The sequence below is a fragment of the Catharus ustulatus genome, chromosome 4 (genome assembly GCF_009819885.2).
Source record: "Catharus ustulatus isolate bCatUst1 chromosome 4, bCatUst1.pri.v2, whole genome shotgun sequence".
Taxonomy (NCBI): Eukaryota; Metazoa; Chordata; class Aves; order Passeriformes; family Turdidae; genus Catharus; species Catharus ustulatus.
Genome location: NC_046224.1, coordinates 21,398,422 through 21,458,563, shown reverse-complemented (window position 1 = coordinate 21,458,563; position 60,142 = coordinate 21,398,422). Strand labels below are relative to the sequence as shown.

General features: G+C 45.0%; 3 protein-coding genes and 1 long non-coding RNA gene across 4 annotated transcripts; 1 reads left to right on the top strand and 3 right to left on the bottom strand.

Annotated features, from left to right (window-relative positions):
• Positions 1-265: 265 nt before the first annotated feature.
• On the top strand, positions 266-17,878 carry LOC116995920. The gene is made up of 2 exons (XR_004417824.1): positions 266-514; positions 17,648-17,878. It is a non-coding gene; the product is annotated as an uncharacterized LOC116995920 (long non-coding RNA).
• Positions 11,684-27,158, bottom strand: LOC116995919 (retinoic acid-induced protein 3-like). The gene is made up of 4 exons (XM_033059027.1): positions 18,049-27,158; positions 14,710-15,665; positions 13,664-13,707; positions 11,684-13,005 (listed from the first exon to the last, which is right to left on the bottom strand). The coding sequence occupies exons 2-4, from the start codon at positions 15,632-15,634 to the stop codon at positions 12,913-12,915; spliced, it is 1,062 nt and encodes a 353-aa protein (XP_032914918.1). The 5' UTR covers positions 15,635-15,665; positions 18,049-27,158; the 3' UTR covers positions 11,684-12,912.
• Positions 27,159-31,901: 4,743 nt separating this feature from the next.
• On the bottom strand, positions 31,902-43,342 carry DDX47 (DEAD-box helicase 47). Its single transcript, XM_033058316.2, has 12 exons — positions 43,244-43,342; positions 42,540-42,633; positions 40,868-41,056; positions 40,125-40,196; positions 39,516-39,634; positions 38,929-39,000; positions 38,699-38,815; positions 38,406-38,552; positions 37,967-38,104; positions 36,532-36,602; positions 35,881-36,010; positions 31,902-35,787 (listed from the first exon to the last, which is right to left on the bottom strand). Exons 1-12 carry the CDS (start codon positions 43,325-43,327, stop codon positions 35,668-35,670), a joined length of 1,353 nt encoding a protein of 450 aa, XP_032914207.1. The 5' UTR covers positions 43,328-43,342; the 3' UTR covers positions 31,902-35,667.
• Positions 43,343-46,689: 3,347 nt separating this feature from the next.
• Positions 46,690-49,683, bottom strand: APOLD1 (apolipoprotein L domain containing 1). Its single transcript, XM_033059089.1, has 2 exons — positions 49,594-49,683; positions 46,690-47,429 (listed from the first exon to the last, which is right to left on the bottom strand). Exon 2 carries the CDS (start codon positions 47,422-47,424, stop codon positions 46,690-46,692), a length of 735 nt encoding a protein of 244 aa, XP_032914980.1. The 5' UTR covers positions 47,425-47,429; positions 49,594-49,683.
• Positions 49,684-60,142: the final 10,459 nt, after the last annotated feature.

Below are 60,142 nucleotides of genomic sequence, written 5' to 3'. Positions count from 1 at the left end.
GGCTGGAGACAGCTCTCCACAGAGCTGCTTTGTTAACAGGCAACAGGAGTTCATCTATTTTGCATCATGATGATGCTATTTCTGAATAAGAGAGAAAAATGCAGGCCTATTTCTGAAGCATATGAATTAGTTTTTGGCCTTTAAAATTTTGTTTATTTTGAATGGAAGCCCAGAATGCACATAAAATTGCAGATACAGACAGGGATTTTTGTTTCACCTTTCAAGTTACTCCCACTCCTGATGCTAAGGCAGCAGCATTTAAAAAGGCTCTGGATGTTTTCCCTTTCCTTGGAAAGAAACAAATGAAAATAACAATCCTGAAGCAATACTGGAGGCACCTGCTTCCAGATAACTCTGCTGAAAGCAGCAAGGTACAACCAGGCACACCAGGGAAATGAGGAAAATATCCTGGGAAGTGCCACCCTGACAGAGAGTTTCCCTGTGACTGCAGTTCCTGCTCCTGAGACGTGGCAAGGGGATGAATACAAGCTCCCCAGACAATCCTGATGTGAAGGTAAGCACAATTGTTTCCTGAAATGTTTGATCCCATAATCCACAACTCCGTTTATCATAAATAGCCTTTCAAATTGTTGTGACAAACTCCTCTGGACTGAACCCAGCTCCTGAATTATGAGAAGCTAAAAATGGTCTCTATTCCCATGGCTATAGACAGAGAGATGCTACTCAGCAACAAATGCACCACCAAGTGCCTTAAAAATAGCCCCTGTGGAATTATTCAGTGTTTGGGACTTGTCATTTCATAGGGGTAAAAATGGATTCATTTTGGCACAAAATATGCATAATATGTATCCACAGCTTTATAAATAGCATTTATAAAATTATGTGTATAATTTTATCTTAAATTGATGCTGAGCAAAGAGACAAAACAATCAACAAGAACTTAACACAAGTTTTGTTCTTAGATAATTGTAAGACTTTTGTCTTAGAAATGCAGGTGTCAAAAGAGACCTTTGTCCCTTCACCCCTCCTTCCTTTCTTTCTTTAAGACAGCTTTAGGGAAAAAAAAACTTGAAATTGCTGCCAATTGTGATAAATGTGATAGCTGTAAGCCAAAGAAGAAGCCTGGCCCAAAGTTGTCACCCTACACAAATTAATTCCATGGCTTTAGCTATTCTGGTTTTCAAAATGTAGGCCTTTATATCTCTTGGGGTTCCAGGTTTTGCAAGTGGAGTCACAAATATGGTGGAAATTCAGTTGGTGAGATGGTCCTCTGAGAAATAACCGGGTCAGTATCTGGAACATAACTTGAATTGACTCTTAGAGGAGCATTTGGGGACTGTGCTCTTTGTCTTCCTCTCTTGTTATTCTGCTCCCTTTCATCTCACTTGCCCTTGCAGTACCCATGCAGGGCTGATGTGTTGGTACTGGTGGGTGGGGAGGATAAAGTCTCATTGGAGGGTCCTGGGCATCTTTCCTTTTCCACTTATATGGGCTCTGCTGGACAGGACAAGGCACAAATATGAAGGCTTTGCTGCTCCCCTGCTGCAGGCTTTCCTGCCCACCCTCCACCCTGTAGAGCCTGGTTGCAGGCTCAATGTCCTTCTTGCCTCTAAAGGTGCTCAGTAACAATCTGTAGCAGCCCAAGCCCTAGGAAGGGGTGGAAGGTAGGGCTGGTAAACCAATATCCTGGGAAAACATTTTGCAAAATTGGAGTAATAATATAGCAGAATAAAATGTGAGGCTTTATAGGCATGGACAACAATTTTGTTAGTGAACAGAAGTGTTTTTGTTCACTCCCACTTGCACACCTGTACTCAGGTGCAGGTGGATGCCAGCATCCAAGTGGTGGTTTACTCTGGGTCAGATTGCCACAGCCACCACTGGAAGTCCTGAGTGGGGACCAGAGGAGTGACACATGGCCTGTGGGGACGTGCAGGGTGGAGAGCTGAACTTGTGAGCAGGAAGATGTCACCCCTATACAACATCACCCCTATACAACATCGTGCCTCAGAGCGGTGCTTGTGAAGTCTCAGGATATAATGTATGAGCAGACTTGGTTGTCCTGTCCTGAGCAGGGGGGATGAAATGGACTAAAAGTGAGATTTGGTGATTGAAAGAAGAGAATTAAACAGACTTCCCAGAACAGTGCAATGGCACAAGACAGCAACTTCACCTGAAAGAGATCCTTCAGGTTGCAATGCTTTTCCTTAGAAAGCAGCATTTAAAAAATCTTTTAAATGAAGTGCATAATTTTTTATTTTAAAAAACTCTTAGAATACTACATTTTTAATAAAGTGTTTTAAAAATATGATTTCACAAAAGTCAGTAATATTTTCTGCTTAAAATTACATGCTTCTTACCATTTTACTGAAATTATTAAATGGTTTCTAGGGCAACTTACCAATAGCATTAGGGTTCACTTTTCTGTTTCTTGAGGGGTCAGGGAGGTCTTCATCAGAGAAATCAAGGGATAGACAAAAATGTCAGAACTGTGCTTTGATGTTTTCCCACTTCTTGCTGAAGCAAAAAAAATTGCCTGTTAATGTGATAAAAAGGCGTGAGGCTAGCTGGAGATTTATGCCCTCCTGGAGACATAGTGTGTCAGCTCTCCTCCAAGTTCTCTCATGCTATTTCCATGGCAACTCCATATAATGATAACTCCCACAGATTTTCTCCTTTTATCTGTTATTTTGGTCCCAGATAGTGATGGGGTTGAGGCATACATTTCTTTCACACCATTTGATGCCCATCGACAACCAAAGTAAATAATGTCCTCATTCTTCAGGTCTTTAGAAAGCACAGTTAGTTCACAGCCCTTTCAGGAATTCACCTGCAGAGCTGGATGGAGCTGAGAAAGGAAAAGCAGTGCTACAGATGCTCAGAGGAAGCTGCAAAGGATGAATGCTCACTGTCAGCACAACGTGACAGGATTACTTTCCTCTCCTGCTTTTCTCCTCCCCGTGCCCAGGGCCACAGATGGGCACCAAGGAGGAGGCCATGGTGTAATGGCAGGGTGGATGGCTTGGGTGCAGGGAGCTGCATCTCAGCTGATCTGCCCAGGGAATCAGGAGCTCATTCTGCCTGACTGGGAGATGCTCCCATTCCCCCTCATGTCTGCACATGACTGCAAATCTGGTCCAGCTCATGAGACAAGTTTTGGGAGTTTCAGCCAGGCATAGCTGGAGCCAGAAAAACCCTTGACCCAGTGCCACTAACCCATGACTTCCTCCCTCTTATGAAATCTCTGCAGCAAGATGCTGCTGGCTAATTTTACACTGCAGAAGTGGCAGGCATGCAGCTTGTTCTGAGGAAACTGCACTTGCTTCACCTAGCTGGTAGGGAAGGCAAAATGTTAGTGCTGGAGTGGAGGGTCCACAGACATCCTGGAGTCCAGCTGCCACTGGACGCTGAACTGAGCTTCTGTGCTTGGTTTGCTTGGGACAACAGGACAGTCTGAATGTGAAGACCTATACCAAACATCTCCTTACCTTGTGCTCTGAGAGCATCCAGATATTCTGACCCTCCTCATTTCTTCCTACAGAGGCTTCCATTTAAGCAGATGAGCAATGCTAGATGAGAGCTCATCCTCCTCCAGGAAGTGATCTTAAACTTTATACTTGATAACAGTGTCCCTTCTGAGTAAGACTGCTGCTCAGAGGAGCTGTCCTACATGTTCGGTCCCCTCTGTCCTGTAAACCAGAGGTTGGTGGGAGCATTTCTCCATTATAGGGAGGGGAAGGAGGGCACAGTATCATAGAGTCATACAGGTTGGAAAAAACCTCTGAGATCATCAAATCCAACCTTCAACTGTATGTCACCATACCCACCAAGCCATATAATTAAATTCCATCTCTACTTGTTTTTTGAACCTTCCAGGCATGGTGACTCCACCACTTCCTGTAGTTTGAGTCCTTGCCTGAAAGCAGCCCAGGTTTGACTCTCTTTTCTGAATGACACAGAGCAATTCACCTGGGCATGTGGGTGAGCAACTACCTAGGCATGGTGAAAATTTGACCTTCACCTTCTACCCTGAATGTAGGAAGTATCATTTCCCCATCATGCTAGCATGATGGAAGGATAAGCATGTGGAAGACCTTCTGAAGGACTCTTAGCAACTCAAAAGACATACCAAAAACAAGACAGCAGAATTTCTGAGTAGCAGATCTAAGGTCACCAGTGCAAACTGGTGACCAGCACCTTGTCCATGGGTATTGTGATGATCCCATCAAACACAAACAATTCTCCATTCTCCAGAGTTTACTGGGGTTGAGACAGTGGGGTCTGTCTCACAGTAACAAATCCCTGTTTAGAGGGAGGCCACAAAGACATGTTTTTAAAATTCTTATATGTCTCCAAGTTCATGGGATTTTTTTTATTTCTTAGTATTATGCTAAGACACATATACCCATAAAAATGATTCCTTACAAACTTAGACCTATAGATGTCTCTAAGGTAAGAACTAAAGTCAGAGAAACTTTTGCCAATTTTTGTACCTGTAAGGATTTAACATTTTTCCCAATGTTTTTACTTCAAATGTATCATCATGCTTCTATTAATTTCAGTGTGAGCATTGTATGCACAGTTGGAGGCAGAGCATGCCCCAAAAACTGACTGCATTTGAAAACTGCACTGTGAAAGAGAAACTGGGAGAGACACCAAGCAAGGGTTTCATCTCTGGGATCCTGTAAAGGAGCATGCAGCTTCTTTCAGCGTTTCCTCATTCATTCCATAAAGTTGATTCCACTTTTAGAGAGTATTGGCAGACAATAAAGACAAACGATATTCCAAAAAAGGCAAGATTCATAACCAAACTTGCAGAGAGAGATCTTTCCCCTCCTCCCACCCCACTTGTCTGAGGATTTGGAAAAAAGCACTTGTAGCTAGAACCAGGGCTAGACACCTGGGTAATCTGGCTTTAGAACTACTGGTGTCGGATGAAAAATGCGATCAGCACTAAGAAACGAGCTGCAGATCTGGTGTGAACTCACTGGAAGGCTTTGAACAGGTTAAAATGGTTCGTGGTGTGTCTTGGTGCGTTCTGTGCAGCTGGGCAGGAGCGGAGCCGTGCGTGGATGCAGATACCGCAGTGCCCCCGCCTGGCTGCTGAGGATCCGATGTCGGGGAAACAGAGACGGTTCCACATCTCGGGCCCTTGATGCCTTATGTTTCAGCTTTCAGATTTTCCAGATCCTGTACTGCATTATTATATAACTCTGAACTTCACAGAACGCGTTAGCAAATTCTCTTCACAGTTTAGTTAGACAAAACAATCCTTTTCCAGCCTGGGAACAAAGGACACCATGGCAGCCTCGGGCCCAAAAAGTGTGAACAGCAGTTAATTTAGGAGAGCAATCTGGGAGGATGGGACTTCATAACCTGAAACTGCAATTGGACAATTAACCCTAATATGTAAATGGAACAAAACTTATAGAAGAGTGAAAACTCACGACTGGGTGTGCGTCTTGGATGGAGCCACAGCCAGGCTCTTGTACTGCCCAAGGCGTGTCCTCTGAAGGCCTTTTAATCAATACCTGCTTTCTGCCTTTAACACTGTCTAGCCTCGGTTCCAAGGCATCATCCTCACACAGGACAGGTTTTTGCTTGGCTCTTAGAGAGTTCACTAAAACACAGTGGGCAGTAGAGCCAATGTCCTCCTAGGACAGGAGCAGGGGAGCAGGGAGGGGGACAGTGGCACTGCAATGCCGCCAAAACTGAATAGACAGCTCTCAGGTCATTTGAAGCAGTACCACAACTGTCCCACAGTCCTTCCATCAGCTCTGGAGAATTGAGCATACCTTGGCTCAGCACACACGTCCTTGCATCAGTGAATCCATCTGCTTGTGAGCTGACTTGTGCTTAAGAACTGGGCTTTTAATCTTGGCTCTGTCGATGTCTCATCTCACTTGCTGATTTTAACCCAAAAGTCTGGATGTAACAGAGGAGAGCCACAACACAGTCTCTGTACATAGGACTGATGGTGGTGATGGGTGAGGAGGGGAAAGGACAAAGACCTGATTCTGCTTTGTGTAATAGCTTTGTCCATGCTGTTGCCAGATTCCCCAGACTTTGACACTGGGGGTCTCCTGGCTTTCTGACTGGCATAGTCCCACCTAGGCAAGCCCAAAAGCTGGTGGCCTCCATCTGGGAGGCTGCACAGAGTGGGGAGCAGAGCTGGTGACCTGGACAGTCTGCCAGAAGCATGCCCGCTTGCTGCCCACCCCAGCAATTGTCCATCCCTCACAGCCTTGTGAAGCGCCAGGACTCTGCAGCGCAGGGTCTGGGGGCTGACTGATCTTCCACAAACACCTCACCAAAGATGGGCAGCAGCCTCTCCAGGCAGCCATTTCTCTCCAGCAGCTGAAGTGCAGACAGTCAGGAAGAGGCTACTTGAAATCACGTAGTGCTCAAAATAAAATTAGTTCAGAGACAAGCTCTTTGTGCTGCTGTATAAAACAAGCAGAACGTCACAGTCGACAAGCTTTCTTTTTTCAGCTGGAAAGTTATAGTTTGTTGGTTTTTGATTTTTTTTTTGTTGTTTTGGATTTTTGGGGTTTTTGTTTTTTTTATTGGAACACGCTGAGTCAAAGAAATCATTTCATGGTGGCAAAATTGCAAATTTTACCGAAGTTCAATGCAAGGCCATGAAATAACGTTGTTGTGGCTGCTGCTGCTGCTGCTGCTGCTGCTGCTGCTGCTGCTGCTAATAATAATAATAATAATAATAATAATAATAATAATAATAATAATAATAATAATAATAACGATTATGATGATATTAAGAGTTTTAACGCCAAAGCTGTGCTGAGAAGCGGGTTTTTCTCCCTGGGCGGGTTTTTTGCCGGAGCCGAGCGCGCTCCCCCCGCTCAGCCCCAGCCGCTCTCTGCGGGGCAAGGGCTCCGCCCAGCGGCCGCTGCCGGAATGACCATCTCCCTCTCCCTCTCCCTCTCCCTCTCCCTCTCCCTCTCCCTCTCCCTCTCCCTCTCCCTCTCCCTCTCCCTCTCCCTCTCCCTCTCCCTCTCCCTCTCCCTCTCCTCGTGCCTGCAGGAGCAGCCTGCTTTTTGGATTATAGGCGCGCCCTGGGAGGATCAAGTGACTGAGCAGTGCCTGACTTCCGAGAGTCAGGCGTGATTGTTCTGTCTGGCAAAACCTGTAAAGAGATGATTTGCAGGAAAACATAGTTTCTTACAGCATTGAACAAGGACGAGTACCAGAGGATTTGAGGTCCTTTTCTGTCCATGATTAGAAACCTCATAAAAATTTTTCATCATTTCTCTATACTCAAGCATTTGATTCTCACTACAGACTTTTGAGAGAGAAACAGCAGACAGTGACATATGCTGGAGACACAGCATTCTATTTCAGCTCTTGACTAATTAGTTAGAGAACAAGATGCCCATTTTGTAAGCCACAGCCTTTGCTTTCTCCTCAAAAGCACCTGTTACCAGTCTGACGGGAGAAACCACTCAGCCAGGCAGAGCCCTGGCTGTCTCTGGAGATCGATGCAGATAAAGTCAGCCTGGTCAGACAGGAGGGCAGCTCCTGCTCCATGCCTGGCACTTCAGAAAGTCTTTTGCAGAAAATGGCACTCACATCTAGCAGAGTGATTCGCTCGTCACCATAGCAAAAGCAAAGCAAACACCAGTTTCCCTAGAAACTGCATGTGGCAGCGCATGTTGACTTTAAGGGAGGGAAAGAATCCTAAATAGGAAAGTACTGAGTGCAGAAGGGTGAGTGTGCTGCAGGTAGAGAGAGGGGATGAGACATGTCCCAGGCCCAAAGGAACCAAGGTGGCTGGAGTGGGGCAGGGACCATTGTGCAACACTGCTCAGTGCAGTGCCAGAGGCTGCCTTGGGGCAGAGGCAGCTGAGTGCCATGGCTGGGTACCCCAGAGTGCACAGCTCCCCTGAGTGCAGCTGCTCACCAGCAGCACACCAGCCCCAGCCTGGGTGCAGTGACACAGGCCAGGTGGTACCCAAGGGATGGGCTTGCTGCTGCTGAGGCACACCTCCACTTTGCATTCAGAGCCCCAGAAAGCAGGCAAAGTTGAGCAGGGGCTCTTGGGTTTCCTTCTCCAGAACTTCCTCCTAGGAGAGGCAGCTGTCACTGCAGCCCTCAGCTCAGTGGCCTTGGGTGCTCTTCCAGCTCCTGTTCTCCCTCCTTACAGAGGGAAGCTCAGGGCTGAGCTCAGGAACACTCCCTTCTATTTATAACCACACAAGCTCCTCCAGGGCAAAGGGAGTAACTGGTGCTGGGGAAAATGAGTCTGAAAAAGGCACTCTCCAGTGATGCACACTTACAGCAATGTACACCAACCACATACCAGGCTGTCTGAGTAAGGGTGAAGTCAGCAAGGTGATGGAATTGGTTATCTCCTTTTATTTAGTGCTCAGGAGGCACTGTCTGGAGTACTGTGTCCGGTTGGGGTCTCTCACTGCTACAGAGCTTGATCAAGGGGAACAAGTCTGGCTGAGGAGCCACTGAGACCATTGGGAGTTGCTTGGACCATGTCACCAGGGAGAAAGACTGAGGGACCTGCTTGGTCATCAGAGGAAAGGCTAAGGGGGATCCAGGTGCTCTTGTCTATTAACTAAATGGGTGCTATAGAGAAGATGGGACCAGACCTCTCTCAGAGGAGCACAGTGAAAGGATGACAGAGAAGTTGCAAGAAGGGAAATTCTGATTAGACACAGGTTTGAAAGAAATCTCAATGAGACGAGACACCAGCATAGGGACCTAAAAAGTTCTGTGATCTCTGCCTTTGGAGACATTCAAAACTTACATCAAACTGGTCTTTGAGATGAGCTTTGTTCAGGGCAGAAGCTGGACTGGACCTCTCCAGAAGTGCCATCTGACCAAAACCTTTGAGTGACTCTGCAGTACGGCTAAACCTACTAAAATGTAGGAAAGAGCTGGAAACAAGGAAGAACTCTGTGGCTTCTCAGAACCACAAGTGATGTGCATGTTCTGTCAGCTTACACTTTAAAGGGAACAGAATAAAGCAAGAGGCATCCCATGTATTACTCACACACGACTTTCACACTGGCAGCTTTTGGATCTCATGTTTGTCTTTAAGAAGCTGCAGAATCAGTCCCTCCCTGGGGGGAGTGCGTGCGTGTAAGAGCAGAGTGTGAGTGGAAATGCAGGGCGGGCTGAAGGCTGTCTCTTGCTCCCGAGTGTTGTTGCCCTCTAGGTGCTGCTCACAGGCTGCAGTGCAGCTGCCAGGGAGGGCTGAAGGAGACTGCTCCCAGCTGTTCACTTTGCCTCTGTCAGGACCAGGAAAATGGGAGGCATTTCTCCTCTTCAGCTGCCTCTGCTTCTGTGATGAGAAACACTGAAACCTGAAACCTACTGTGCAAGGTTTGTATGGGAGAAGGTGACTGCTGTAATTGGGCCCTGGACATGCCACCTGTACTGCCAGCCCTGCTGTGAGACAGTCAGTCACCCCTGGCAAAGGAGCAGCATGCACACTGGGACCAAAAGATGCCACATCCAAGTTGTGGCCCTGTGATTCTGTTCCCTGGGGAGCAGATCTGATTACAGTGATCACTTGGCCCTGTGAGCCTGGAGAAAGTGGGCCCCACTGAGCAAGAGGGACTCATGACCCCTGTGGCACACCAAGGGCTCAGGACTTGTAGGAAGAGGGTGAATCCCCCTCAAAGAAAGGCTGGTTTAGGGAGGGTGGCCCTGGCACCAGCTGCCAGAAAGGGCAGGGAGCATTTGGGAGGTGACTCCAGCAAGGTTCCTCCCCATTCCAAGTTGTGTCACCAGTGACCTGGGTCTGTGCCCCAAGGGTTTATTGCACCCTCCACGTTCACTCCTGGCCAGGCACGTGGAGCCCTACAGCCCTGGCAAGGCCATGGGATGGTGACCCTGAAGGTCCTGGGACCAAACAGTGTTTTTGTCCTTCTTTGCTCTTTTCCCATGACACTCCTGACCCGAAGTTCAGCAGTTTATCCTGCCTCCTGATAATCCTGCCTGCTTTCATAATCCAGGTGTGCTCTGTGCCAGCCCTTCTCTGCTGTGTACATTTCTGGCTCTCTGGTCTCCTTGAAAAGGGAGAGGAGGGACCAGAAACCAGAGGGCCCTGAAGGCAGAGCACCTGCAACCACCACCACCAAGGGAGCCCTGTGCAGGAGAGAGGGTAGGGATGAGCTTTACTGGGTTTTCAGAAAAAAACAGCACAAGGATCCTGCCTCCTTAACTCACTTGCTCCTTTTGGTTCCAGTCTGTCTGGCCCCACCAGTTTAGGATTTCCCTGGGATGTGTGTGTGACTAAGTGGCCAGCTGCTCTGGTTTAGGCTCAATTATAACGAGAGAGGAAACTCCTGCTTTCCCAAAAGTCTCTCCTGAGGTGTGAGAAGCCTGCAGCGCAGCAGCACCCCTTATCCAGCAGTGCCAAGTTCCACAGAAATTCATGTTTATTTTGGCATTTAAATGAGCTCTTACACAAAGCTGCCTTAATATCAAACAAGTGCAAAATAACCCTGGGTAGATTAGTATTTGTGTCATTACAGAGGCTTAAAAAATTTATTCTAAAAGGCACTCTAAATCCGTGGAAGGAAATTTTCATTCATTGCCAAGCAGCACTTACAGTAACAACCAAATAATCAAGAAAATCACCATGCCCTGAATCAATGGGAGTGCAAATGATGTCTCCCATCCCTCCTAGTTCTGCCACCTCTGGGGCCAAGGCACATTGGGAGGTATTTTCTGGTCTGTGGCAGTTAGTGAAGGAGTTGGTAAGTGCCTGGGATATGGAAAACATGGTAAGAGCACACTTGACTCCTATTTCTCCTGTTAACCTGTTCCTTTGCTGCACCAGACTCCACTGAAGCAGAGCAGCTGGCTCTCTTTCAACACATTTTTGAATCATTCTCATTATCCTATAGTTATCAATGACACCACATCTGCTTGAAAAGCTGATTTATTGAAAGTTAGCTACTGTTTCAAGCACATCCCTCCTACCTTCAGTCTGTAAATCAACAAGTTGCATCATGGCTTCACAAACCCTTTTCCCAACCTGCTCTCCAATGTTATATTAGCATCCTTGAGTTTTCTCCCTCATTCTCCACGTTAAACCTGTGAACTGTGTAGGTGAAAGAGAAAAGAGGAGGGATGGTTAGCGTCATTTCCACCTCAAATTTACTAGAAAAAGGCAAGTTATCCCGTGATACATTTCAAAATCAGGAGGGATCTTTCTCATGACAAGGGATTCTGAAGCCTTGGATGTCCTTGTGTTGCCCTTCAGTGCTGGGAGGCAGAGTGGGGAAGACCCAGGCTGCCTGATTCTACACAGCACTGTGCATGAGGAAGGCGTTTGCCTGCAAAGAGCATAAGGGTATGTGGTAGCATAAGACACCATGTAGAATCTCATGGGAGAGTACCCTCTAAAAAGGGAAATTATAGCCTCATACTACCAGGAGGTTAAAAAATTATCATCTTCACTGATAAGATTTTGCTGTGGCTTGGATTTGTATTTCCTCAGTTCTTATCACCCCTAACACTGAATAACTTTATTCTAGAAAAGTAGCAAGGAGAAGCTACTAACCCTTCTGCACCCTCAAGCAGCTGATCTTTGGGTCCACAACAGCTTCAAAGCAGCACCTCTCTGCCATTCTTCCCCATGTGCAACCTCCCAGGTGGCCCACTCCAACCCATGGAGAGCTACTGCTGTCACCCTACCAGCCATTACAGGAATCACATTCCCAAGGAAGAACACCAGTTTCTCATACTCAGGCTGTTTGGGTTTTTATTAATTAAACAGTCCATATACAAAGTACTAAATAAATATACAGCTGTGTCAGATGCCAGTGTACCACACACACTCACTTGGAGAGCTCTCTGGAGTTCTACATGAAATACCATGGAAAGCTACTTATCAAATGCAAAGCAGGTTACAGAATGATTCAACTCTGCAGACTCATTGCTCATCACCAGGGTGCAGTCCACACCCCACACACACACACTTTTATACACACTCACTCATACCTGGGAAGAAGGGTGTCTGCCCTCTGTAACCTGGATGCTTGGGAAATGTTTGTGTTAATACCACAGACACACTCAGGAAGAGGCAAGATCCAGGGTTCACAGGATTATATCTCACCAGGGTGAGGAGCCACATGGAAGAGGCTTTGTCTTTGGGGATCCACAGCCTAGAGTGGCTGGGGTGGGGAGGGAGAGTTTGCAGGGGGGCAGGCACCTTGGGCAGCTCAGTTGGGGCACATGGGTAAGAATCAGAACTGGAAAGGAAGCTGTTAGAACATGAACTGGAACATGTGTCAGGGTAAATTGGTGGCGATGATTTTATGTCTTTAAGTTTTCTTCCCCATCTCCAGCATGGTCTGTAGATGATGAGGAAGGTGCTAAAAGCAAATATGAAGATGAAAAAAGAAATACTCTTTCTGTCTTCTCCACTGATCTCTGGAGGACAGCCAGGCAGGGCTGGGAGTAGGCACACAACTAACAGTGGATACATAAAAATGTCCTCAGTAGTACCTGAGATGTCATCGTGGGTGGGCAGGAGGAAGGACTGTGTAGGGCTGATGCTCCTGGTCCTTCCTCTTCTCCCATCAGATGAGGGGTGCAGGCACCCCCATGAGCTGATTAAAGCAGGTCCTGTCTGGGGCAAAGCCAGTCACAGACCCAGCTGATGATCTTCCTGCTTCTCTAGCATTCCTGCTGAAAATAGGCCAGGATGCTCTTCCATCAGAGAGAGAAGCTCCATTCCATGGGGACAGAGTGAGCAAGGACAGGATGGCCAGGGCTGTGCCTGAAAGCTATGTTAGAAGAATAACAGGGAGCTACAAAGATGCCTGTGTGGGGGAAAGAGGATCCCTCTCCTTTTTGCTGGTGTGGGTTGACTCTTCTGCAGGATCATCTCAGTTGTCACCATGTGGCCCATTCCCCATGCCTCTGCTGAGGGGCACTCAGTCTCTGCTGACTGTGGAGCTGCTACATGGGGCTTTTCCCACCAGTGTAGTCGTGGTATGGGCTTGTCCGGGCCTTGGGGCGAGGGATGGAGAAATCATTCTGGGGTTCAATGGCCTGAAAAGGAAGCACAGAAGTCTTTACCTTGAAAACTAGACAGAAGTAATAAAACAGGGCTTATAAAGAAAACAAAGGAAAGAAGGGTAAAACAGAACTGAAGGTTTCCTGAGAATGTGACCAGTAAGGCTGTGGAAGAGGATCTTGGCAGAACAAATTAGTGATGGAAACATGTCACCAGAGGACATGTGGGAACATGATGTGAGCTACTAGACCTGGCTAGGCTGTGCTCTGAAGGAGGACTGGTGAATGGGCAGGTGGACATGCAGACTGCCTGCTCTGCATCTGCACTGCAACTTCCAGTGTCTGATGGTGGGAATCCACTCAGGGCATGGGCTGAGAAAACAAGCACACTCTCCTGAGGAAAGGGCACAGTCTACTGTAGGAATCATGCTCAAAGAGAGGGCTTCTTATGTCATTCCAAATCCTGAAGTATTGAAAACCACAACCTCTTTACCTTGGGCCCCTCTTGCCTTCCCATGTCCCTGGACATGTCATAGCTCCTTCCTACCTCCCAGCCAGGCACCTCCACGAACATGGCACAAAGCCTGCTCTAGGTCCATCTGCCTTTGCCCCTTCTCCTTCCCTTCCTTTCAGCACCTGAACAATAGCCTACAGCCTGCATGTGGTGAAACAGGTGATGGTGCCACGAACTTACCTTCATCTGAAAGTTAGAAGCGTACGGGGAGTAGTTGAGGTCTCCTGTGTCACAAGACAAAAGCAAGGGAAAGTTAGTGCATTAGCATTTCACAGTAGCTTGGAAATACCACATCAGGGAGACTCAGAGGGTCTGTGGCCACATGAGCAGCTGCTTTTAGACTGGTCTAACTGTGCAATATGCAGGCAGGAATGGGCTAAAATCCATAGATGGAGGACATTAAATAATTCCTTCTGAAAGCAGGAATGAATGGCATTGTAAATAACAGGACACAGGTGGCCTTGGAGTTTAGACACCTCCTGTTGCCTCACCATTACTGTCACCACCATCAGCCAAATCCCTCCCACTTGTATGCACAAGACCCCCTTCACAGTATTCCCTGGGAGAGCACAGCCTCTCTTGGCTATCCTTTCACAAACCTGGGGGTCTGCCTCCAGGTGACAAACACGATACCAGTAACAAATCCACAGCCAGAGGAATCACATCTCTCACCCACAGGTTTAGGAAACCTCAACTGACAGAACATTTTGCTTTGCCCAAGCAGCATACACAAAAGCAAGACCTCCTTGACCTTTTTCACATGGAAAAGGAAGACCTCCTTGACTCCTTTTTGGATGATGGATTCATTCTTACATGGATATGATCAGAACTGAAATAATAACCTCTAAGGTATAACCTAGATAGGCCTGAAGAGCTGATGCATCACTAAGAGACAAAAAAACCCCTCCTGATTTTTAACATGGACTTCCCAGACACAGCAGGGTCATAAAGAGTTATATTTTAGCCCTGACATGCAGTAAGTCTCCTCCTCAGTCACTCCTCCTGCACATCTTTAGCTTTTGCATTGGTCCTAACTCATTTCCCTCATGTCTGGAGATTAATTTTCATGTGCCATTTCCAAAGTGTCATCAGTCTGAAACTTTTTCCTAACCTCTAATTTATCACCTTCAAATCTTTTCTTGTAGCTCTCCCACCTCTCTTAGGTAATGAGTGGTGTTTGTGGGCTTAGGGCTGGGGGGACAGCGGAGTCATTCACTTCACCATACCTTGCACAATTTCATCTTGGGTGTAGGCACGGTTGTCCACTCCAGTTGCCTGCTTTATGAACTTGGGTTGGCAGAAGTCATTTTCTGGAGGGTAGTCCTCTAGCTTCAGAGGAGCAGTGAGGAAACAAATTTCGGGGACAATATACATTATCAGGAAAATCCAGCCATTGGACACCAGAGCAATGGCCACAACAGGATCATCCCACGTTATTTTGTCTAAGTCCGTGTTGCCTTTTATGAGCATAGTGATCCACACTACCCAAATGGCAATGGAGAACAGGACAGTGACAAAGATGTGCGCCCCATGCCTCTTCCAGCTTTTATATGGCCCACAGAATGTGAACATGGAAACCAAGAAGGTCAGAGCCATCAGGAACAGCACGTAGATCAGAAGCATGACAAAGTCCTTGTTGGTATCCTCCCGAGACATAGTCAGGAATACTTCTCTCTGGTTTACTAACATGGTGACTAAGTACTCAATGCTGATCACAACTTGTACCAGGGCAAAGGAAACAAGGAGGAGCAGTAGCACCCTCCAGGAGAAGGGCTTTCTTCCTCTTACTAGTTTGTTGAGGTTGCAGGCATGGGTGAGCAGGCATGAGAAGCAGAGAGCAAAGATGACTCCAAATAGGAAGAAGCGAGTGGGACGAGTCCTGTCATTGAGTTTAATGATGAAGGCAAAAGTGAGACCAAAAACGCCGAGTGTGCCTAAAAGGAAGAAAAAATAGACGGAGATCATGTGCCTCTTGCTGTTGTCTTGGACTTTGCAGATGAGGAAGAAGAGCGAGCAGATGAGGAAAATGGTGATGAGGATGCCTGCTGCAGCCAGCGACTCCAGGACAATCCCCCAGGCCTTCTCTGTGTCACAGAGCAGGTGGTAGTCAGCACCGATGTTGCCGCAGCCTGGGGGCGGTGACGTTGCCATCCTCTCGCCTTCCTGAGCACCCTCTCCAAAGCTGGAGAAAAAGAGAAAGCACAGCCTGTCAAGTCAACCATCTGGGTACCATCAGCAGTGGGGAAGGAGAGGCAGGACAGATCCCCACCCCCCCGTCACTGGGCAAGCATCCACAGTGCTAATGGGGCAATGGGAGCAGAGTCATCTCATAGTTTGGCACTGGCTCTCCATCAAGGGCAAGCCAAGCCCCTCTGGAGGAGGTAATTCACCTTGCATGTCCTCTGCACTGTGCCTGATGTTGTGCAATGTTTTAGGAGTGTGGGGAGCAGGGAGAAGGTAAGGTGCTGCAGCAAGCACTTGCTTGGTGCCCTGCAGTGCAGAGACTGAGCTGCCTTGTCACTTCTGTGCCACAAGAGCAGCTCTAAGTCATAACTCAGTTTATGCTCTTCTGACGAGTTCAAACAAAATCAGTACCTTGTACCAGGGAGATTCAGAGAAGAACAGTGCAGGACAAGGAACTTGTTCTCTTTTACATTCATTTCCCCCCTCTGACATTCTCTGAGGCACTTTTGGCTTTGGTCTACTGTTGTGAAAGAAGGGGGAACTTTAACACCTTTTACCTTGCAGATAACCTACCCCTATGCCTCCAGCATAGCCCTTCTCACTCCAAATTCAACAGCAAATACAGGCCACCAACCACTAGCCCTAAACTCACACTCCTCCTTCACAGCAGTGTAGCAATAAGGAGTGTCTCAAAGACCTCAGTCTCCTCCCCAAGATACTGCCTTGCACTGACTCGAGGCCTCAGATGTCAGAGCCAATGCTGTTCACTGCATGAGAAGTAACCACCAAGCCACTGGTGAGGAGTCCACAAGTGATGTGGATGTGATGTCAAGGTCTCTAACACATTCCTGCTGTCTCATCATAAGGATTTCAGTGCTGTCTGAGCAAGCCTGTCTCCCAGGGAATAAGAGAGCTTAAGTGGGCTGTGTAGGGGGATTAAGTTCCCTACTTTCTTGGGAGCTTGAAGCACATGCAGAAACCACAGCATGGGGGCCTTTGGCACATCATGGCCATTATGAAGGCATAATGAGGGAGTTTAGACCCTAGGGGACAGGTTCTGATTCCTAAATACTAAATTCCTCAGTTAGGCTTGAGTGTCTAAAATCTGTCAAAAGAGGAGTTTAGATACATGAATGAAACATGAGCAAACCTGTCTTTAATGGTGATTCACACTGGAAAATCAGGGGCTTTCTAATAGATAAAGAAAAAATTAATCTTGCAAAATTTAGTGCTCACTATGCCATTTGCCTTGATTTTCCTGCCCAGAACAACATACTGTACTTACGAAGTTGGTTCTCAAACCCTTCCAGCAGCTTTTAATGAGTGCAGATTGTTTTTAATAAATGGCAGTTAATCTAACCAAGGGATGAACAAAGGGTGAAAATATCACTGACTCACTCTCAACTCCACATATGCTTCAATGGACTTGCTTATAAATGAATTGGGAAAATATTTTTCCAGCTTCTAACCTCACTGTGTAAAAGATGCACAGTTCTTCAAAAGGCTGCACATAAATGCATATTATTCAAATATGCAGGAACTTTGGACTTTCATGGAGAGAATGGAATAAGTGGATAACACATGAAGGAGTTTTCATAATCAATGTACGCACAATTTTGGAGATTTATGATCTCTCACACAGATAGCTGTGTTATCTGGAGAATTGTGAGTAAAAAATTATGAACCTTTCTGAAAATCTAGAGAGAAAACGCTAAAATTTTATCCGCAGACATTTAGAGTTGATTAGATTAGCTTATCTTATTCACAGCTCCGGCAGACAGGGACTGCTGCTCGCTGCTGAGGCACGTGGAGAGCCCCGAGCACCGGCGTGAGCGACCTCAGGACAGCCCGGAGCACCGGCACAGCTTCGGTCCTGGCCGTGGGGCCTGCCACAGCCGGCCACCACAATCGGGATGGAAGGAACCTTCCCGACTTGGCCGCTGCAACCATTTTTACTGCCTTCTCTTTTTCCCAGGATAGATGTCCTGAGAGGCATGAAGAGCCACCCGGTCTCCAGGGTGGGTGCTGCTCCCCAGAACCGAGTCTGCTCGTCCAGCACCTACAGCAGTGTCCGGGAGTTCCACGGGGCAGAGAAGTCCTGTGCTGTGGTGGCTCATACAGTACACGCCAAATCACAGCCCTCGCTTGAGCCTTCCCCCTCCGCCCTCCTTTCCCATTGATGTTTGTAGATAAAGTACCCGTTCACGCACAGATTTCAAAGTGTCCCGGCAGCGCGTCCCCAGCTCCAGCTGGCAGTCCCGTCTTACAGCCAAGGATGGGAGGCACCCTCAGCTCACCGTGGCACCCACGGCCCTGCTCTCCCACCCCACACCATGGTCCTGCCTGGAGGCAGCCCCCCTAGACCCACTGCCCTGGATTACCTGCGTGGGTCCTGCCCGGTGAAGGCAGCGGGAGGCTCCGTCCAGGAAAGCTCAGCAGTGCCCGGCTCCTCCGCTCCCGCAGGCCCGGCAGCAGCTCCGCGCCCGCCGCTCCTGGGAGCTTTAACAGCTGGAGGGCTCGGAGGTGGGGCCGAGCACGCCTATTCCAGTTCCACCGCCTCTCCTCTGCTCTCCCACAGGACACGGCCGCGAAAATTCGGCCCCTGTGCCAGGAAATGAAGTAAGGGCCCCTGACGTCAGCGGGGCACTCACCCTGGGCCGGGTGGGGATGGAGCGCTGGGACAGCGCCGAATGGGCTGAATGGGCTCCTGGCTGCCTCACTCCGGTGCCTGATAAGGTGCTGCTGCCCTGGCTGGCTCCTGGCACCCGTGGGTGGGGACCGCCACTATGAATAGCAGCGCGTCCCCTCCCTGCTCCAGCCTTTTGTCTCCCTGCCTGCCTTCTCGCCAGATAAACTGCTCGTAAAGTGGATGAGCAGGCTGTGGTGGGTGAAACTGGCCCCAGTGCCCAGGGAGAACGGCGAGCCCGGATCCAGAGGTGGTTTGTGTTCTCGGGGCTCTCAAGGTGCTGTGTGGGGACACGTCTGCTCTGCTTGTCCCTTCCGCCCGTGCCACCCTGCTGCAAAGGGCAGCTTGGGTTTCCTCGTGTCTGCTCAGACCAGCCTTGCTTTCTGAAGGCTCAGCTCCACTCGCCAGCACTGAGTCACTTTGTCCAAATTGCTGGCCCAAATGGTTAATGAACAAAGGCAATGACAAATTCCCCCTTGCTCTACATTTTATGCCTCTGGCCCGACACACCTATCAGCACAAGCCCATCTAAATCCTCGAGTATATCCACTGTGTTCATGACTTCATTTGTTATTTTAAATATTACTCACTGGGAGTATTTCGTTATCCTGATTAAGGAATTGACATCAAGGCCTATACACATGAAGCACTCAGTCCCTACACAAAGTCCCAAACCTAAAAATCCCCCCCACCTCACAAAGTTTGTGCTCCTTCCCAAAACCAGAGGTGGGGGTAGAGCAGCTGCACACGCCTGTGCTGAGGTCTAAGTGCCCACAGGTGTTTAATCTGCTTGTTAATTTTGTTTGTTTGTTCTAGGGCTTTTGGCTTATTGCTGAGTGCTGATCCTTTTTGAATCTCACAAGTGGAGATTGCCACAAAACTCCTATGAGGGAGTTCCACACCCCACAAAAGTACACGAGGACCTACAGGGATGAGTGGCTCATCCAGCAAAAGGCAGCACTCAGTGCTGTCACTGTGAAGTGGGCCATGCTGAACCCTAAGACAGTTCTTCACATCCTTCTTACTTCTATTTCAGTGTAAAATCCTGAGGCTTCTTAGGAAAGGACATACCAGGTTTCTCTCCATGAAATTAGTCTAAACTTTAAAGCAGATCCTGGGCTTAGTAAGCCAGCCAAGAAGGAGATAGTTATGAAAAATGACAAAATAAGTAGCGATGGAGAGGAGCTTAGCACCACCTCAGTGGGACCCAATTTGTCTTAGGAAAGCCTCGCAAGAAGCTTTCAAAGGTCACAGGTCACTGCCAGCCTATTTGCATCTTGTCAGAGCACATTATGGACTGCCAGCTACTTCCCCACATTTACACAGACACACAAAACCTCATGGAATAGACCATGTCAAATTACATCAGGGGAAAAAAAGAAGAAAAGGTAAAAGTAACACAGACATTTTTCAGAATGCCTGAGAAATCCATGAGAGCCAGTCATCAAACATAACCTGTGCTTTCAGAAGGCTAATGGGGCTACATTTTAAAACAATCCCAAGCGATTTAGAAGCCTGAGGGCAGTTGACTCATTGTGGTGTGAGGCATAGTGTCCATGGCTCTCATGCTGTGCCAGGGAGGGTGGAGAGGCACCACTGGTCTACAGGTGAGAGTAGAAATGGCACAGTGATCACACCAGAAAGGTGAGATGTGCTTGCAGGAGCACATGAATTTCCCATACCTCCTCTATCAGATCTGGCAGTCCTGTGCAGATGTTTCTGATACCCTTAGGCATCTCAATTCACCTTTGGAAGAGCAAATGGATTGAGTGCTCAATCTGCCTGGCTATTTCAGAGTTGAGACGCCCAGCTTATCTGTAGGTACCTAGTTCTCTGTAAGGACTTAATTCTGGTACACCAGCATAGATAAAGAGTTAATTGAAGATGTTACTTGTTACTCAGTGAACAGCATAGGGATGGCATATAAGGTAGAAGAGCTATGGGAATCAATCCTTCTGGAGCTAAATAGCACAGAAGATCCCAAATGACCCTAGGCAGCAGCGTATGGACAATCAAATTGACTCCTAGGTGTCTAGAGAGCAGACTTCTTCATTGGAGGCAGCCATGTGGATTCCCACTGTGGTTGGTGGAGAGAAAGGGGCACTTCCAGGGTAGTTACAGTTGATCTCCTTCAAGACAAACCAAATCACACCTGAGAATGACCCATTTCTTTCCAAGAGAGATGGAGACAAGAGAATGATACAGATCTTTACACTTGACAGCTGAATTGCATAGCAAATCTGCAAAACAATTTAAACACAATCCAGTAGCAAAATGCTGGTAATGCTGGAAGTTCCTTTAGGTAGGAGGCTCTTGTAGCAAAACTGCTTGCTTTGGCCACATTGCAGCCCTGGACAAGCAAGCTGGCTGCTGGTAATGGGAAGGATAGTGACTGGTTGACAAGGAGAGTCAGGGACAGCAGCAGGGTCTGACCCCTTTGGCACCCACAACTCCCAGTTCTCGGGCAGCAGGATGGGGCTCTTCCTCTGAGTCAGCTCTGCTCCCTGCCCCTTCTTGCTGCTGGCATTGCCTGGCTCTCACCCCCCTGTGGGGTGGGAGTGCCCAGCACTGCCCAGTGCCCTGGACCAGCCCTTCTCCACTGGCTTCGGTGTCCCAGCAAACGGCAGAATGCTGCAGCCCCTCAGCTCAGCCAGGCCTGGGGAAGGAAGCATGTCTGGGAGGTGCAGGGACAGAGATAGCATCTTTTATTAAGACAAGTAATAAGGCAAGCAGATGCCTGGGGAGAGATGGTGCATGGCGCTCTGGAATGTGTCTAAATAACATGTTTATGTTTGACCGGTGATATTGGCTGCGTTGTGAATAGGCTTGTGACATTCCTCCTGCTTAGCTACCTGTGCACAACAGATAGCTTAATAACATAAGAACAGCCTTGCTCCCTGAAAAACATCCCCCTGCCAGTACTTATCACAGTCATCATTACAGCAAGCTCCACCCCACCCTGCTCCATCTATTTTCTTCATCTTTAAATCAGTTCAGGTATAAACATTATGGCACCCTTGGAAGAGACTGGCACAGAGATAAAGGGTCTTCAGCCAGCCAGTTCAGAGCACCATTGCCTTAGACAGGAGAGAAGACAAGGGAGAGGCTGTCATTTCTGGAAAGGGACATGTGGGATCTTTGCATACTACTGGACTTTCTCCTGGGTGTCCTGTCCTTGAATCCCTCATATTCTGGCTTTGAAAGTGTGTATCCAAGGTTTACCAAAAACTCTAAGACTGTAAAGGTTTACTAGTTTTCCTTTGGAAACGAAGATTGTTGCACCAAAAAGTAAATATTATCCAAAATAATCACAAAAACCCCCCACATTCTGGTGTCCTTCAGAGCCTTTACTTGTCTCTGCAGCTATCAGTTCTTCCAAACTGCATGCTGTGCTCCCTGCTATTTTCAGTCTCAGGACAAATATAAACATTTCTGGTATGTAACAATGCTTTGCTTTCTGTGCTGATTGCTGCTTCCTCTCAAAGAAGTTCCCTTCTTTAAATTAGCAGGTTTTGTCCAAACCCTTTCTCTTCCTGGCTCCTAAATGCCCTAATTCCTGGTACAGGACTTTCATTTACTGGGAAAGGGAGAAATTTGGTCAAGAAAAGGACAAGGAGACTTATTAAAATATTGAAATCAATGTTCTTGAGTATATCCTATAAACAGAAACTTTCAAACCTGTGAATTAACTTCTACAGCATTCCTAATTGGTGAGAAGAGCTTGCTTGTGGAAATGGACTGCCTGGTCCTCTGCTAGGAGCATGATGCTCTGCACTGCTGCAAACAGGATCACTTCTGCATGCAATCCCAGGGGTGAACAGCCTGGTACCTGGAAACCCAGGGGCAGGGGTTGGTTCCTGGAGTACCTGATGGACCTGTTCCTGCCTTGGACTTGCTGCTGTCCCACGGGGACAGGTATCACAGTCTTTCCTATTCCACATATGTGGAAGCTGGGGCAAGAATGGGCAGAAGTAAGTGGAAAACAGCTGAAACTGTGACTTGCCCACTGTGCCTGAAGTAGTTTCCCCTTTTCCTTCCTTGTCCACTCCACCCTGTGAGATGTGGGGTTGCAAAGACTGAGATTCTCACTGGGAGAGGATCAGGCTTCCTCTTTCATGGGTGGCTGTTGGCAGTAGAGATTCTGAGATAGCCATCCTGCCCTGGGATCTGATTTCTCCTGCCAGCAGTGTCTTGGGTTAGAGGTTCTGCAGGAGTCTGCTTCTATGCAAGAAACATTCCTGGGAATCAGGCTGCACACAAAAACAATCCTGCTCAGCGATACAGAAAATTATTCTTTACCACAATAGCACAAAGAAAAGCTGAGATCCAACATAAATCACTCCTCCCTTTCAGTTTTCATCAGAAAAGAAAAATAAAACCCAGAAACTTTGATAGATGTTGGATTTTTTTTATCAACAAGCTTCTTCATGCAAGTACAGATCTGTGTCCTCATGCAGCCAGCATAAAAGCTGGCATAAACTCAATATTGTTTCTCCTGGATAAATTATCAAAAATACAATTGTGTTTACATGTTTAATCAGATACATCTGGTTGGGCTTGATGATATTGAAGATTTTTTCCAACCTTATTGATTCTATGCAATGTCTGCATACAAATCTGCTACTGACTGCAGAACCATGGCTGGGAAGAAGCCAGCAGTTTCAGTCAGTGTGTGTAGACTAACTTTAACCAATGCTATGATTTTCCTTGACTGAAATGACCATCAGGGGAGAAAAATATAATGAACAATTGTAAGATAAGGTCAAGTAATTGAATTCACAGCCTATTGATCCCAAATATTTTCTTACAGTTCAGAGCAAGTGCCCAGGGCAGGCAGTTCTTGTTCTTGGAGTCACAAATCCCCTTGTCACCTCCTGGAGCTGGAGAGTTGATGAGAAGCCCTGTAGAGAACCACCATGGAAATATCAGTCAGGCTTCAGAAATATGTAAGCAAAGAACATGATAACACACAATGGTCTGCTGCTAGCCCTACTGAAGGATGTCTTGCTGCAGTTCTGGGAGAAAGAGATTCTCTTCTGTGCAGTTTCTTCTGAGTTGGCAGCAAAGCTCAGGCAGATGGAGTTGGGGACTCCACAGCCAGCCATCTCCTAGGAGCCATGGGCATTTGAGGGGAGATGCTTTGTGTTCCTGTGAGTTAGAGCCGGAGACTGTTAGAAGTGCCAGGCCAGGGCTTACCTGGCAGAAATGCAGTGAGTAATAGTTACCAAATTAAATATAAACTGCTTATAAAGCCAACGCCTCACTTCTGCTTGATAGTTCACTCAAGATAAAGTTTGTTGCTTGGCCCTGATTATAGATGACCATAAAACTCCTCAGCTGTCTTCCAGGGTCAGTCAAGGACTCACTCAGATGTCAGCATCCATCAGGGCAGTACTAGCATGATCCATGCTGAAGTCCTTCCCCAGCTCAGTATTCGTGTGCCAAAAAGACCACAACAGCCTTGCAAATGCTCAGAGGTGAGATAGTAGAAAAGCAGGATGTGTGCTTTATCAGACTAGGGCTAGGGCCATGTTTTTAGCATGCACAAAATGCCTTTTAACTCAAATCCAGAGGACTCCCCTCCTTGTGGTAACCCAAGAGCCTGGGGAAATACTTGGTTTCTGTCACAGGTAGATGGTAGAGCTAAGTATCCTCCATTTAGAAGGCCAGCATATGGATGGACACCCTCCTTTCGCCTGGCACAAGATTATGCATGCAGATCTCCCTCCACTGCTTCCTCCATCATGGTGTGCCTTGAGGCAAGTGTGTTGCTCTTCCAGCTTCGAGGACAACACAGGCACATAAACATCCCGGGATACTGCTGCACTGGAGGCCCAGGACTGCATTTCAGCTCTTTACTCCTCCTACCAAAACCCTATTCTTCAATGATTCTCTTCCATGCAGTATTTGCCAGAAGAGAGCAGTTGTTGTGTCAGTATTAAGGTCTCCCAAGTTTCTTTTCACCCTACTTGCTAATCACAACTGATGCTTTATGAAATCTCCAACTCCCAGGTGTCACCAGAGACACCGAGCTCCCTGAGGGACATACCAACGACATGGGTGTGTTTCAGAGGTCTGGTAGCATTCCTGTTGGCCGCTGTGAAAGGATGTCTCTTTCTGCAGTTTCTGCCTAATTTTGGCAGGCTCATACCCACAAAAACACACACACCCCTGTCAGCCACACCCAGCCTCGCACTGCCTGTCACGCTTTTGCTGCAATGTCCACTAAAACTGGATAAAAATCCAGAACTTGCAAGGTGTGAGGATGCTGTTGGTGCAAGTGGTAGCTAGGGGAGGGGAGAGCAAGAGAAGGCAATGACAAGCCAGGAGTGGCAGTGGCAGTCAGCAGGTTGAGAAAGAGAACGGGCAATTGCAAATCAGGAGCATCACTGAAAATGGTTTTCTATAGAAAATTCACTGCAGGATATGTAGCATATCTACCTGTTCCTCTGCAATAGGTCTCCTTTGCTTTGTGACACCAGATCCTAAAGATGGGCACTCTTTAAATGCTGTCTAGTTCAGTGGCTCGATTTTTTAAAGATGGAGCACTTCAGGCCATAGATTTGAATCCTAGCCAGAGAGATTAAGTACTTGAGAACTGAAGCAGAGGCCTAATGTAATTCATTTAATTATTCTCCTTTTAAATCTTTCACGATAGAGTGGAAGTCTCAACGGGAAAGTTAAGTGAAAAATGCAGTCTGTGCATAAAATTCCTAATATTATTATTTTAAGTTTTCTGATTCATGCAAAGAAAAGAGAATCCCTCAAATATATAGTCTTAAACACTCACACATACACAGATACTCTTCCTCACTCCCTTTACCAAAAGTCCATTATTCTATTGAAAATTCAGACAAATTTCCACTGACAATTCAGACCAGCTGTCAGAACTCAAAAGTGTCTCTTGATCTGCTGCTGGGATCTGCAGAGTTCCCTTGTCTCACCTCAGATCTTCCTTTAACTCCTCTCTTGATTTCAGATAAACCTGTGGAAATATTTGCTATCTCACATTTTCTGTGGTCACTAAAGATATTGTAAATGCTCAATGTTTACAATTGCAAGGAGCAATATTGGATTAGAAAAGAGCATTAAACTGTTAAATATGAACTTTCAGAGTGGATGTTGTGTCCAGGGCTAGGAGGAGAAGGTGAGGTCTGAACTAGGCAAAAAATACAACTGGTTACCATGTCCTTGGCATTGATTATTTTTCTTCCAAACTTCTTGACAACCTAGGAGCTCCCCTAAGCTAGGGGGAAGGACATCAGTGTGCAGTCATTATTAATAGCTAAATGGAGAGGACTTGGCTGAAATAGAGAAGGCTTACAAAGTTTCTGACTTGCAGTATGAAGAGACAGCCTGTGCAACCATTTGGACCAGTAATTCCAACCTAAGGAGCCCCTTTCTGGATGTGCTGTGCTTCTTTCCTGGCCACTTAGCTGGCTGCTGGGTGTGATGGACAAGCCTCCCATGGGAGCCCCTGGACTCACCATTGCTCTCCAGACCCAGCAGCCCTGGCTGTTTTGCTTGGTAAACAAAAGCAACACTCTAAGTGACAGCCATACCCCAGGGAAAGGTTGAGTGGAGGTTTAATTGCCAATTAACTTCTTCAGAAATGCAAACACAGCTTCAGCTAATGGTGTGAGTGATCCAGGAAAGCATCGGAGATGAGGGATGCCTCTTGGTGTGTGCATGATCTGGCAAACAGAATCTTTGTCTCTCTGCAGCAGGTTCTTCTCCTCTTCCACAGTTGTTGCATTGCCTGATAATCCCTTCCTTCTCATTATGAACAAACTGCTATAACAGACATTTATTTGCAGTAATGAAATACCAACTGGAACACAAGTAGCTCTCCTTAAAAGGCTATATATTGCTTTTTCCAGGAATCCCTCACCCAGGATCAGCTTTTGGACACCAGGTAGTGCTGCTGCATTTCAGCAAGCACACATAATTCCCTCTCTAGGATCCGTGGGGAGGTTTATTTAATCACACAGAAAATTCAGTGCTTATGCACCTACATTTTAAAAGGCAAAAAGAATCACTGTAAATTTTAGCACAGACCTTCTGCTTGGCACACAGCACATCCCATAATGTGGGATGAGCTAACTTTTTTTAAAAAAAACCTGTGCTGTATGTGAATGAAGAGATCCCACCCACATACACTATATGGATTTGAGCAATATTATTGCTTTAAGGGTTTATCAAATTACAGAGCTGTGATACACATGGGATTCAAATTACTATGAGATTTTACAGTACATGGGGTTAGCTTTTCTTCAGTCAGAGCTGAACTCACACAGTAGATCTGAAGCTGTGTTGAACCACAACTGAACCAAACCAACTTCAGTTTTTACTTAACAGCCCAAATAAGAACTAAATCCAACTCTAATAATTCACCTGCCTGATTAGCAGTGTGCTGTCACTAGAGGTTAGGGCAAAGAAAAGTAGCAATCCACATGCATGATTCTGCCAAACAAAGCACGCATTCTGGATGTATTGCATTACAATCTGGTTTCTTTAGCAAATGCAGCATCTGCTAACAGTCCTGTTCCAATTAAAAAAAATCTGCTATTATGTAACAGTTGATAATCCCCAATCTCCGGAGTGATTAATCTAGATGTGTGCATGGTTAAAACCTCAGCTGGCCAATTGAAATCTGACTTTCTTAACTACTCATTTATAATCATTGAGCAAAACAATGGCACTGTTGAAACTATTACTGGTTAGGATGCATCCTAACCTTGCAGGACAGCACGAGATTTTGATTGTTTTGCCCTAAATCTAACCATCCTTCTTGTAAGTTATCAAAAAGATTTGACTACTACAAGTAATGAGTTGAAACAAGTTGTTCAATAAATAAACCATCTTTTCCTAACAAGCAGTGTTAATTAATTAACAAGATTAACATTAATTAATAACAGACTTGCCCAGAGATTCCAACAGGATCTCTATTACTTTCTATTGTATACCTACTTGTTTGGTATCTTCTAGAGCACCTGGAAACACAGATTCCAGCCAGTCCCTTACCAGCTGAGGTGGGATATGCCTGCAGGTGTGCAGTGAAGGAACCTCTACCTGCACAGGAGTTGTAGTAGCTTCCTCTGACAAGAGGCTTCAAGGCACACACGTGTTTCCTAGACTACCATTCAGATGGGGAGAGCCAAGTGGGAACTGAGGCAACTCACATCTTCCCTATACTCTGGAAAACAAAAGCAAAACAGAACTGAAAGCAAGCAGCTTGGGCAGACACAAAAAGACAGAAAAAGAGCCTGCAGGACCACAGGGCAATGCAGTAGGAGCAAAGCACAGAACCAGCCCTGCTGAGGGGGGCTGGTTGCAGGCTATTTGGTGGGGCAAAGCTGGGGAAAAGTAAGCAGGAGAGAGTGCAGCAGGTGCTTAGAAAATGGGATGCCTGAGACTTTCATGGTGAAGGAAGGGATTCAAACATGTAGGAGAGGCTAAGGGTGGTGTGAGAAGATTAGATGTCCCAAAAAACCACCAAATAATGGAAGCTTACTAATGCCACACATTCTGGGACATGCTGAGCAAGAGGAAATCTTGCCTGGAAGGATCTCAGCAGGGTTCAGCAGGTCTCTGCCAGCTGAAGAAACAAAGCACATCATTGTAACTTAATTATGTGAAGGGAACCCTTGGCCAACGCTTCCAAAGGAACAAGTCAGTCCACGTGGAAAGGCCTGAAGGCAGGGAGGGCAGCTGCACCCAGGCACTCGTGGGCGAAGGGCTTCCCTACCCCAGCCTGTGCAGGGAGATTCCCTGTCCCTCAGTCACAGCAGAGGTGGCTCCCCAACTTCATGCAGCTGCTGGCATCACTTCCCAAGATAGCAGCCACTGACTTCTTCCAAAGATTAGTGGAATCCCTTGGTCAGCCTTATCTGATCAAATGATGGGAGCGGACTTGGTAATGATGCAATCCTGCAAGACAATTCAGGAGAGCAGAAATGCAAAGTCTGCCTCTAGGATTCTGCTGACATACAGAGCAGGCATGCTCCCTGCTCTGGTGTACCAGCACCTTGTATGTCAGGCAGTTCTGGTTTCTGCTGCGAGGCTCAGCCCATCGCCCTCTTCAGTCACAGAGAAAAGCTGAAGCAGAACCCAGAGCAGTACAGAAGCTCACGAGCTGTTTCCCTCTATACAGAATTCATTTTAAGGCTCATGGATTCTGGTTTTAAGGCTCATGGTTTTACTTTTGGCAAAGCAAAATTTACATATTGGTCCTGCCATCATGAAGGCAGAAGAAGTGAGTATCCAAATCACAGAAGTCACTTCAAAGCAAGGTCACCCAACCATGGCTGGCTTAATTCTCTATTTGTCAAAAGTCTTTTCCCACCAAGAGAAATAGCAGCTTCATGTAAACTCACTACCCTGCTAGAAAAGAGGGCCTCTCCAGCCATCAGTCTTCCACTTTATTGCTGTATTTTCACGTGTCAATAACTTACACTGTCTTTTCCACAGACATCAGCATAATTTTGGACATTAACCCACAAACCATTTGAGGCAGGAAAGCATGCCCACCTGGACATTTTCTGTGCTGTCCATACAAATTGGTAATTCACAATCTTGTAGATCTCAGGTGATCTGAGAAACAAAGGGCTAAAAAAGCTGAACACTTCCAGCTGAGGCTACCCCAGCCCAAGTAGTGGAAACTAAAGAACATGACAAAGGAAGAGAGCTCTCAAAGGTTTTAATTTGTTTATCCTGATTGGTGGAGGACACAACAGTTCAGGAGCTCCGTCTTCCTTTTCAAGAAGTAACAGAGCAATTAGCTTTCCAAAGGGCTGCTTGTGTTAAAAGGAAAAAAGAAAAAAAAAAAAAGAAAGCCTTATTTGCTGTACGTGTAAGATACAGAGATAAAGATTTAATTGACACCGTGCCCTCCAGTAGCTCATTTGCCATTGACCAACAGGTTCATCAACAACAGAAAGCTAACAGGGCCCTAGCACTAGTCAAGTCTTCCCCTACACTTGCTGCTTCTACCAAATCCAAAAGCCACAATTTTCTGTTGTAGGATTTTCAAAGGATGTCACATACTCACAGAGTCCATGCAAAAGAGCAAGACTAGTGACAGTGATTCCCCCCGACCCCCATCAGCTTAATGCAACCCTGATGATGGAGAGGGAATTTCCACACTAAAGACAAACTGTTCATCAGACTGACCAGGTGGCAGCATTTGAAAGAGGAGGGAATAGCCTGGTACACAGAGAATGGATCTTCAAAAAGTCATCCTCTGAACTAGATAGACTCAGTTCAATTGGAGTACAGAAGTCATATCTGAGTGGCAGCTTTGGAAGAACCAAAGGGTCACAAAACACTAGCAGGTTTTTTGGCAAGGAAGAGCTCTTTAACAAACTCATCCAAGATGAGGAGGCCTGGCTACAGCCAGCTAGAAAACCTCACATCTGCCTGTGCTTATGTCTAAATTTGATCTTAGAGAGAACATAGTAAAAAATCTGTTACTGACATATCTTCCACAGATCTTTTATAATCATTCCTCCCTATGTTATACTTTTTGAAGAGAACAGCCTTTTTTCATTTTTTAAAGTTTGCATTTTTATCTAAACTCATTCTGAAAATTGGGAAGGCAACGCCAAGATTCCTAGATAATACTGAAGGAATTCTCACTAATGGGTGGAGGAAGACTACACTAAGATACACATACATCCCTTAAGTGTACCCAGTGGAAAATAGCTCAAAGCTTTGCAGGATCTCCAAGAAGCATCTCAAAACCTGCAACTACAGGCATGGGAAGCTGTTTTGTCAGGAGTCTGTTAGGCTGTCTGGTTCGTGTTGTTGATTGTGTTTGGAGAAGACTAATCCTTAACGACCAAAGACAGCCTCTGGCAAGCATCAGGATAAAGGCTTAACAAGCCTGGCAGCATGCACGAGCAGCAGTATTAGGAAATCACTCACTTGTGGCAAATCTTATCCTTCAATATGTATTCAGAATTACAGAAGTATTACTTCTGTGCTGATGATACACCCCGCATAGGAGCTGTCAAGGACAGATCAGGCTGGCTATCTCCTTTCATAAATTCTCTTCAACTGAGCCACAGTTAAGACAGAAGACCAAGTATATGCAACTACATGCATGACTCTGGGGTACCTTAATTTCTGTTGCTTTAAATGGAGCTGAATGAGCCTCTACATGTTCTCTCCCAGGCTTGTTCCATGGATCTTTACATTGCTACTGCAGGAAAGGAGGTACTTTTGTGACTCCAACTCTTACTCTGCAAAATACTTTCTCCTACATCAAAGCAAATAAATTTCATGCTTTAGCCTTATTCATGGAATGGAGCAAATGTGCAGTGAAAACCACACAAAGGAGCTCTTTTTTTCTGGAAGCCTGCATGCCCAAAGCAGTTAGTTCATCCTTATCATGCAGTCCTCCACCTGTATCAAACAGATAACCTGCAGAGCAAGTTTTGCTATTTGCTTTCCTTTACACAGAGGCATGTTTGTGAGTGAAAAATGTGAGCAGGATTAAGGGAGGGACTTAAGTCCAGATGGGAATACATGCAAAAAAACCCACCTTTCTCAAAAATATCAAAAAACCTCTGGAGGAAGAAGTGATGGACAGAAGCACTAGTGTCTGTGAAATGCCAGAAAAAAAAAATTCCCAATTTTTGCATAGGAAGCCTATGCAAAATTCCCTTTCTCCAGGAACCTTTACAAGCACCAAGCCCAAAGGACGGCAGAAGTTTTTTACACAACTCTTGTCCCTAACTTTATTGTAGGGAGAGAGGCAACAGAGCAGCATGCACATTTCTGCAATAATGAGTATCTTCCTGAAGAGAAGGCAAAGAGTTCTCTACCTTTTGGGCATGCAAAATTACCCTGTCTTAACCTCTAGGAAACACAGCTTCAGGCTTGTGGGTGCTTCTCTGAAAAAGTGCTGAACAAGCTCCAAAGGCATCCACCCCTCCCTGAGGACCTACAATATCAGTATCTAAAAACCACACAGTGCCACTGTCTTCTATTGCACAACTAGGCACGACCTTGGCACAGTCCAACATGCATCCTACCATGAGACATGACGTGTACTCCGCTGCCATGTTCAGGAAGGCAAACACTGGTGCCCCAGGGGGGGTCTGGAAGCAGAGAGAAAGTGTTATTGTCATCATCCTGAGTTTCTGTATTTGAAAGGTCCTCAGGAAGAGATACAGCACTGGAGGTGTGGCTGTATTCATCCCTGGGCCAGAGATCAAATAACCATTTCCATTTCTTAGGTGTCAGAGGAACAAAACTTCCTTAGTTCTCCCTTTTAAATGTTGTTATTCAAAAGGAGCTTTCCTAGTCAGACCATGAGAAAAAGCCATCTGAAAACTAAGAAAGTATCTTTTAACCTTTTTTTAAAAAGTTCAGGAGTTAACCCCAAATATTGGGATTCTGTCAGAAACTCATATTCTTTGTGTTTACAATTGTAGGGGTTCCCCCACAAAAAAAACAAAACAAAACAAAAAAAAACCAACGAAACCCCCCAAAAAACTAAGTACATAAGGAAGAGGAGTAAGAAATCAGAGTGACTACATGAACTACATCTGGTACCAAAGCTGGATTTTTACCGCATTTACTCTGCAACATTTACAATAATTAATTGCTCACTTAAACGTTTACAGAAGCTCCTTTACAGGCTCCTTGCATGTCATTGCAGGCAAACCACAACTTCACATTTATACAACACCAGAGTGGTTGGTACATGCCTGAATTCCATTCCTTCTTAGATATGTTCAAGAGTTTTTAAGTATCTTGGATATTTTCCTTCTTCTGTGTTTGGTTAAACTGTGAATTGTTACTAACTTCAGTCCTGATTTGAAAACTGAGGCCTTCCAGATTGCCAGTTACTTCTGAGAATTCCTCCTAAACTGAGACTCTTCTCAGCACAAGTTAGTGGTGTTGCTGGAAAGTCATGGCATTCAGCTCTCCCTCTTTAGTTCTCTCTGCCTTTCTGGGGCCAGGGGGGCTGGCTGTCAGGTCCTTGAACAAGTTAATGTGTGTCCCATTACTTTTAGAAGATTTAGGCTCAGGCTGCTGCCACAGAAAAAGGCCCTGGATTGCCCACTTTGGTTCCCAGCTGTGCTTTCTGGCCCATGCCTTCTCTTGCAGCCTCTGGGCAGGAGGTGCATGGCACTTGGGAACTGACATGGCCAAATCCTTTCCAGTTGGATCAGTTCAGTGCAGCCTCTGTACTGGACCACTGGGTGCTCACAGAGACTGCTACTATTTTACAGCTATCGTCACTTATCTTGAAGTTAGTTATCTACACTGACATGTATGTTTGATTTTACTTCTCCCCTCACAAGGGTTGACCCACTTCTGTTAGCTCTAGAACATTTAAATTAAAGACACTCTATCCCTATTTGTTACTGCCCCAAGTACTCACATACACAGTACTAAAACTCAAAACCATAAAACATAATTTAAAATATGTATTACAAATACATAAATAATCACCTTCTCATTATGGACTTGGGAAGTGCAGAATTTTTTCAAACTGCAAACATCCCCACTGAACATTTTTTGAGAACAGAGCTTTCATTGAAATTTCACCTGAGTTTCAACCATAAAAACATGACAAATGGTGTCAGCATGATGTAAGAAAGGATTGGCCTAAGGTTAATCCTCCACTCAGGTCCCTGCTGAGTGAAACTCAAGAGCATTCAGGGGTGTGCTTCAGAACTGCCCCTCAAAAGCCCTCCTGACTGAACAAACACACTGGCAGCAGTTGTTGAACTAAACTATGCAGCCATGCACATACCAGTGCTGGTCTTTTCTGAACATTTATTCAGAGAGAGACAGGTCTCACTTCATTCTTTCCCCCTCATGTTTCATTAGATCAGCTAGATATTTTGTTTTAAGCTGGCTGCAAATTCTGTTTTGCCCAAATATATCTTTGGACACTCCCTATTCCACTTTAGTTATACCAACACCCTCTGACCCAGCCCCTCTGGAGTAGCCACAATAAAAAACCCATTTCCTGCCCCTCCAACCTGTTGAGATATTTTTAGTTGAAACTCAACGCGCATACCTGTGGCAGGTGAGGCACCAGTGAGAATGTGGGTGTGGTGAGACCTTTGCTTGTCTCATGCCAAGTGCTTCTACAGTTTGTCATTCCAAATCAAGGGAGGTGGCCAGCTGTCTAGTCACTCCTCTCAAGGAAGCTCTGTACTCTTTCACAAGGAGCAGCTCTATTTCTCTCCACCAATATTCATGCTACTATAAAAGAGGGATAATCTTTGCCTCCATCAAGGGACAAGACACCCCCTCTGCTGTTGCAGGTTTCCACATAGGAAGAACAGAGAGAGATGCTACAGACTCAAACGACCTATTAAAGCAAGCCTCACTCCTTCTGAAAGGAATGACTCTGCCCTGGCTCCTCCAGCAGTTCAAGGTGCCCCTTCACATCACTTTACAAGACTGGTTCAGGACTATCTCTGTATCTCATCCATTACATAGCTGGGAATAACACTCTAGTGGTTTTCCAGGGATCCAGGACCCTCAGAGAGATTTAAGCTTCCTTTGCTGATACTGGAACCAACCCTATCCTGCCTGCAAAGAACAAGAAATTTTGTTCAGGCACCCAGCAGGACAATTGGGAGTGTTCCCTTGCTCCATAGGGAACAAGCATTTGCATCTCCACCCATATTATCACTCATTTTGTTCTCTCTATGGTGCATTCTAGGGCTATTTCCTCTTATCTGTGTGCTTTACTACCAAAGGGCCCTGTAGAATGAACATGTTCTCATTTAAAGTCTTTCACCCCTGCCCCTCTGTGGTAGGACCTGGGGAAGATAAACACTCTTTCTGCTTTACACAAATGCTCTTAGTAGTGGACATACCCAAGATTTGTACACTCACTATCTGCCACTGACTTTAGAGCTATCAGAGATTTAAGTAAACTTAAATTTAAGAGATTTAAGTAAACTGCTACAACATAAACAAAGAGCGTGAACACTCTTTTTGCTCCAAAAGAGTATCTCAGTTCCTCATGGAAAAACAGACCTAGGTTTTTTGGCATTTCTTTGCAAAATGTGCTGCCCCTAACAAAAGTGTAAAAGTAGTCCAACTAGCACACACATGGATATTAGATTTATGCTAACTGTGAAATAACCACTGTGCTCATCTTGCTACTGCACTAGCTTCTACTTTCCATTTAGCTCTAAAATAGACTATTTTGAATATTGTTTTTCATGTAGCACAAAATCCAGTTTATGAATGGTTCTACTGGGCATTAAATTTTCATGTTTCCAGTAAATTTACATATGCAGGAGCTTCTCATTCTTCTCTGCCTACCAGCAGGAACATCCTGCATGAAAATTTTTATTGTCACTGAGAACTAGCAGTAAACTTCTGGCTTTATATGAAGTAAATTTATCTCATTCTTGCAAAAGTCTATATCTGGCATGAAACACTGCCTAAAAGTAACAAAGTTCCCTGCCTAGGGAAACAAAGAGCTTTCCAGGATACCAGTTTTTCTGTACCTCCCAGCTTGTGAGTTGCTTTCCCACGTAAATACCTCCCTCTTGTGTTCACTTTTAAGTACTACGAGAATCAGCCACAAAAACCGCACCCAAAACCCAGACCTATCCTTGGTGGTGTCAATCATTAGCAGATAATGGATTGAATTCCAGGCAGTGAATAGTTTCATCCTGCTGAAACTCATTCTCTCTGTGCTGGACCACTCTTCAGCTGACAAATCGAAGGTACTGATGTCACATCTGAATTGCTAGGATTGACCAGAGAAGAAAAACCTTCTGGCAGAGCTGATACACAAAATGAACAGAACATGTCAGTGACAAGACAAGTAAAAACAGGTAGCTTTAAAATTAAGCAAAATATATTTTGAGTTCTCAATGTAACACATTCCTTCACCAAGGCAAGGGCATCACAGCTGTGCTGTGAAAACTCAGTCACTTCTTTTTAACTTTCTCCTCTCTTTCTTCTGCCAGATCTGACTCCAGATGCACTCAGGGAGATCGGATAATGGGACAGGCTGCAGCAGTGCAAAAGCAGCACTCACACTGCACTTCGTAGTGAATGAGCAGGGCCAGACCACAGATGCTTCCAGGTCCAGAGGTGATGGTCTCTGATGGTGTCCCTGAAAAGTGAACTGGTACCATAGCAACAATATGGGCCCAGCTCAATCTTTAGCTGGTGAAGAAGAAAAGTAGGTTTTTTCCTCAGACACTGCCAAATTTCATATGTAGTTCTGAAAAAAAAATCCACTGGAGATGGCTTGGTAGACTGCTTTTGATAGCTCAGTCATAAAGAGTAAAATAAGTAAGTCTGTTCAAATACCAAACTAGAAGGCTTTCCTTTTCTTCTTTTTCCCTCCTGCCACCTTATTCCTGACGCCAATAGCCTCTTCTGTGTCATCATCATCATTCCGAGATCGCTTCTTCTCTCCCTGCTCCCGCAGCTCCTGCAATGCAATCAACACATTGACCCAGAGTTCCGGCACCTGGAGAAATTCAGACTACAACCGCGAGGACAGGGTCAAAAAGCCAGCACCCACCATTCGAGCGAACCTCTGGGCCTCAGCCACACGCTCTGTCAGCATCATAACTTCTTCCTCTTGCATGGGGAATGCTGGCAGCTTCTTGCCAATCAGGTGTTCAATGCGCTGGAACAGCTCTACATCATACCTGAGCAAAGACAAGACACCAGCTTGGATCAGCCCTCCTGAGAGGGCTCAGCTGTCACCACACACACACTTCACCCCTTATCTCCAGCCCACAGATACTGATGGTCTCACAAGAAGCTCAGCTGCATCCAAATGATGCCATTTGGCATGGCTTGTCTGATTTATTCAGCTCATCTCTGTTCAGAAGTATTTGGCAAAGGTTTTCTTTTCATACAAATACTTCAGTGTTCATAAAACACCCCCACAATTACTGAACCTGCATTATATGTTTGAAAAATATTTATATATACTGTATAGTCCAGTTACCAACAGTTCTGCTCAATGAATACCCGCTTCTAGAGTTTATCTAGACTTTTCTTCCTCCCCACCCTGGGCTTTGAATTCTGCCCCCTTAAACTAAATAAAACCAACTGGCACATCAAAATGAAAAGTAGCATTTTATTCTCACCCAGGATAAGGTCAGATATTTTCTGCTCTGAAACACAGCTGGAAAGAATAAGTATGTTAAATTTTATCACTTACTGTGTGACAAAGGTGATAGATTTGCCAGATCTCCCAGCTCGAGCTGTTCTCCCAACACGATGAATGTAATCCTGGAAAGAATTTTCTTGATAAGCAATAATATATGTTCACCAAACACAGAACAGATCTTATGGCAGAACAGCCTATATACCTTCTCTTTAGGAAAGAACAAGAGAATCTCAAGAACACAGTGCCAGGATTAAATGCTCAGGAGGGTGTGCAGCAACAGATTTTGAGAAGAGGCAAAAGTGGAGGCATAACTTCGGTTTTGACATTTGAATTATTCTCTTTTTAAATGAGAAAACCAGTTCCAATTATTTCAGACTGCAGGACAAAAGCTGCAATACACAACCTTTGCCAAGACTTCACTCTCACTTCCTTGGAAAGCTAATATTCACAGTGACTGCATTTTCAGTCTTGGGATCTAGTACTCTGCACAGTGCAGAGAAACAACTTCTTCCAGAGAAACTCTCTGACAAGTAGCTTTAAACTTGGTAAGCATGGTTAAAGAGAGGATGATTGAGAATAATTTAGAAGAGTCTGATCTATCGAGCATCTTTGGTCAATATGGTTCTAGGCTGTTTTCTAGGTTTTATATTACATTATGGAAACTAAAATACTCCCTTCTCCATACAGGATTTGCAGAGAGAGGATTTTAAGAAAGGATCTATTCTATGGGTTAGATGAGAGAGAAGAGCACAAAGACCATAATAACACCATTCAAACTGCTGCCCCCACTGTTTTTCTTCTTTTTTCTTACTTTTGTGCTTTTACAAAAGGAGTGTCTCCAAAAGACTATCATACTTTCTTCTGTTTGCAAGGCACAGTATCTTTAATCATTGTAAGCAACAACAGCAACTCCTGAAGTGCATGTTAATGGTATGCCTTCTGGAACTAAGCTGGGAAACAGGCACATCCCTGAGATAATCCCTTACTTTACAAAAGACAGAGTTGGTAACCTACTTTCTTTTCCTTTTGCTTTACTTTTGTGATATGAAGGTGAAACATATTAAGGACACCTTTCTTAACCAAATGCTTGCTGAATGTCATAACAAGAGAATTCAATTTTTTCTTTATTTTAAACACAGTTTAAAATATGAAGGTAGACCTGGATCACAGGAACAGAGATGACCACATGAACCTAGTAATATGTTAAAACTGTTTCAAAGCCCTTTAATGTAATAAGGCAAAACATACAGTCTGAGCAGAAATGCAAAGCATTCCTCACTTCCCCTCCTCACTTACAGGATCACTTCTACAACCCAGGCCATGAGACCATAGAGACACCAAGCCAGTTGTGGAGGTTGAACTACACCTTTCAATGTACAGAATCATGAATTAGGCTTCCAGTCAGCAGAACAGAGGAAAGATGTCTCTGTTGCTTTGTCTATCTGCTCCCAGTGACCAGAAGCTCTCAGCAGGCACACAGGCTTACCTTAGAGTGCGTAGGAATGTCAAAGTTTATCACCACATCCACATGTGGGATGTCCAGACCTCTGCTTGCAACATCAGTGGCCAGGAGAATAGAGCGTGCCTTTGCCTTGAACTTGTTTAGAGAGCCCAAACGTTTATTCTGGGAAAAGGACAGAAAGGGGAATGAGAGAATAACACTCACTCTAGTTTCTAATTAATATGCTCTTGTTAAAATACTGGCACAAAAGAACTGGGGGAGTAACTGCTCAAAAATTTCACTTCTCTAATTTCTTTTTTAAATATTACATAATAAAGGGCAGTATTCACATTAATTAAATTTCTATGGATCAGTCCAGTCCACTAGCTGTGAAATACTCCTGAGGTGTGACTCAGTATGGTGCAGCCCATTTCCCAAGCCCCAGGCCCCCTGCCTACTCTATTCTGTGGGGTCATGCCCATACCTGACTCATCTGCCCATGGAGGGGAATGGCAGTGAACCCCAGATTGCGGAGCAGTAGAGCAGTCCTCTGAGTATTGTTACATGTACTGCAGAATATCATGAAAGAGTTACCAGCCAGTTCATTTAAGATATAAACCAGGTAGCTGTCCTGTAAAGAAACAGAGAGACAGTTCAGAAAACCCCAGAGATTATCACATATGCAACATTAAGTCTAGGACTCAAAAAATTACAAGATACTGGACAGATGTGGGTACAAAAAAGACAATACGAGAGAAGAAACAGAAGTGCCCTTACCTTGAATTTGGATGGGATAAAAATGTAGTACTGCTGTAGTTTTTCAACTGTCTGATACTTGGAAGAAACAGCACATTTAACAGGATTCTTCAGAGCAGCACGCTGGAGTTTTTGAACCTGGTAAGATCAATGAAATTTAGTTGGACAGAGATCTTGTCAGAAAATTGTATTAATACACTCAAGAGGATAGCCTGACAGAAGAGAACTAAAACAGATTAGTTTGCTCCCACCTTCTTGGTCATGGTGGCAGAAAACAGGAATGTCTTCCTGTCTCGAGGAATCACTTTTAGTATTTTATCCACCTGTAAAAAAACAAGGAAATGGAAATACTAAATACTACAAGCAAGCAAGACATAAGCCTTCCACAAATATAAAGATAAGCCGCATGAAGAGTAATGCATGTGCAAACATACAGTAGGAAGAAATTTTCCCCTTCTAAAGGGAAGGTGTAGGCTGATGCCTTGTTGACAATTAGGCAGTGTGAACTCCAAAAGCCCAACAGCAGTGCAAACACCAGGCACTGTTTTTGTAGGAATGTGTGTGTGACAGTGTTTTCTACACTAACTACATTCTACATCAGGCATTCCAGAGACACCAGTGGATTTCAGAGACAAAGTGCCTCCTGCTGTCTTGGCAGTGCTCTTCAGAACTCTGCTGTGTTCTAATCCTACCACAGACTTCTGCATAATTATTAGATCTTAGTTACAGTTTACTACTAATTTCTACAGAACAGCTCAGTGTTTACTGTGTGACCATATGAAGTGATTTTAAAGGAACTCTTTCGATGCTCCAAACTTATCTTTTAGCAGATACCTACCTCTGTCTCGAAATCCATGTTAAGAATCCGGTCAGCCTCATCCATCACCAGGAACTTGAGAGCTCGTAAGTTGAAGCCCTTTGTGTTCTCCAGATGATCAACGAGACGGCCAGGGGTTGCTACCAACAGCATCATGAGAGAAAATTCAAAATGAAAGCAAAGGAAAAGATCCAAACAGGCAAGACTTGCTCATTACATAAATGGGATTCTTTGCCCAAGAAAAGTAAAGGTTACTTTGTGGAAATACTCTTTCATATGTTATCTTCAGAGAGTGTTTTGAAGAAAGATTAATGGAGTCAGACTCTCTGAAGAATGTCCTAAAAAGAAGTGACACAAAAAAGACTGTAGACAAGCTGTACTGTGAAGGATGAGACCAGCATTTTAAATACTTGAGGAGAATGAAAAAACAAGCCAAAAAACACTCTAGGTCTAGCAGGAATGCTTTGGAATGAGCTTGTAGAAAGAAGTTACTGGTGGATACTTTAGAAACTTGAACGAGCTAGTACTCAGAACTTGGGCCAAAAAACAAATGAAGGATATACTCTCCTTTCTTTGGTTAGCTGCAGTTTGGTAATATTAATACTCCATATCCCCAGCACACCAACTTACCAATTATAACATGTGGTTTCTTGGCCAGGGCCAGGGATTGAGACATTGTGTCAATTCCACCAACAATAACCGCTGCAGGACAAACAGAGTGCAGTGAATCCCTCAGTGCAGCATCAGCCCTCCCCTGGCACTGTAGTGTTTACTCCTACTGCCCACCACCCACAGCAATTCTATACAAATAAAAAGCTGCTTATTTTTATGAGAATTTACTTTATTTTAGCATATCTGACCTTCCCAGGCTTCTTAAGTCATGCAATTAATTCCTTACTGGCCACAAGAGCTGAAGAACTACAAGCAGAATCTATTCCTTGCAGTTTAACTCTGCTGCAAAAATCTAGGAATTCTAAAAATACCCACAAAGCTTTTTTTGAGAGATTATCTAAAGAATCAACACAGACAGTCTGAAAGGAAGATTAAACTACACCACACCATAGCAGGGAGCTCTATGCAATTTCACTGGACACACACTCACTACTGAGAACACTCTCTTCTACTTCCACCTCTAACTATTTAGACACAGCATGCAGAAGAGCTGTAGAGCACTCCATGAGGAAAGACCATACAAGCCCTTTTTTTTTTTTGTTTTTTTCAAACCTGGTACCAGATCTCTGTCTTCCAGCATCATAAACTTTTCTCACATTTTGTTCAACCTCTCATACAAATCCTCTATTTTTAGCTTTGCAATCTCGAGCTGACAGACTGGTCTTCAGAAAAACTGGTCCAATACCATAAAAGCTACTTACTGCTTTGAACACCAATGGAGGACCCAAGAGCTTCAAACTGCTCTGAGATTTGAAAGGCCAGCTCCCTTGTTGGTGTGAGGACAAGAGCAAATAATCGCTGAGGTGTTTCCAGCAGTGCTTGAAGAATTGGCAAAGCAAAGGCTCCTGTTTTTCCAGAGCCAGTTTCTGCCAGTCCAATGACATCTCTGCCTGCCAGAAAGAGCAAGGGGGCAAAAAACTGTTATACATCCAGAACAGTGAAAGAAGATTTTAAAGCACTGTGCAACAAAACACAAGAATTCTCTCAGGACAGAAAAAAAAGGCAGACACACAGAAAGAAAGAAAAAAAAAAACAAACCAAAGCATAAACCAAAGAATTTCAGAATCTCTCTGAAGCATTTTTAGCTTCTCTCTGTGATTTTTTTGTACAATTATTACAGTGTCAATAGTCAATTTTCTACTTAAGTTTCTGTTAATATACAGGGTTTCATGCAAACCTCAGGTTCAAAATAAGTTTATTATGTCTCAAATCTGACATCAGTTACAGCTTAATGACCCTATCTCACTATTCCAGTTCAAATGTTGTCTGTTTACTGGCTTACAAGGAAACAGGCTGTGGTGTTTGAGACTTCAGTCACACAAACTACAGGACAACAGCACTACCAAACTCACATTTCACAAGCCACAGCTGTGCCATTGATTAACAGGGTAATCTAAGCCAGTTTGCAGTAGGAAGGGTAGGACAGAAAGTCTTTTGCCCCAGAACAATGCAGGCAACAGGGTGGAATTAATCAAAATAATCCATTATCACCTCCTAAGCTCATATAGCCAAGAACATGCTATCAACAGACCTCACACTGGAACAATTTCTAAGGAATGCAGTCTTACATTTGTGTTTGTCTTTTCCTCCCCCGCCAAGAGAATCTTATTATGTGACAAAAGTCAAATGTTAGGACAGAGCAGACACTGAAAGTTTGTTCTCATTCTGTCACTATGTTGCTCCTTTCCTCCTTGAAAATGTTTTGGAAGGTTTTTAAAAAAATGAAAAAAAAAAAAAAACCCAAAACAAAAAACCAAACTATATTTCTAGAGGCAGAAATGTCTGTTAAATTCAGTAATTTTTTTTTTTTTTGTAATTCCAGAATGCTTACAGAAAGTCACTGTCATTTGGTTACTACTCACTTTGGAAATCTAATCAAAGAGCTGCCTGCTCACAACAAAGTAAATGATACACACTATGGAGGCATCTTCACTTTCAGTCACATACATACATACACACACTCTGAAGGTGTCTATCAGTAGCAGCACAATCCAAAACCTATTGGAAGCTGCCTGTGTATCCTTGAGTATTTCAGAACAAAATGATCAGTGCAGACTAGCAGTTCAAATAATTAATAAGAATTCTATTTAACACGGACTGTCAGAACCAAACAACAGGAGTGACCACTCCAGAACAGTGTTTGCACCCATTTGAAAGTTTGTGACTGCAGGCAGTGTTATAGGATAAACGAATATTCCAAGCTCCACCTGGAAAGGACACAGAATGAATATGAAAACTACTTCTAGGCAGAGATCCTCAACAGTTAAGAAGCTGGGACACGCTCTTCCCCGATCCTTCCCACTCAGCCAAATTCATTCACACAGAGCTCCTGGAGCAGTCCCCAGTTCAGGATCATAGAAGAACACTGCTCACCTTGGAGAGCCACTGGAATAGCCTCAATTTGGATCTTTGTTGGCACCTTCCATCCCAACTGGTCACAAGCTTCACACAGGACATCTGTCACTCCCTGGACGTAAGTGACAAGAGAAAAGGGAAACAGACATCACCAAAAAGATCTAAATTAAACCACAGAGTTAAATTAAATACATGCTGCAGCAGAGCCAACTTGTCTGTAGCAGAGACAAACCCCCCCCAGGCCCTTAGTGCAACTCTCTGAAAGGGCAGGCTGCTCACAGTGACCCCGACTTCCATCAGCAACTTCACCGGATTGGTTCAAAACCTGTTAGAGATGACTGTCACAGGAAGGATACGGTCGGTTTTACCCTAGTTTAACTAGGAACTTCCCTCCCCACACACAGCTCTCTCCTCACCTCAGGGGTAACCCATGAACACAGAAAACAAAAAACACCACGTCAAGTTAAAACAACTCGAAGGCAGCGGCGGCAGGCTGCGGAGCGGCGATGGGAGCAGCCATGCCAACCGCAGCGGGGCCGAGTGCCCGCAGCTCCCGCCCGCAGCTCCTGCCTGAGCCCGCACCGGGGCCCGCGGAGCGCCGCACGTGTCTGCCCGCGGCACACGGGCCGCCCGGGACCTCATCCGCGCGGGGGAGCAGGACGCTGCTCCTCGGGACAGGGCAGCCGGCACCGGGGGCAGAAGCGGCTCCGGCCCAGTCTCACCAAGTCCTTGAAGCTCCGTGGCTCCTCCGCCGCCGGCTCCTGCTCCGGCTCCACCGGGGACCCGTCCTCCTCTCCTGCCGCCATCTTGGCCCGTCCTGTCCCGGTACAGCGCAGAGCACTCTGGGAGCTGTAGTCCTCCTCGGGGCGCGACGGGATTTGTAGTTCCGGAGAAAGAGGCGAACGGAGTGGGTGGGTTTTCCCTCAGTTCCGAGAGGTGCCCAGGGAAGGGAGAGCTGCGGATCTCCAGCCGCTTGTGCTGGGACACAGGGGACAGCCTGACAGTCTGGGACAGCCCTGCAGTGGCTGTGGGAAACCCTGCCAGCCTGCCCGCCCGGCGGTAACAGCGAGCGGCCAAGCCCCAGGCTTGCAGCTCAGTGCTTGATGCTGTTCCCAGTTTGTATCTTCTACAGCTGTGCAAGAGCAGGCAAAAGGAGCTGGCCAGGCACAAAAAGACAAGAATATGTATAATCTTACATCCACGATGCAGATAAAGGGCAAATTAAGTGCTTCGGATATGTTGGTAAGGAACATTTTGAAGCACTGGAGATAAGAAGAGGGAAAAGAGCTGTCATTGTCCCGCGTTGTTTTCCTGTTTGCGATAATTGCTAGTATGAATTTTTGAAGCGCGAGAAATACAAAATAAACGGAACTGTGGCAACTGAAATCATGAAATGAGAGAGTACAGGATGAGAATAGACGCAAACACTCTCCTTGGTTGCTGCTGTTGTGACTCAGGCCTGCAAGTGCTTGTTGAGAGGTGAAAATGGATATGCATTTAATGACCACCCAGGCAGTGTAGCATCAAAATATCTCCATGATGGAAGTTTCTGAGTCATTGGTTTCCATCTGGTCTGGGTGTAACCTCTCTGATCTATAGTCCTGATGCTGATTGCATCAGGGAAACCTTGCAGCTAGGTGAGGTTCCTTTGTTTTAGGGAAAAGAAGGCTAACATATACAGGATGCTAGGGTTAGATGTTTGGGATTCAAAAGGATGGGATTCAAAAGGATGGCAGAGTTGGCTCCAGAATGAAACTCATGGCTCATTTCTGAGCAGACCTCCCTCTCTCTGGGAAAGCTGTCTGGGCGTGCTCTCAGTGGAAATGCTGATGTACTTCAGCATCTGTCCCTGGATTCCAAGCCTGGCATTTCCTCTGCTCCCAGAACAATAAGGAAAGTGAGAGGAAATACGAATGAACCCTCTGCGTGACTGGGGAAAGAAGAGGAAACCTGGAACAATTCATGGGCAGGAGTAAAAATGAAGCTGCTGCATCCCACTGTGCTCGGAGCAATGATAAATTAAAACAAAACAAAACAAAACAAAAACCAAAACCACCCTGTGTGGACGCTCATTGTTAACATATGTTTCAAAAATTACAGTAGTCTGAGCCATCAGCTTGCTGTATATCATTTCAGCTAAAAGTTAAGCCTGGCCAGCACGTAGACATGAACCCGTGTAAGGGTCACTGGGATGCCTTGGGAAATGGAGTCAGGGATGTGACAGGAAGTCACTGCTTGTGATTCTTTATTGAACTCCTTGCCCATATAAAAAGGTGCTGTTTTAGTGGGGAGCAGGGTGGAGCAATCCTTTTCTAGTGAAATTTCAGTTTGTGTAATTCCCTATTCCCAATAGATGTATTTGAATGAAAGTTTTCTCCTGTCCTAAACTGCTGTTGGGAGCATTCATGAATGATAAAATAAATATACAACTTCTAAGTAGTAATTCCTTTTTTGTGCTTTTCAGCACAGGACACTGCAGATTATACTGGATTTAGAAATTGTCATTGCAGGGCATTTAAACTTGGCTTTTAAACAAATAAGTTCCTAGCATGTTACAGTTCAGTCTTCCTTAGCAGAGACAGGGTGAGACCATCCCCAGCAGATGAATTTTCATGCAGATGCAATGTCAGCTATTTCATAAGAGGTGCATAATGAGACAAGATGGACAATGTGGACAGCACATCACCTCCACGTATGCAGAGAGACACTGACACAAAAGTGCTTCATATTCATTTATTTGAATCAGCAGCGCACTTGTTCATTTCTGGCAAACAGGCATGGGTTTCAAAAGAATTTCAGTCCCACTCTGGGGAACCAGAGCTTTTTTTTATTCTTCCTATGACATATTAAAACATGTTGATATCATGAAAAGAAGAGACTAAAAGGACAAGGATTCAAGCTTTGTGACATGGAGTGTTGCCCTCCCTAAAAACTTGCTCAGTGTTACAGAAGTACAGAGTAGGCTTTTCTGATCATGTGGATTTTTTGCCTCCACAGGGAAGTCTCCCTTACCCACTGAGGCGTACTTGTGGAGGCAGTTAGCTCTGCATTACCTCTTCTGGTTGCCTCAAGCTAGTTTCAGGGTCTCTTCCTCGTACCTCTTTCAGGTACTGACATGGTCCCCATCATCACCATACTTGGGCATTTCTCAGAGGGATGATCTCAGAAATATCCTTGTGAGGTAGGGAAGTGCTACTATCCCCATTTTTACACAGGGAACTGAGGTACTGATGGCTCAAAATCAAAAAGGGCATATTTAGCAAAGCAGTCACTTGAGACAGGGTCCCAGTCCTTGCTCCTGATTTGTAGGGGCTCTGCCACTGAGTCATCCCACTCCTCTCTACACCTCTGGAGTATTAGTACCCACATATATTTCACTAATATGAAGCCTTCCCTGGGAAGCATTGCTAGGAGTCTGTGTAGTGCCACTTTCCATGAGTGCTGCCTCCCTCCTCACAGATGATCCACTGTGGGTCTCACAGGCTGCTTGGCTGCATGGAGGGTGGCACCTCCACCTCTCAGGTGTGCTCCCATCACAGCTCCAGCTCACACCAGTAACACCAACCTACACTTCCCTTCTGGCTGCAGAGACACAACTGCTTCCTTCCACCAATGCCCTGAGGCAGACTCTGGTCCCAGGGTCACTTTTCTCTCTGTTTTGGCTCCCAAGATCTATTGTCACCGTTTGACTGTGTTTCACCTATTTTATAGTATCAGCATTCAGGTCATGCTTTCCTTTTCCTACAGGGATTTGCCCTCCCTCACAGCAAAATAACAGGTAACTTGCTCTCACATGCTACAGACTTCCTTTTACTCTGAAAACAACAGCTTTCCTTTGGAACAGAGGCCTCCTTTTAAAAAAATAATATATATATATACACTCTTAAATACAATATCACAACTTTAAAATCATTCTGTGTAAATAAATAGAATACAAACATCACAGTTCTCAGTCTGGAGAGGTTTCTTCAAAAGGGATATATTCTGGCCCTGCTATTTCACCCTGGGATGGTGAACTATTCATACAGTCTGTCATATCTGGAGCTGCTTCTTTCTACAGCCTTTCCAGATGTACCTTGGTAATGGGATTGTACTCTACTGGAAATTGGTCTCAGTTAATAATGGAATGTCTCCAAACCCAGGTTTAATGTAATACACCGAAACAGTTTCAGCTGCAAGGCCTCAGGCTCTCGGCAGTGCTTTTAGCACCCAAGCTGAGTCTCCTCGTACTGGGGGAAAGCTCTGTTCTGGACTCAAGAAGATCACAGACTTCATCCATTGCCCTGGTGCAGGTCTCAAGGTTGTCAGCCAGCTTCTGGATTTTGGCCTTCAGCACAGCCTGGCTTACTTTGGTGACCTCCTTTGTGCACTCCGGCACGAGGAGGCTGTGGGAGCCGCAGAAGACCATGAAGCAGACGGAGTTGTAGAGCGAGATGGACGCTCTCTTCTCTGACTGGCGCAGTGCAGGGTCACCCGGGCCCTGCCCCCGGCGGAGGAACTCCAGGCAGCCGAGTATTTCCCTCATCTGCTTCCGACAAGTCACTGCGATTTCCTGCACCTTCCTCAGCTCCCGGGAATTGCAGAGCACCAGGGAGAGGTCGGACGTGATGCTGACAGCGCCGCCGGCCGTGGCCAGGCCCAGCCCCACGGCCGAGGCCAGCAGAGAGGCTCCCAGCGTGGCGGGGCTCAGGGACAGCCCCAGGATGGCTGTGAGCGCTCCGGCAGCCGTCAGGGTGCTCCCACCCACGTTGGCAACCAGGGACCTCGTGCGGAGCTGGTTGAGTTTGCGAGCTGCCTTGTGAAGGTGAGCGATTTGGCCGCGCAGTCTCCGCCTCTGGTCCAGCAGGGCGACGTGGAAGTGGTGCGTGGGGTCTGCTGGAAAGGCAGCACTGTTCCCCTCCATGGCTTCTGTCCAGAAAAAAAGGAAAGTCTGGGTTGGGATTTATGTCAAAAAACCCCCATGAGACAAGCTCATCTTGGAGCACCATTTCAGGGATGGCATTGAGCCAAATTTTTGCAGCTTCACCCAGCTACAAGAAAGGTTTTCCATCTGTGCACACCTGCACACTCACATACCCATATGAATGTATACATTTAATTATGTATTTCATTGTAACTTTTAGACAGAGAAAGATTAAAATGTGTTTCTTAATCCCTGCAAAGACTAAAATATCCTAAGGACTGCAGTCAGAGGTGCGGTTACCATTATCTCTGAAGACACAAAATGTCTCTTCAAATCCTGGGGACAGAAATTCCCCTGAGTGACTCAGAAGAGTAATGCTGCCAGCGCTAATCTGTTGTCCCCCTGATGGAATTCAGAGGATTTGCACTATAGAAGAAAGGTCAGACTCCAAGGAGTCTTTTCCTTGGAGAAAGAGGCCTTTCTTTTTCGCAAGAAAGGTCAGACTCCTAGGGGATGAAAGACACCACCCCAGGTTTTTGTTTAGGGGTGATTTCCTATTAAAGGAGGACAGAGGGAAGGCACTGAGTGGAGTCTATGTCTGGATTTTCCATATAGGAGGCAAGGAGTTTATTATTAATGCCTGGGATGGGTATTGTGAACATCCTTCCTTTCTTTAAGCTTCAGCAACTCAAGACCCTATAGCATTTTTTTTTCCCTATTGTAACCTGGTGTCAGTGTTTTAACAAAGATGGGAACTATTGTTCTGTGGTGCTTAGTCCAACCTGTGGTCATAAATACCCAGTTATAGTGGCAGGGAGGGCTGCAAACCTTGTTTAAAAGAGTCATGTCAGAAAAACAGGCCCATTTTTAGTGCACTGCAGTCCCTTGCAGATGGGGAAACAGGGGAAATACAGAGGCCTGTGACTAGAAAAGGCTTGAAAACTGCTGCCTCTGGAAAAACTGTCCAGGCAAGATAGCAGGAGAGCCTTTGCTTCTAGAAAATGAATCTTCAGTGTTTCTGTGCTAGACAATCTCTGTTTTCTGTCTCTGTTCCTTGCCGTAAGGGCAGAGAGAAATGTTCCAATAAACATTTTCAGGCTGCTCTAGAGCAGCAAAATGCTTTACAAAGGAAGCCAGCAAACTTAGCCCTGATTACAGGGAACCTGAGGCAACAGAGTTAGCAGGAGAGATGTAGCTGATTGTCTGCTGGAAGCAGAGTTTCTGTGCTTCCCAAAACTGCATCATGCACACAGCTGTGCTGCCTCTGCACCTAGCAAAGTCCAGCCATAGAGCTGAGAAACTGTTTGGAGCCCGTAATGCCCTCACAGCCAAAAGGAGTCTGTAGCAGAAAGACCCTGTCACTAAGCCAATTTACTGCTGCAGGCACCTTTTCACTTCTAAGTGATCTGTACTGGGGGAACTGAAGGGGTCTGGTCCCTTATAAAGCTACACTACGTAGTTAGTGGGCCTTCATTCTACAGAATCCTCAGGTTTCAGAAGGAGAAAACTTTGTACCATAAATAGTGTTTCCATCTGGAAGTGTATTCATAAATAATTCTCACTGCTATCTTTCCCCCTTCTGTTGGCTTGTCCTAATCCATCTCACACAGATCCTTTAAGACACCCCCTATGCCCTTCAGAAAATGCCCCCAGTCTCTCTTGGTGTCATTGGGTCATTTGAATCACTTAGTATATTGTGCTTCTCTCAGCTGGAGGCTGTGTCCTATTATTTTTACACTAGAATTAGAAATAAAGCTGGAAGCACAAGGACTTACACTAATCTAAATCTAAATGGATACCAGCATTGAAATGAACGATGAGCATATCACCAATAACTGAACAACAGATCAATATAATGATCATTAAATATGCCAATTCCTGTAGCCTTTTAACAATTTGTTCTGAGGATTTAATTGCTGAGAACTGTCTCAGGTAATAACAGCGACTATCTCACTGAATTATTAGAGCAATCATTCAATATATAGCATCCCACGTAGGGATGCAAGTCTTGTGATAATGATTGATACCTGCACAAAATAAAAGAAATCCAACTCCTGCTCTTAGAGAAAAATCTCCCCAACAATAAAGGTATACATTAGTCCAAAACCTGCAAACACTTCCCTAATACAATACTCACAGATGCTCCAAAAATTACTGGTTCAAACTTACCTTCAGTTTCCAGCCAGGCTCCCAGAAGACAAATTTTGATCTGTTTCTGGAGGAGACCAATTTATAGCTCCTGCGGGCCAATTGCTGCGATGGGAATGCTTTGCCTCATACTGGGAGTTTGCCATTTCCTGTTCTCTCTTGTGCAGAAGGATGTGACACACTGGAAAGTGACCTGTGGGACAGAGAGTACACATCATGTTCAGGAAACGATCCCTGCGAATGAACATTGTGTGTTCGCTTTTCCTGAAGTGTGGGGTGAAAAAAGAGTTTAAAAATCGCAGCCTATTCCTGGCTCTGAGGTAGTGCAGACATTCCCTGCAGGGAACAGTTGCCTTTCCTTTCCCTGAAATAGCAACTGACTTTACTCTGTGCTGGAGCCACCAATTGCTTGATGACTTAAGTTTCCCTCCACTACACATCTAGAGCCAGGGGAGCTATTGGCCAGCCAACTGCTCCATTCAAGGCCAGTGCACTTTTTAAAATCCCAGCTCTTTGGGAAAATCCATAAAAGGGAAGCAGCTCCACAGCAAGATCATTGCTCTGAATTGCCATCCCTTCTCCTTCCTAATACATAAAAACATGCTGCAAAAGGAGTGATCAACCTGTGGTTTTACTGTTTCTTAACCATAGACACCACAGTGGTTGAGAAACAGCCCTCTTGTTTTCCTGAAGTACCTGCCCAGCAATCAATAAGAAAGAATCATTTGGATAAGAAAGAAAGGATCATTTGGATCCCGTTTTGCTGCTTGCTATTGCCTGGCAGTTGTGCCATACAGATGTGGCCAGAGGGAAGAGGGGATGAAGGTGTTGGGGTGGAACAGCCTAAGTGTCACTCCTGGTGCTGCCTTCCATGCTGAAACAGGGCCAGTTTAAATCAAAGATTCTTTTGATGTGATCAGGAAAAATAACATTTTTGATGGCACTCAGGGGTAGTCCAAAGTGATACGTGTCTTTATGGGCCACAGGGCCTGTGATCCTGGGGACATTTATTTCGAGCAGCTCTGCTTGAAGATGGGACATCTACTTTCTTGTTTGGTGGATTCTTGCTATTCAGGGCTATTTGTTGACAGGGAAGCTCTGATTTTGCCCCCGACCCATCTAATCTGAAAGCTATCTAGCTGTCACTGAGTTGTGAGGCTTTCATGTTGAACTTGTGGGATGCCTAGCCACAAAATTGCTGGAGCTGACCTTAAAAAGGGCCAAGACTGAGAAGCAGCAGGCAGGGAGAGGAGAAGGCTAGGATTATTCATTTCAGTGGCAAGTTAGTTTTCAGTTATGTTCAGATAGGTGTGAAATAGTACATCAGATGTTTTTTTCAGGGGTGGACCTACAGGAGATGAAACATGAATGAAAAAATAAATAGCATGGAAGAGTTATTTCAACCTGTTGCAGACATGAAAAGAGAAAACACCATTTTGAAGATGCCTAAATATGCAGTCCTGGTCTGTTACAATTTGTACATACTGCACGTTAACAGGAAGGTGAGCTTTGACACTGAAGGAAACTGTACTTTAGCCCTTCCCTTTGTTTTAGCAAGCATAGGCTTGAATTGGAGCCCATCTGCCTTGGCAAGGGTTTGCAGTTGATAGAGAGTTCTTTTCTCACACTCCCAAATAGAATAGGGCACTTTTTTCCCATGCAACTGCATCTGTGTTAGAATTTGTGGCTTCAGATATGTTCTTGTTAGGACAGTGAGTTTTGGTAAAAGTGAAATAAAAAAGAAAAGGAAAAAAAGAGTCTAGAATGAGCTTCAAATGATGACACAGTTTTGGATGCTTTCCTTCCTTTCCCAGTTCTCTTCTTTTTAATACACTCAGCTGCAAAATATTGTCAGAAACTCCTGCAATGCTCAGTCTGTGGGCAAGGACCTGATTAGGGTGCAGAAGAGACAATTCATGCCCACTGAAAGATGTGCACATCACTGAAGAGGAGATGTTGGTTTCAGCCGAGGATGGTTTTTCAGAGGAATCACCCCTGGACTTCTTCGCCATTTAAAGAGAATGTTTCTCCATAATCCACCCCTATAATAAGGTGCATACCCAGAAAGTATGGACTTCACATGAGGAGCTAGAGATGTCAATGTGATCTTAGAAAAGAGATGTGTATTATAAAAATAAACATTATTTCCTAAGGAGTGAACCTACCACAGCATTTTGCTGTCTGTTCTTGTCCCTGCTGACACTCTCACAAACATCCCTCTGGTGAGAGTGCTAGTCTCTCCAACTGATAGCTGGAAAGACCCACTCCAGCAAAGGTGAGCAGGTGGGAATGGGAGCTGGATGGGAGAAAAGTGTCTTCTCTCAGCACCTGCCAAGGAGTGAAAGGCTTCTAGTGCCATTAGTGCACTTACCCAGGTGTAAGTACATCTGCTGGGTCACCAAGTAGGTTCCAGGAGCCTGCTTGGAGCGAATCTTGGCTTACCAGGGATCTCCAGATGCGTGGAGTAGGTCTGACCTTCACTGGGCAGTTCTGCAAGTTGCTGGAGGACTTTCACCCAGCCCCTCTGCTGCTGCTGCCTCTGCTGGTGACCTGCAAAGTGCTTGGGCTTGATGGTGGAAGGGGCAGAGCAGGTGTTTCACAATGACCCTGGCCAAAAATGGTACCTCTGCTCCACCCTTTCCCATCTAGCCACATCCTCTTGAAATGCCTGAGGGCAGTTTTTGGGAGCAGGTGACCAGAAAAGGGAAGGAAGGATGTTTTATTGCCTCATCTCTCTTCCTTTCAGAGGATTTTGGCAGCAAGGACTGGTCTTTATGCTCCCGGTCCCTCCAGCAGAATGGATATATGGCAGAAGTGTTTGATCTGAAGCTGTTTGCAGCTACTGTGAATGCAAATGTGTAACACTTGAAGCTGGAGTTTCAAGCATACACCTCCTTTACTAACATTACTTTGATGAAATAACTGAGAAAAATTGAGTAAATTTACATTTACAAACTATCTTTTTAACAGGACATTTCTGCCATGCTGGTGCTTTCAACCTTAACTGTTGGACCCTGGAGCTAAAAGCTGTCTTGTTTTCTTTTATTTTCTTTTGCAGTTGCATCAAAGACAAATCTTAACTTTTCACAGCAAGATATTAATTCAGAATTAGTGGAAACTAGAATAGGCCAACACTACAACAAAGAAAGCAAATTGGAACAAAAGGGGTGCATCAGCTTTCAGTAACCTTACCAGTAGATCCAAATTAATTTTTTGAAAGCATTCCAGAATGCCACAGGCTGGTCTGTGTTCTAGTCACTGGTGAATATGGGACTTCAGCTGGGTGTGAAGAAAACTGCAAAGAGCAGAGCAGGGTGGGGGGAACAGGAAATGGGATGAGAACACCTCCTGTTAGTTCCATTTAAGCAGAAAATTAGTCAAGCACACTGACTGTGCCTGCTTTGTGAACAAGCATTCATGTAACAAAAGTACCATCCAAAATTGCCTTGTCAAAACCCTGTTGGCAGTGTTTGCAGAGATCAAGCATTTATTTGGATGCAGAGAATGAATTTCTGCAATGTATTTAAACAGGCCTGGTTACACTGCCTTTTGCCAGCTTTAATTCCATGTTTCAGTGCAAGCTGTGTGGCATAAGACTGGCTCTGACACAGGAAGGAGCAGCAACCACTCAGCCCATGAGCCTCCAGCCCTGGCCATGGCACAGCTGAACGTATTTCAGTGCAGCCACGCAGCTTCTGCTGAGACCAGTGCTGCTGGGGGCCTTTTCTCTGCTCACCTTCTTAGCAGTGGCAGCAGCAGCACCACACCAGGGCAAGTCAGGCTACCCATTCCCTCCAGGACTGCAGAAAATAGAGAATTGTTAACATATTTCCAGAACTGCAAAGAAACCTATTAAGTTGGTAAAAAGTAGAAGTTAGCTAGCCTGGTTTATTGTGTCTCTTTTCCAATGGACTTCTTGATGCCTGAGTTCACAAGGCAATGTTTCTCTTGAAAGAAAGGAGTCTGGATTCTTCTCACCTAAAAATTTACTAATTTTTTGAAACTTTCAAGAAGTCAGTGTCTTTGAAATCTTAACTGCTTTGTCAAATTCTGGCTGAGGTTGCCCAGAAACCTCAAAAGTTACTCATTACATTGACTAACCCTCCCGTCTGGCACAATAGAAACATGACAGAGACACAGAGACCTAAAGAAGTCCAGGAAAAGTTAAAAACTGTTACCTTGAACTTCAGATAGAGATGCATCTCACCTAATTTCAGCCCTCTTTAGAGGTTCATATGCAGTGAGTTTATTCACACTCTGAAGCTCCCTCTAGAGCCAGGAGAAGAAAGATTCATCCCCAAAAACTCGATCAGTCCATCTCTTCCTGGCACCTGCTCTATAATATGTGATAAATTTTAGACAGCAATTATTTATCCCTTTCCTGCCTTGTTTGATGTCCCACAGCTTTGCTTGGTTTATGTTTAAATTTCAAATATCCTGTCCCACAGGCACTGCTGTGGGCCAGAGAGGGTCCCTTAAACCTGCCCTTGCTGTCCTGCAGTGTGAGCAGGAGATGCAGTTGTGGAAGGCTGGGTGGCAGTGTGAATCCCTGCCTGTCCCCTCCTATAACAGGCCTTCTCACCATGGATTTTTCAGGTACCTTTGGACTCTGCTGACACCAGCAAGACTTGGGAGCACTTCTGAACTACAGAACACTTGCATGAGAGGGGTGGGTCTCATACAGATCCAAAGAGAACTGGGCATCTGGCTATGAGCATGCAGTGTGGCCTTCTGTGCCTCCCAAATATTTGTCATACAAGGTGCCACTGCTTGCATCCATACCTAATTCAGTATTCAGCAGGAGATATATATATGTGGCTGTTGGGATGGTCTTTATGTCCATCATGAATCAAGTCACTGTATTTGACAAACCTGCTTTGAAGAGTGTTTGTGGACTTTAAGGACAAATTGCATTCTTGATACTGAGATCAGATTTTGACTATCTCTTGTAGTATCTTGGAGTATCCTCCCCTCTAGACTGGATATTATTTTACATTTGCAGCACATCAGACATCTAGTGATTGTTCAGAGCAGATGACAACATTTTGTAGTGAGCTGGTATAAATGTTTTCACACTTGAAGCAGCTCTGAAGATGTGGAGAACTGAGACTGGGGAGAAAGGGTGAATATGTTCTCTTCCTGTCAGCACTTGAACCTGGTACAGTCAGGGAGCTGTATTGGATGTCAAAAAGCAAGTATGTTGGTGTACTTTGTGCCTCTTTACAGTGATGTCTGAGGATGAGCATCCTTCTTCCTTTAGCTTTAGTGCACACCAATCCTTGCACCTGAAACACTTCCTCAGCCATTCTGTGGGCAGGTCTTCTCACAGTGGGTGGTCATGAGGGAGCCTAGAAAACAGTAGTCTCTTTCCCTAAAACCTGATCCTCAGTAGGAATCTTTTCCTCCACACCATGGTAGATTGAAAGTAGGCACTGATGATCAGGCCACCTACTTCTCACCACCTTTTATATTTCGGGAAGCATATGGTGGCTGATGCATTTCCTGATGTATACTCAAAAATTGTATCAGTTTGGATCCTGGACCTCAGATTATCAACATGGAGCTACAGACAATTGACTTCCTTGCTGTTCTGCAGCATTTTCAGAGAACTTAGGACATTTCTGTTCTCACCTGATATGTAGGAAAACAGAGGCAGGGAGGAAGCCAATGGTTTGCTCATTGCCTCCTGGGCAGAACAAATAGTGAATGTAGGTAGCCTTAGTTTCAGATGAATGTTTGCTCCCTGAAGCTACCCTCTGACCTGGCATAGCTTTTATAACACTGATCAGTTCATGATTTTAAATTCTCTTGTTCTGGGTCTTTTCAAGACTGGTGGTTGAGACTTTCCCATGTTTAAGGGTATATCATATTGCATTCTTCTCTTTGTATTCCTTGGAAAATAAAAGGTTTCTGTAAGCCAACAATAATCTTTCCCTTGTAAGACTTCTGGAACAAAATGTCTTCCTTTTTATTTTTTATTATTAATAATATGGAAGTGATTGGACAGCTCTCATAGAATCCTCATTTCAATAGGTGTCAGCAACGAGGAAAGAATATTGCTTCATGTAGGTAATTAAAATAAAAATACCTTAGAATCTGTTGATCAAAACTGCCAGAGGAATTGGTAGAAAAGGAACAAGAGACACAGATGTATTTAGGATCCCACAGCTAAGCACTTTATATAACAGACCTTACATATGCTGAAAAATAAGGTGGTGAAACAACCCACCAGAAGCATTCCTCCTCCTCTAGCTCTTTTCTGAAGATGCCTGCTTGCCCAAATTCATGTGTTCCGCCTGTCTTCACAGGTGCAGTGATACCAGCAGCTACTTTTGCTCTTAGCTCAGGACAGCATTTCAGCTGCTGGACATTTAAACCAAACTGCTCCTTTCCTTTGCCGGTTCTGCATCCCCTCTAGGAAAAGTGCAGGAACATTATTTTCAATCCTCACCCTCCAGCAACACAGGGCTGGGAGAGGGGACAATCTCTTCTCCCTGAAGGATTCTTGTCCACTTCTTCTGAGGCATTATGAGCTTATTTTTATGAGGTGTGTAATGGTTTCGAAATCAAAACCAGTGAGAGACTCCAAGTCAGAAGTACAATTTAATAGGAGAAAAGGGAAAAATAAAATACATGCAATAGTACAAAAGAAAAACCACTGACAGAACACAGCCTGATACCCCGCCAGTTAGGGTGGTGGTAGCAGTCCAGATGAAGTGGTCTTGTTGAAGAAGTGATCCTGTAGAAAGGTGTGGTAGCTCTTGTCCTCTGGAAACCAGCGGGTAAGGGCTGCCTTGGTGTTCCAAATCTCAGTTTTGGTCTAGGTAGGAAATGTTTGGCTCCTCCCTCTGGGTGGAGCATCTCCCAACAGAATGATGTAACTTTATCAGTCATGCAGTGGGACTCAATGGCCCATTAACAGAAGATATCTTCCTGGAGGAAGGATGGGTCATGGGAAAGATAAAGAACACTGCCCCACCTGGTTTTAACAGATGACTCTTTAGCAGAGGATATATCCCACAGAGATAGAAATCACTGCCCCACCTGGTTTCAGCAGATGGTGATAGAATCCATACTTTTGGGCATATCTTTACGTTGTAACCTAGGACAAGGTGGATGTCATCTTCCTGGCTTCTCTGCAGAAAGTGGAGGAGCTGCAGGTTGTTGTTCTCTGCTTGACCAGGGTGGGCACCAGTGGGGGAGCAGGTGAACCCCAAGGGCTGCAGTCAGCCAGAAGTTTAAGACCAGCAGCCTCAGAGGAAATAAAGCTGCCTAAGTGATGTGAATGTCATGGTTCAGAGTGGAATGGCAAAAGATGCCAGTCCCCATCAGGAGCTGATAGGGAGATTGTATATTGCCACCCAAACCAAAACTGTGGGTCAGAATTTTCTCCAGATAGCAGCTGAAAGGTGGAACAAACTGTTCTTTCTACTGTCCCCTCTGGGTTTTGCATGGGATGGAAATGCTATTATTTTAGAAGGACATTTTGGAAACTGAAACTGGCTGCTCTTAGTCCAAAGCCTCTTGAGATGTTTCCTTGTGAGGGTGCTGAAATTAAGTTGAAAGGACATTACAGATACAACTGACTTCTCTGGGCCCTAGGAGAGGAACAGCCAATCCATTCCCACATTTTTATGTGTTTGATGGCAAAGAGCTGGGAATCACCAAACTGAGGTGCAAGAGCTGTTGCTCCCAGCTGTCCTGAAGCTAAACCTGGTGACTACATCCAGTGTCAATGAAAAGTGCAAGTGGCAATAGAGTTTTGTTATAAGTGAAATCTGCTTCTCTCTCCACTAGGACTGCAAAGTAACATCTGCATGCAACTTGGCCAAAAGTGCTCCCTGTTGTCTGGATCTGGACAGCTGCTGAACCAGCAGTTTTGAGCGCTTTTTACAGTCCCTACTTCACCAAGGAGGGGCACTGTCAGGGCACCAGCAGCCCTGCCTGTCCCTGCCCAGCATTTCCTGGGGCTCCCCCAACCCTCTTCTGGTCCCAGGGGCCCATTCCAGCCCCCCCAGAGTCATCAGCCCCTACCCAGCAACACAAAAACAGGGCCAGTCTCAAGTTCCCCACAGCCCTGCCTGGCCATGGTCCCACTGCCCCAGGGAGGTACCCAATGCCCAGAGCTGGGGCTGAGCCCAGAACCCCTCTCCAGGCCTGATCCTGATCCCACCTGCAGAGTGAGTTCTTGGCCTTGCCTATATTCTGGCTATTTTTCTCTTTTTATTTTTTCCCCTGTATGAAATTAGATGAATCATCTCTGAACCATTTTTCTGCTGACAGGAAATGTTGAGAATTAACACCTAGAGCTGGGCCTCAGCAGGAGAAGGGTAGAAAACATTAATCAGACTTAAATAGGAGGATCCAAACAACTGTGTTTTTGAGAACTGTGAATAACTTTCAGTTCTCCTATCTCCAAACCAGAGATGGGCTTTACATATTTGGGAAAGTCATGGTAATGTAAAATGGAGTGCAGTTAGGTTTCATGTGGCAAAGTCATAAGGAAGCAGAGGAATAGGAGAAAGAGTTCAAGAAGAATTGTCCTCAGTATGAGTACAAACAGCTGAACACTGGACCTGTGTAAGGTCCTCCTCCTAGCGCTTTTAATGTCATCCATGGTGGCCGCTCAGCTTTGTTCCCTAAAGCCAAATATCTCAAAAGGGACATGCAATCATTGAAAAGAACATGCAATAATTGGAAAGCTAGCCTGATTTTACATTTTTTTAAATCTGACTAGCAGGCACTAAGTTTGGTTTGGATTACTATATATTTTTGCAAGTGAATAGGCATTTATTACTGGTTATAATAATCTATATACTTTCCATGCTGTCTGGGAAGTGCTCTAAGGGGCTTTCAGATCTGATCTCTTGCAGTTGGAGCTGGCTCTCATTTATAGAGCCTGCAAAAAATAAATTGTTCTGTAGGATTTGCTGGCAGATTCTTGTTACTGTACCAGAGATCTCTGTCCATAGTGTCAATGCATGCAGAGACCAACAGCCTGGAATACCACTGAAATCCTGTTCTGGATTTTACCTCTTCTAAGGTGAGGTAGCAAAGCTGGCTGTAATTGTGATGGTAAATGCATAAAAGGGAGGGAGAGAGAATCTCTCCCAGTAAGGATCCTTCCTATCTGTTCTTTTTTCTGTCTGCATTTCAGGGAAATATGTACTACTACACATATCTTAAGTGAGTTCGGTCATGACTACAGATCTCCGGTGCACAACTTCAGGTTTTTGTGTGGTAATCACACAAGAAACAGCAGGTTTTGGGGGAGGACAGTGAACCATGAACCAGAGTCTTTGTATATTTACTACTCTATTAGGTGATGCTGTATTCATATCTCCTTGTAGGTCTTGATTATTCTCTTATACTTCTGCATCTTATTGACACTCTCTGCCTCATCATAACATCATAATTCCTCACCTAGGGGACCTCAGTGGCAAGGAGGAGTTAGAAAACATAAATGTGATGTGAGAAAAATATGTTTATATTTCTAATGTATTTTTTACCATAATTATACAAGAAAATGTAAAAATGCCTATATGAGGTGTTTTTTTGGTTTTTTGGGTTTTTTTTTTAAATCAGACTTTGTGAATTAATTGAAGATGAAGAGTCTTCCAAAATCTTCAAGAGGTTCATTTTACTGTCCTTTAGTGGAATGAAATAGAGGAGTGAGGTGGTATTTTTTCACTCACAGATTTTTCATCTTGTAGAAAAAGGAAGTTGATCATAACTGGTCAGCATCATATCCAAACTACTCAAGTGCAGTTTGTTTACATGAGGTGTAAATGCTGCAATCTGACACTGCTAAACTATTGATGGCCATTAAACTTCAAGCTAAACGAATTAGGAACTCCTGACAGAGACACAAAACTATTCCCAATGTTGTAGCTGGTCAGAATTCATGTGTGCTAATGGGGCAGTCACCACAATGTGGATAAAGAGCTTTGCCTCACTTTGTGCTGCAGCCAAAGCTTTTATGTATGGAAACTGCTGTGACATGATCTGCAACACGGAAAAAGAGTAGGGAGAAAAAAATTGTGATTTTTCTTTCAGCTTCAGATCAAAATACAAATAGAATAGTGCTCTCACATCTCTTGCAGACTCAAGCTCTGTCAATTTTCCCCCCCATATTAGTGAGTCATATGGACAGATTTTACAGATTTAGCACTCTGTGCTCTATTTAGAGTGTGGTCCGTTTCTGTGCACTAGAGACTTACATGAAGCTGTGTGGTGTAACATAAACTTTTTAATCTATGGTCGTCAGGCCCAAAATATTCCACTAATACTGGAGAGCCCTTTGTTACATTAACAATAGGAAAGTATTTCAAAGAGCATAGCCCATTCTGAGGGGGATAAAGTATATACTGTCTAATGCTTCATGCATAGAAAACTGTATGTTCGGAAATACAGGGAAAAAATATGCCTGAGAGTTTCACAGTAGCCAGAGGGATAAACCTCGATAGAAGCAACAGCACAGCTTTGTACTACCTCACTCTCTTTGAAATTGTTCTATTTTGAAGAATGAAATTCTAACTGTTTGTTTTCTTATCTAATGCAGAAAGGACCC

Bases quoted from the DNA above. Each gene is read 5' to 3' on its own strand.
- LOC116995919 (XM_033059027.1), bottom strand. From the start codon at position 15,634: ATGGCAACGTCACCGCCCCCAGGCTGCGGCAACATCGGTGCTGACTAC. The intron at 13,708-14,709 runs GTATGGTGAAGT...CTTGTGACACAG, and splicing joins CCAAGATGAAATTGTGCAAG to GAGACCTCAACTACTCCCCG. The intron at 13,006-13,663 runs GTAAGTTCGTGG...CTTCCTTTTCAG, and splicing joins CTTCTAACTTTCAGATGAAG to GCCATTGAACCCCAGAATGA.
- DDX47 (XM_033058316.2), bottom strand. From the start codon at position 43,327: ATGGCGGCAGGAGAGGAGGACGGGTCCCCGGTGGAGCCGGAGCAGGAG. The intron at 36,603-37,966 runs GTAAGCCTGTGT...AATTCTTTCCAG, and splicing joins ACATTCCTACGCACTCTAAG to GATTACATTCATCGTGTTGG. The intron at 36,011-36,531 runs GTAAGTGATAAA...GTCTTTGCTCAG, and splicing joins TCTATCACCTTTGTCACACA to GTATGATGTAGAGCTGTTCC.
- APOLD1 (XM_033059089.1), bottom strand. From the start codon at position 47,424: ATGGAGGGGAACAGTGCTGCCTTTCCAGCAGACCCCACGCACCACTTC.